Source organism: Onychomys torridus, chromosome 9, assembly GCF_903995425.1.
Source record: "Onychomys torridus chromosome 9, mOncTor1.1, whole genome shotgun sequence".
Taxonomy (NCBI): Eukaryota; Metazoa; Chordata; class Mammalia; order Rodentia; family Cricetidae; genus Onychomys; species Onychomys torridus.
The window spans coordinates 109830590-109882682 of record NC_050451.1 but is presented as its reverse complement, the minus strand read 5'-3'; the positions used below and the strand labels follow the sequence as shown (position 1 = coordinate 109882682).

Genomic DNA, 52093 nt, shown 5'->3' with positions numbered 1-52093 from the left:
AAAAACCTCGTTGTTCTTTGTTCACTGTTCCTAGAAGAGAGTTCCTAAGCCCTTGGGATTTCCTGTGTGAAAGTGCTTTTCTGACACACAGCCGGCCCATTTCCACAGCATCTGAACTGTGCTAACCAGGACCCTTAGGGTAGAGCCCCAGACAGTCTCAGAGGGAGCAGGAAAGGCCAGACAGTGGAAGGCGGGAACTTTCAGTCCCATCAACCTCCTGGAAGGGGTGGGAGGAATGGGGGGGTCCCTTCTGTGTCTGCCTCCCCAATGCTGTGACTACAGGTCATGCAACCACGCCCAGATCTGTGCGTGGGTGCCGGGGACCTGAGCGGAGGTCTTCATGCTCACACAGCATGCACGTCCCAAGGAGCGACTCCTCCAGCCCCATCCACTATTAGACTTAAACATGAACAGCCAAAGGCTCACGGAGTTAAGCAAAACCCCAAATATCAAACCCAGAAATATAAGGAGTAGAAAGGGAATTTTGAAGAACAGACTGTACAAAGAAATGAAAATCTTGGGAGAAACTGGGAGGCTATTCCTTAATGTCACGGGAAGATAAAAAACACTGCATCTGTGAAACAAAAACAAGACACCAGGAAAAATGAACAATTAGAATTTTTAAAAAGAGCTAGTTACACGTAGAAAGGAGACAGCTAAATATTTCCTTAAAGAATGAACCAACGGCTGAAGAGATCAGTCTCTGTCACTAAAGAAATGTGAACCGCAATTACAGTACGGTGTCTCTCAGCTCCATCAGATGACTAAGACGAAAAGTACGTGAACACTCTTGAAGGCCAGCTCCCTCTCAAGAGGATGCTCAAACACTCCAAGAGGAGGAACTGAGGCTTCCTACTCACCGCCACAGAATGAGTCACTCTGGAAAATGAGTCTTCAGGTCCCTGCTGACTGACATTCTGAGTATAATCCATGAGGGCCAGAATCAATAAATTGTTCTGAAATTCCTGACCAACAGGAGATAGGACTACAATCTTCAACAGCTAAGCATGGAAGTCATACACTTCAGCTTCCACCTCCAGGTATCACCCAATAGAAGTAAGTGCATGTCCACAGCAGAGGAGGTAAAGGAGGGTTATAGTGATATTTTATTTGTACTGAAATGTGATTTTATTTGTATGTTAATAAATAAAGTTGCCTGGTGGTCAGAGCTAATAGCAAGCCATAGATAGCAGAAGCTGGGTGGTGATGGTGCACGCCTTTAATCCCAGCACTTGGGAGGCAGAGCTAGGTGGATCTCTGTGTGTTCAAGGATAGAGCCAGCATGGCAGACAAATGCCTTTAATCTCAATACCAACCATAGAAGACTGGAGGTCTGTACAGACAGGCAGTGACAAGGAGGTCATGTGGTTGGGTTTACAACCAATGAGAAGGCAGAACAGAAAGTCAATAAAAAGACAGATGCACAGGAAGTAGGTCTCTTACAGAGGGGAAACAAGGCAGTGGCAGCTAAGGGTAAGAAAGGTGGTTTTAAGTCTCAACTCTCAGCTACTGCTCTGACCTCTTGGGCTTTTAACTCTGCATTTGGCTCTGTGTTTCTTATTTAATAAGACTGTTACATGTACAGAGGGTCACAGAAACAGTACTGTACTACCCCAAATTAAAGACAAAGTCATTCCATTAACACGAGTGTAGATAAGCAGTAGTGTATGATTTACCACACAGGACACCAATGACTAGAGTGATTACAGCTACCCGTGGCACCAAACAGAACACAGCATGAAAACAAGCAGACAGCCCATGTCGCCATTATGTCTGGCTGAAAGCTGATCAACTGGAGGGTTAAAGTCGGGGCCATGTTGAAGAGGACGCGGCAACCGGGAAGCAGCGAAAGCAGGACTTCCAAAGGGCAGGCGAGGCTTTATGTCTCCCTGCGGAAGACACTGAGGAACAGCATCACTTAAAACTCAAGCTCTGATTGTGCCTCTCAGGGTGGTCTGTTGCGGTATGTAGAAACCACCACTGCTGAGTGAAGGATGGACATGAGGAAGTGACCCCGAAAACAGCTTGGAAATGAACCCATATGGATGATGGACAGCAACCTCCAACAGCTGTCAGGGCAAATCTAATTTAAGAAGTTAGTCTTTCTAATAAAAGACAAAAACATTTGAATACCCACACACAAATGTAAATAAATGGCTTTCAATGTATGCTTTGGATTCTATACAAAATTTTAAAATAGATCATAACCCAAATGGGAAAACCTAAAATAAAATTTCTAAAAGAAAGCAAAACTCCTTGACACCTCTCATCCATCAGAGGTTTCCCAAACAGGGCACAGCACAGGCTATCTATGGACTGATGGATTTTATTTCATCAGTTTTCTTCAAAGGTCACTACTATGAAAATCAACACTTCAATAAACTTGGGGAAATACCTGCAAACACACATCTGCTGAGGACCTGGTACCAGAATATAAAGAACTCTCAAACACAGTAGAGAGAAAGTAGTACAGCTCACACAGGAGCAGGCCAGAGATGTGCAGACCGCAGCTCCGAACAGCACCGGCTCAGGGAAACACCAATTAAAGTGATGCATCCACACCATTAGAATGAGTTTAACTTTTTCTTTTCCTTCTCTCTTCCTTTTCCTTCTTTCTTTCTTTTCCTTTTTGTTTTTTGTTTTTTGTTTTTTGTTTTTTGTTTGTTTGGTTGGTTTTGGTTTTATAAGATGGTCTCTCTGTTGTAGCCCTGGCTATCCTGGAACTCACTGTGTAGACCATGCTGGCCTCCAACACAGAAATCTGACTGTCTGTACCTCCCGAGTACTGGAATTAAAAGCATGTGCCACCACCACCCAGCCTAAATTTTATTTTTTAATTTACAAAAATATGATCCCTGGACTGAAGAGATGCCCCAATGATTAAGAGCTCTCGCTGTTCTTGTAGAGAACCTAGGTTCAGATCCCAGCACCCACACAGTAGCTCACAACTGCCTACAACCCCAGTTCCTGAGGATCCAATGCCCTCTTCAGGTCTCCTTGGGCACTGAACACATGTGGTGCACAGACACACATGCAGGCAGAATACACACACACACACACACACACACACACACACACACACACACACACAAAATAAAAATAAATAAATATTTTAAAAATACAAGCCAGAGGAAGTGGAATGATGGAACTCATACACTAGTGATCATAATACAAACTGTTACAGACATTGGGGAATGGTTTCTTACAAAGTTCATGTACCTGTCAAAGCACCCATGAAAAGCAACCAAATCAAGAAAACATGAGAAGTCGGTGGTTGCTGAATGCAGGATTGACTAACAAAACCAATGGCCTTTCTCTACGCCAGCAATACATACATCTGAAAAACACAATAGCATAGGCTGTTCACCCTAACAAAAACTGCATGCTACCTGGGGATACAAATGAACATATAAGAAAAAAATTAAATATAGTAAATAACATTTTAAAATAATTAAATGAAGGCATACTATGTTCTTGGATGAGAAAAGGGCATCATCTCTTCCCTAATTCCCTAATTCCAGCTGAGTGTTACCAAGATTATTTTGAGATACTCTAAAATTTATATGGAAGAGCATTTACATGAAACAAATGAACAAAAAGTTACTAGTTTCCTGCTGCAGGACTAAGCTTCCCAGCTTCCCTTGTGGACTATGGAAGTCATTTCTGCTCTCATAAGGGGCCACATCCCATCTTCTTCTGTAGGCATTTTGGCCATCTGCACACGTGGGTTACAAGGTGTGCCCTCACTGTGAACAAACATGGTCCCACCTAAGGTCAGACCAAGCTGCTCTCCTTTCCACCTTCTGTCTCTCTGTAGCTGCCTTAGTAATCTAACAAGAGAGGCACTGGAGTAGGAACGCACATCTAACGAAAAATATTTTTAAAAGAATTACAGCACCAACAGGCAAATGGACTGGAGAACTGACCCGAGAGCAAAGGAGGAGAGGACACACCATGTGTAACACCCTATTCACGGCCAGCTTGACTGGGTTTAGATTTACCAAAGGAGACAGAGATCCATGTTCGCATGTGCTTGTGAGGAAGTTCCCACAGAGGACCGAGGCAGGAAAGCCACCCTGGATGTGAGTGCACCCTCATGCAGGCTCGCTGCCTGGACAGAAGAGGGGCTGATGACAGCAGCAGGCCAGCCTCCTGGTCCACCGTCAACTGCCTGGTTCACCACACTCCCCAGAGAAGAAAGTCTGACCACTGCGAAACTCTGAGTCAAACACAACCCTGCTTTGAGTTGCTTTGTCGGGTTTTAGTCACAATAACAAAGAAATAATTGCAAACACACACACTACCCCCACTCCCCTAGCCTCCTCCCCCCACCCCCTCACGCACACAGATACACCCCTCTGTGGCGCGAGCTGCATCTGCCCCAAACACAGTAATCCCTATGTTCAAGACCTACCCCAGGATGATGGTGTCCAGAGACAAAGCTTGAGAAGACAGGTTTAATTAGATGAGGTGATGGAAATATGAACACCATGATGGAGAGCATCTTTAAAAGAAGGGAAAGAACGACCACAACCACTTTCTCTCTCGGCCCCACAGAGGACCCGGGAAGGAGACAGTTCTCTGCTCAGCCCTTACCACAACCTGTCCATGTTGCCACCCTAATCTCGGCACTTACAGCCTCGGGAGTGTGAGGATACACTGTCGCTACTCTGCAAGAAGCCAGTCCGCAGTAATTTGTTACAGCAGGCCGAGCCTGCACCTAGTTCTGCTGTGGGGTGTACACGCCAAAGAGAGTCCACCCCAGTCCTGTCACCAGGTAAGAGCGAGAGGGACAGAGATAAACTCAGTGGCCCTAAGTGGTCACTGTTCAAGACACTGAAGCTGAAACAGACGGACAGTGATCTCTCGGCTTCTGCATATGCTTCAAAATTCCAGTCTCTGGAATTTGATAAACTCTGCTATCAGAAACAGACATAAATTAAAACGCGGGCATTTCAGGGCTCAGATTAAAGCTCCAGGAGTTGCAGGCTGAAAGATGCTCCAAAAGGGAGCAAGGGCTGACCCAGCCCGGCAGGGATCGGCGTCTGTCACAGAGAAAGCCAAACACGTTCATTCACAGTCTGCCAAAGCAGAAGCAGCAAACCCTCTGCGTCCACTAACGACCTTGGAAAAGAAAAAGGACAGACAGTTCAGCACAAAACATAACTGCACCGTCAACACCGCCCTGAATTCACGGCTTGGGTGTTCCACGCCCCACTGGCATGGCAGCACCAGTGAAAATCCTCGGACCCAGATTCAGTAAGGACAAAGTCCCTCTACACAGACCCTCGCACCAGCTAGGAGACAAAATCCACGGAATGCATCCACATTAAGATTTCAAACCAGGAAACAGCAGACAACCCTGGGGAAATTTTAATAATTTTTGAACTAGAATTCAAATTTAATGATACCTGTAAGTCTATATAAAATGATTAAACGTGTTTTAAAAGGAATACAAATCAAAGATTAGAAACAGTACAAACCAAAACACCCCCATCTCCCAAAGAAACAGCAATAGCTCCCCACCACTCTCTGAGTAAAGCCTACAGTTTATGTAACATGAATGCAGGGGCCTGTGGAGTTTTGTTAACTGTCTGCGGAGGTTAGTTTGTCAAATTGACACTGTCTAGAACTACCAGGAAGGGAGTCTCACTGAGAGATCTTCTAGATCCAGCTGACCTGTGGACATATCTCTGAGGGATCATCTTGACTGTATTAATTCTAGATCCGGTTGACCTGTGGATGTGTCTGTGAGGGGTTGTCTTAATTGTATTAATTGATGTAGGATGACGCAGCCCACTGTAGGTGGCGCCATTCCATAGGCAGGGGCTCCTAAATGTGTAAGCAAAGAGAAATCAAGCTGAGCAATAAGAAGATATACATTTTCTTCTTTCAGCCCCTGACTGTGGGTGTAATGTGAGAAGCTGCTTGAAGTAACTGTCCTGACTTCCCCATGATGATGGGCTCATGCCTGGAACCGAGAGCCAAATAAACCCTTTCCCATAAAGCTGATTTCTCTGGGTATTTATCACAGCAGCAGAAATGAAATTAGAATGCTACCTCATCCCCCAGCCCATCTCCTACCAGTCTCTCATTCCCCTCATGCCTACCTCCACAGTCATCAAAGGTCACACCTCCACCTGGGGCCTCTGCACTGCAGCCCCTGTGGCTGCACTTCCTTGGGGCTACACCTGGCTCTAACCCATCTTTGGTTTAGCAGCCATCTGCTGTTTCTCTTATTGCCTATATGAGTCTTGTCTGAGAGTCTCCCAAGGATACAGAGGCCTATGCAAAACTTGGTTCAGGAAACCCAGAAAACTATGTACCTGATGAATGGAGGAATTTGCATTTGGCATTGTATTTTGGGAGCTTCTTTCAGGCTAAACTTTAAATAGAGGAAAATAAAAATGCCTAGGGTGAAGGGGAAATGTTTCAGTCCTTACAGATTGGATCCCTCTGCAGCCACAAAAAGCTAAATTCATTCTAAAGGTGCCTCCGAGTCTTCTTTCCATGGACTCACGTGAACCCACACACCTGTGCCACGACACTCTCAGACATTTGGTGACCAGTGTGAATCCTGCTGAAGGACAGAAGAGGAAGAAATGGAGGACAGCTAAAGCTCTGAGCTTTCTGCACAGAGCAGCGGCATCTGAATGACAAAGAGTCAACAGGTGGGCCTCACTGCTGCAGCCTCAACAAGCAAGCCAGCCCAGAGCTTAGAATTTTGTTGTCTGTTTGCTTAACTTTGCTTTAAATGTTTTTTATTTATCCCTCAGAGCAGGAATAACTCAATATTAAAGATCCCTTCATGGGAAATGTTTTTTGTTTTTCCCTTACGGTGGGAGTAAGTCATTATTAGTAGTCCCGTCATGGGAGAAAGAGGAAGTCTGAATGGCCCAACTTCTGGTGAAGAACAGCTGTGGTCAGGACATGGAATGTTAAGTCGGTGCAGTTTGAACTTCCAGAGATATTAATCATTCATTATATAGAGGATGTTCTCCTTTTTGATTGTCTAATAAATGTTTGGATGAATGTTTGATTCTCACGGTAGATAATCTAAAGGAACAGGATTCATAATTTTAAACTATATACTGGGTGTGCTCTTGTCTGTTGATCATTACTGAGAATTTGGCTCTGCTCTTTATGTTGCTTTCTAGAAATTTTTGGTTGAATTCTTAAAAATGTAACACCTGAAACAACTGGGTTGTTAGCTTATTAAATAATGTGATTGCTAGGATAAAAACTCATAGAAAATAATCTCTTACTGATAAAGAGCTTACAAAATTATTTTTCCACTTAATAAAATACAAATAAATTGTTTGATCCACACTGTTAATAATTGGCAAGTTGCATTAACATGTTACATGGGATCTCTAAAAAAAAAAAAAAAAGATCTTCTTTTTAGGATTTTATAAAAATACTCCAGAGTACTGCCTAAAGTTACCTCTTAAAATCCTATAGAGATTGTCTTTAATGCTTTTATAGGTGGCTTATGTAAAAAAGACTAGGCAGATAAGGCTGGTGATAGAATTGCTCAATTGTTATTACTCCCATATTTAAAAGTCAAAGCAGTTCCAATGAGTAGGACAGGAGGTTTTGGAAATACTGGAGAAGGGGCACTCTGGCAAGCAGTTATCAACGATGAACAGCCTAAATTAAAAGTAAAATTAAATGGGATTGAGATTGAAGGATTATTGGATTCTGATACTGATGTATCTATAATTTCACAAGAATCTTGGGATCCCAACTGGCCTTTACAAGAAGTCTCCACTCAGTTTATAGGCATTGGAACCTTATCTCAAGTAAAACAGAGTGTAGAGTGGAGTAAATGTACAGGGCCAGAAGGACAGAACGGGATATCAAGGCCTTATGTGTTTGATATAGCCATGAATTTATGGGGGAGAGATTTGTTACAACAATGGGGAGCTCAGATTAATAATCCTACAATTTCAGAAACACCTCATAAACTAATATTTAAATTGGGACATATTCCTGGAAGAAGCCTCAGGAAAAACTATAAGGGAAGGTCACAGGCTGTGCAGGTTGTACAAAGGCAAGATAGGACAGGAACTGGCTATCCAAATTTAGAGTAGGAGCCACTGCCTTTAGCCCAACTGCTCTGCCTTTAAAATGGCTAAGTAAATGGCCTGTATGGATAGAGCAGTAGCCCTTAACTAAAGAAAAATTGCAGGCAATTGAAGAGCTTGTAAACGAATACTTAGATGCTAAGCACATCAAGGAAACTACTAGGCCTTGGAATTCCTCTGTATTTGTAATAAAAAAGAAGTTTGGAAAGAAGAGAATGTTAACTGACCTAGGAGCTATTAATAAAATAATTCAACCTATGGGATCCTTACAGTCTGGGATTCCATTACCTTCTTTATTACCTAAAAATTGGCTTATGATAGTTATTGATTTACAGGATTGTTTCTTTATTATCCCTTTACGAGAACAGGATAGAGAAAAATTTGCTTTTACAATTCCTACTTATAATAATGCTCAACTAATAAAGAGATAATATTGGAATATCCTCCCATAGGGAATGCTAAATAGCCCAGATTTATGTCAATATTTTGTAAATCAACCACTAAAAATGGTAAGTAAACAATTTCCATAGTCTACCATTTATCATTATATGAGTGATATTTTATTGGCTGCTTCTGATACAGATGCCTTAGGAAAATATGTTTAATATGGTATAGAAAATTTTACCCTATAGAAGATTACAAATTTCTCCTGAAAAAAACACAAAGAGGAGATTCTCTTAGCTATTTAGACAATAAATTAAGTAAACAGAGAGTTCAGCCACAAAAGGTACAGATTAGGAGACTGCATACTCTTAATGATTTTCAAAAATTATTGACTGATATTAACTGGTTGCGGCCTACAGTTGGATTGTCTACTCAAGAATTAACTATTTTTGTTTCAAATTTTGCAAGGTGAGTCAGATTTAAACAGTCCAGGACAGTTAACAGCTGAGGCTAAGGAAGAGTTAGCCCTGGAAGAATCAAAACCACAAAATGCCTATGTGGATAGATAAGACCTCACAAAGAGGTGTATTTTAGTAATTTTTCCTTCAAATCATTCCCCTACTGGACTCCTTGTGTAGAGAGAGGATTATATTTTGGAATGGATTTTCTTAGCTCACAGAGTAAAAAATTAAAAACCTATATAGAAAGTTTCTGAACTAATCATAAAGGGAAGAGTAAGACTTCGTCAATTGTCAAGTATGGATCCAGTTGAGATTGTGGTACCCTATACCAATACCAAAATTAGGCAATTGTGGGAGATTAATGATGATGGGCGAAGAGCTCATAGTAATTTCTTAGGAGAAATTAACAATAAATATCCAAAAAGTTGGCGAATTCAGTTTATAAAAAGAACTGAATGGATCTTCTCCACATAATAAAAAGGGCACCTATTTCTGGGGCTCTTACATTCCATACTGACACAAATAAACTAGGAATGTCGGTTATAAGGCAGGGAACATCAGTAAGATTGTTCAAAGTCCGTATGAATCAGTTCAGAAATTGGAGCTGTATGCCATTCTGATGGTTCTATTAGACTTTAAAGAACCTCTCAACATAATTATTGATTCTCAATATGCTGAAAGGGTTGTATTGCATATAGAGACTGCTGAATTTATTCCTGATAATTCAGAATTAACTGTACAACTACAATGGACAATCTGAGAAAGAGATTGCCCACTTCACATTGCCCATATTCAAGCCCATACTGGGTTGCCTGGGTCATTAGCAGAAGGAAATGTAGAAGTTGACCAATTATTGATAGGATCTGTGTTAGAAGCCTCAGAATTTCGTAAGAAATACTATGTTAACATAAGAGGCTTAAAGAAAAAAAAATTTTCTATCATTTGGCAAACAAGTTAAGGAAATTATAAAAATGTCCTGCTTATTCTTTTTATAATCAAGTTCCTTTATCTGAAGGAACTAATCCTAAAGGTACACAAAGGAATGAAATATGGCAAATGGATGTAGATTTTTTAAAATTAAAATATGATTACCATACCACTGACATTTACTCTGGGTTCCAATGGGCATCTGCCTTAAATTCTGCAAAGGCAGATTCTATAATTACACATTTATTAGAAACAATGGCTGTAATGGACACACCAGCACAAATTAAGACTGGTAATACCCTAACTTAAGTTTCTAGTAAAATGAAACAATTTTTTGCACATTACAACTTAAAGCACATTACCAGGACACCATACAATCCTACAGGACGAGCAATTGTTGAAAGATCTAATTATACTCTAGAAGAGATGCTTGCTAAGCAGAAGAGGGATATGAGGACCCCAGAAAGAGAAAACGCTAATGAAACAGAGTCAACATTGAGTTATGGAAAGAAGTGCTGTATCGAGTCAGTGCATGTGTTATAAATATCTTGACATCAAAATAGTCCAGGGAAAGTGTAAAGTTAAGGCCAAGGTTATGCTTATGTTTGCACAGGAGATAATAAACTGTAGATCCCATCAAAATAGAAAAAAATCTGTCATGAACAAAAGGCATGTCCAAGATGCTGCAGATGCAGGGATGCCTCTGCCAAGGTGGAGACACAGGAGACCTTTGCAAGAAACAGCTAGTCCTCCCACCTGGGGACAGCTTAAGTGTTTGTGTGACTCACAAGCCTCTGAATGCTACAAACTTATTTCTTGCCATGCTTTCTGTGGTAAGGACGCAGGTAAAAGGGATGGATCATAATTATTAGGCTTAGATCCACCATTCCTCCAATTAACATAGCAGTAAGTTGGGGAGATAGCAATAGTCCTGTAGTGGTTAATGAATCTTCTTGGCTACTTGATCCTTATGACAATGGAGGTTCCACTCAGCTACTGGAGAATGGTAAAGTGATTGACAATTACAATGTTGGAGTACAAGGAATTCCTATTTGCATAGGAAATGGAATTAAATGCCTAAATATAACCTCTCAAGTATGGCTATCCATAGTCAATACTACCCAAGATTATCATAGTAAGGTTATTTTTTTAAATTTCATGCATCCAGTTTTAAAGGACAAGAGATTAATATTACTAGTTTCATAAATCTACTGTTCTGTGAGATGAGGGTTACCAACAAGGAATCTGACTGGCTACATTGGCAACAGTGTAAGAGTGAGAAACCTTGAGTGCTAATTAATATCTCCCAAGGAGATGTCATAGATTGGAGCCCTTATGGCTTCCCTTGAGGAAAAGATTCTCACTCAGAGTTAAGATGGAAACGGTATAATTTGAAAGGAACTGTGGAAACCAGTGCTTCTGCTAATGAACGAATTCAGTGGCATGGAGCTGGAATGGCAATTCAATTCAGACTAGTTTGTGGAAATTGGCAAGTGCCTTCCACCCTCTTAAGGCATGGGAAGGAAAATTAAACATTAAGGATGATAAGTACACTCTGCCTTTTAGGCTAAATCAAAGCCATCCTTTTATGGCATGTGTACCATTACCTTACTTGCTACTGAAAGGGCCTGTAAAACGGCACCCTAATAATTACAGCATCACTTGTGAATCAGCAATCTGGATACCAGTGAAGTTGTCGAGGCCATGGCAAGACTCTCCTGCGATGATGCTGGTACAGGTCACTGGAAGAATATTAAAAAGAACACATTGTATGGTTGGACTGGTGGTTGCAGTTATGATGGGAATCATTGCCTTGATGGCTACAGCAGCAACCCCTGGAGTGACGCTGTATTCATTTAAGAGGTTGGCATAAACATTCAAAAGAACTTCGGACTGAACAAAATAAGACTGATAATGAGATAGTAAGTGAATTAGCTGAGTTAAAGCAAGCTGTTGTATTGTTAGGGGATCAGTTAGAAATTTTGAAGGAGCAGATAAAATGAAAATGTGATTAGAATGTTTCTTCTTATTGTATCACAGCCTTAAGATTTAATGAAAGCAAATGTGATTGGGAAAAGGTTAAGATGCATTTGTTGGGTCACCCTAATTCTTTTCAAATGTTTTTTTTTTATTTACAGAAATTAAAGAAACTTTTGCAAAAAAGTTACCGGATATGTACGACAGGAATGGACATTATGGAAAGTCTTGCGGATACCATAGCCTCATTCAATCCTACAACTCACTTTAATAGACTTCTATCCTAGCAGGGGTTGCTCTTGTTCTAGCAATCGCAACTTCATTGGCTTTAAAATGTGCTTGGGTATACTTGTGTAAGATTGTGAGACAAACAGATAGAAAAGAGACTGTATTTACTACTGTAAGGTTACATAACCTTCAAGATAATTGATAATGTATAAAAGAAAGGGGAAATCTATGGCTGCACTCCCACTGAGCTATACACCTGGCCTGGGAGCCAGAGTCTGAGAGTCTCCCAAGGATACAGAGGCCTATGCAAAACTTGGTTCAGGAAACCCGGAAAACTGTGGTACCTGATGAATGGAGGAATTTCCACTTGGTATTGAATTTTGGGGAGCTTCTTTCAGGTTGTTTTGAACATAAGAAAACCAACTGGCTAAACTGTAAATATAGGGAAAGATAAAAATGCCCTGAACAAAGGGAAAGTGTTTCAGTCCTTAGAGAATGGATTCCCCTGCAGCCACAAAAGGCTAAATTCATTCTTAAGGTGCCTCTGAGTCTTCTTTCCCCAGATCCATGTGAAGCCACACACTTCGACATATTGCCACAAGTCCTCCACCTGGAAGATGATTCCCTAAGACCTCACTCCCATGGCTTCCTCCTGATTCCTTCACGTCTCTGCTGAAATGCCATCTGACTTCTGAGTCTACATCCAGAAAAAGCACCAACCTCTGACACTCCACCACTCCTCTTCTGGGCACACCGTGGTAGCACCTGTACCCAGAAGATTGCAGATCAAGCTGTTTATTTTCTTTACTGCCTTTCACTCCCAGCTGCAAAGAGAGATGAACGCAGACCACTGTCTGTTCTCGTCAGAGCAGGGACTGCAGCGAGGAGAAAACCAGGAGAACCGTCACTCTCACTGGGCATGAGGTACATGTGTGCTCAAACATCCACAAAGTACAGACCATGCTGGAGGCTCCTTTCCTCACCCTGGAAACTATTCTAAAAACGGACTAGAATGTGCTTTTCCAAGACTAATTCGATATAAAACATTAGTACATTTTCTAAGTTGTTTTCTCAGTTAAAGCACCCAGTGGGATAAAAGACACTTTCATGAATCAACTTCCTGTTCCTTATTTTTATCTTTCTTTAGAACTCACGTGCATGTCTCCACCACCAGCCGTCAAATCCTCTATCACTGCTTCTCTGGGCAAAGCTTTGTTCCCTACTTCCTTTCTGACCTAAAAGAATGTGTACTTATTGCTGATGTCTGTACTTTTGGTCAAAAAAAAAAATGCCAAAGGTAGGTATTAAGACCTACCACTTCATCTGTACTCAAGGGTAACCACATACACGATATGGAAAGTCAATTGCTGAAGTGTGTGATATATGTTGGTAATATTCATATCCACTAGATAGTCCAACTACTTTCCTAACAATATTTACACAATTCTGGTAAAAAAAAAAAAATACAGCTTGTGGCTCACAAATGCTATCACCAAATCTCCTTGATTAAAAAAAAAAAAAAAAATCTACCTTCCACTTTCCTTGCTTAGTTCAATAACTTTCAAATAAATTAAGTATTTTTCCTTTAGGTAACTATTAGGACCGAGTTGCACATTACCTTTCTATACACAGTTAAAAATTGGAGTTTGGGGCTCAGAAAGTAGCTCAGAGGGTAAGAGTGCTGGATGTGCAAGCAAGGGGACCAGAATTCAAATCTGCCGTAGCCATGTAAGAAGCTGAGGGTGGCTGTACACACCTGTAACATCAGCTCCAAGTTCACAAGCCCTTATCACAAGAGAATGAGTGGAGAGTCACACAAAAACACAGCATTTCTTATGGTTTGAAATATGCTTTCTGTATAATTTAGGAAAAAAATAAGCACGTGTGCATAACAGTAACCCTTAATTCTCACTGTGGCATAACTACTTCTGACACAGGGCAGCCAAACTGTCAACGCTGTTTCTGGAAGCTTCCACGCTATTCTCTTCTTGATTGTAGCAGAAAATGTTACCACTTAATAGCATTTTAGCTCCTTTTAATAATATTTAATAACACTCAAGCCCCATTTATTAATAATTTTACCAAGTTCCAATACTACCACCTAGTGGTTACAAGTGTGACTGCGGGCAGAGCATATTAAACCACTGTGCACTTGGTGGGGAAAGGCTCCAGCCTCTGCGTCATCTATTCTTCTTCTCTGTAAGAATACCTAGGGATGTAGGAAAATACAGCCTACTGGTGACATCCGACTTCATGAGTGCTTCAAAGATGCCCCTTACCAACTCATCTCTATTTTATTCTTTCTTTTTTTGGGACAGTGTTTCTCTGTGTAGGCCTGGCTGTCCTGGAACTCACTCAGTAGACCAGCTGGGCCTTGAACTCACAGAAATCTGCCGGCCTCTGCCTCCCAAGTGCTGGGATTAAAGGTGTGCGCTGCCACCACCCAGCTCCAATTCATCTTTTAATATCAAGAGTCTCTCATTCTGTTCATATTTATCAAAGCTTTCTAGATGTACTTCAATCTTAAAAACCATTTTTGCTCACAGGAAAGCAAATCAATCACTTAGATGACACAGAAATAAATAAAATCTCTGGATTTTTGCAGGTAGTTTATTTCACTAATGGAGGCCTCTATACTGCATTGAGTTCCCTCAGGAACATATTCTACCATATTATAGCGGACCTGACTGTAAGGAACTTCCTGAGAACAATGCTCCCCTGTTGAGCGCTGGTGAGCATCTCCCATTTCCACAAATCCCAGTGTCTAAAGCACACACAGAGCCCGAGCTGCCGGGGGTTGGGGTGTGGGGGGGGGTTGGGGTGGGTGTGGATGTAAAACGATCACTCAGGTGTCCACTGATGATGAATATTCTGATGTCACCCCTGCCCTGCCCTCTATTCCACGCCAGACTTAGCACTTCCCAGGGCAAACACTCCATGCTTCTGTGGCTTTCTATGCCAAGCCCAAAGCAGTGTTCTGTGTTACCTCCCTGTGGACACAATTCACCTTAGCAGCACTGGGGAGGGGGTGTCCAGAGGGAACTAATTCTCAACAGCCACCACTCTGGAGGAAGGAAAGGTTTCACATCTACTGAAATACACTGCTTCAGATGAAGTCACTAGGAAAGGACCCACCCTCTCCTACTCTTTACCCCCTATGCAAAAATTTAACCTTTAAGTTCACCCTTATCAGAAGAGTAGAGCAGTGGGCAGGCCTAAAACTACACCAGACAGCTTCACTAAGGACCACAACCAGCACAGGAGGGAGCGCCCTGTGGAGTGAGACAGGACACCTGCAGACACACATCTGAGAAGGGCTGGTGCCAGAACAGACAAAGAACAAAGAGACAGACTGACCAAACGGTGGAGAAGGAAGAGACAGACAGACATCTCTCTGTGGAAGACCCACAAAGGGCCATGTCACTAGAGAAGACAGACCCTCTGAAGTGCCACCTTCCGTGCGTTAGAACGGCTGCTGCTGAAAGGGAAAAGAGGGAGGGGCAGAGGGCTCTACGGGCTGCTTTCCCAAGGACCCGGGTTCAATTCCCAGCATCTGCATGAAGGTTAACCACCATCTGTAACTCCAGTTCCCGAGCACCCACTAACCTCCTGACCTCCACAGGCACCAGGTACAAAGACACACGCTCAGACAAAACGCCTACATCCATAAGAAAGAGCAAGCTGGCGAGATTCAGACAGCAGAACCTCACGTGCTCCTGGCAGGAATGTAAAATAGTGCACCTGCTACGGAAACAGCGATTCTTCAGGTAGAAAAGGGAATTACCTCTCACTTCTGAGCTTATGGAAGCAGATCACAAAGGGCTGTCTGTGCGTCCGTGTTCATAGCAGCACTCACTGTTCAAAGAAGGCTAAAGGTGGAACCAGCCAGGGATGTACTGACAGAATGGATGTGCCGTGTCTATGATGGAATATTACACAGATTATATATGTTTATATATAACATGGAAGGAAATTTTGGCACGTTCCATCATGGATGGAACCTAAGGACTGTGTGAAGTGAAATGAGTCAGTTGCAAAAGGCAAATCCTGGGGCTGGGGGATTCCTTCAGCAGGTACAGTCTTTACTGCACCTGTGGGGGCCTGAGTTCGGCTCCTCAGGACACATAAAGTCGGATGTAGTAGCCCTCATCTGTATTCCCCGCATTCCCACAGTGAGATGGGAGGTGGGGACATGATACTCTCTAGACACCCACAATCCGGTGTGTGTGTGTATACAATGCACATGTGTGTGTGGGTCAAAGGACAGCCTGGGGTATCATTTCTCTGGCACTGTCTACTTTCGGGGAGTTGGGGGTATCTTACTGGCTTGGAACTTGCCAAGCATACTGAGCTGATTGTCTAGAAAAGACCAGGGATCTGCCTGTCACTGGGATTCAAAGCCATCAAGCTTGGATGTAAGAGTGAGTGAGTGAGTTGAGTGAGTGAGTGAGTGTGTGTGTGTGTGTGTGTGTGTGTGTGTGTGTGTGTTCTGGGGAGCAAGCTCAGGCCCTCGTGTATATTTCAGCACTTCACTGAGCTGTCTTGCTGGGATCCTTCAGGAACTGCAGTGCCTGCTGGAGACAAGGAACTGTACCACAGCCACACTTAGAGAGACTGTCCGTGTAAAAAGAGCTGGCGATAAGAAGACACCACTGCTGCACTGTCGCCTGCCTCGTCCGTCACTGCGTTCAACTATTTCACAGTCAGGAGAGGAAGAACTATGAACAGCTCTTCGGCTCAACAAAACACATGCAGTTTGTTATGAGGGAAAACACGAACACCTGTCTGCCTCAGCAGACTGACTCGGCTTCAGGTAGTCAACTCCAAAACAGACCACAGCAAGGGGCAAAACAGCCAGGGCCCAGCACAAGTGGAGCCCATCAGAACAAGGGTGTTCTCAGTTCCCAAGATGGTGGAGCTGGGGTTTCATGAAATGAGTCTTTAATTAAATGGGGTTTAAGTGCAGAGAACCCAGGGCCCCATCCTATGAGACTCATTTATACTACTCCAGAAATTTGGGAAGGTAAAGTAGAATACTCACTGCACTGCAAAGTAAAAAAAAAAAAAGGTCTAACTGTCCAACTGCACAGTGGCGAGGCTAATTTAAAACAACTAGGATAATTCACGATTCAGTCAAGGCTTGCACAGCCACCCAGACCCAACTTAGGACAGGGAAACTTACATATGTTGCAGGGACGTTTCAGATACACAGGGACAAAGAAAACTGATGTGGGATGTCTTCCTATATGCTGTGAATATGTGTTGCTCCCACTGGTTAATAAATAAGGCTGCTTTGGCCTATGACAAGGCAGGATAAGAGCCAGGAGGGAAATCCAAGCAGAGAAGCAGGGAGAAGAAGGGCAGAGTCGGGGCAGATGTCATCCAACCACCCAAGGAGCAAGATGCCAGCAGACTGGTAACACCACGGCTCCATGGTAAAATATAAATGAATAGAAATGGGTTAATTAAAATTGTAAGAGCTAGCTAGTAATAAGCCTGAGCAATAAGCCAAGCATTTACAAGTAATATCCGGCCTCTGAATGATTATTTTATAAGCAGCTGCAGAATAGGGCAGAACAAAGAAAAGCCTCCACTTACAAAAGGCACCAACACTGTGCACACTACATCCACATAAAGCCTAAAAAAGCTTAATATATATTTAAAAAGGGGCTTCCAGAAGCACAAAAATGAAGCAAAGGGCAGCTTCATAGGTCTCGTCTCTCACTGCAGCTGTGTACAGAACTAGCCTAAGAGCATGGCTGTGCACTACTCAGTACTGCTGCCCAGAGCTGGGCTGCCTGCCGGTGTGGCTCCTTTAAGAGACTGCTTCCCCTCAGTACTGGCAGCACAGGCTGCTCTTTGGGGAGGTCCTGCTTTGGAATACTTGACTGGGGTTTGTGGGTGGCCGCTATATGCTACTAGATGGCAGTATGGACCCCAGAGCTGGGAGGTAAGCTAACTCTCACTGGTACCTCCGCCACATTGGAAAGCGGAGTGGGGCAGAAACACCAAAGCTGCTGGTTTTTAGCACATCCACTTAGCGGTTTAAAAACTCTCCTGGCAAAAAAAGAATGCAGATACATAGTAAGAACAGATTCAGACAGTAAGACCACTAAATTTAAAAGACCACTATATTTAAAAGATATACATAGGCTTGGGAGAGAGAAAAGAAAGGATAGATACAATAATAGATTTTAAATAAAATCCTTAAAAAAGAAATAAAATAAAAATTATGATGAGCCACATAAAATGAAAAACATGGATTTATATATATATATGTATATATATATACACATATATATATATATATGATGTTTTCTTTGAATTCTTTGACTGTTAATGAGCTAATTGCAGGAAGACATTTGATTATGGGGGCTGCTGCTAAGCTAAACCAACATATATATTTTAAAGGTATCTTAACTTCAAAATTTGGGTCTAAGGATATGTTGCTTTGGAAAAGAGGTTCTGCTTTTCTTTCCACAGAAGATAAGAAGCTGTGGATTCCTTCCAGGTCAATATGGTTTGATTGAGCAGGAGCCCCTGAAAGGTGTCCAATGGGAACTCTGGCCCAAAAGATCCAACATCTACAACAGCTTCAAGGCTGCTAAGATGGACCAACCACACAAAATACCCAGTCAGGACTTGACCGTAATTCTGAATTTCTCAGGATCCCCATAAGATTACCAACATGCCCAATCAACATGAAAATAATATAGAAAACTATGCCCAAACTCCCAAAATATTGTTTATAAATGTTTATTTTCATTTAAAGGATGTTGTTTACAAATGTTTAATGGTCATAATCAATGACCATTAATAAATGGTCATAATCAACCTCTTTCTAAAGAAGAAAGGGGGATATGATATATAATGATGGGGAAAAGGGTAGATTATTATGATAATATAAAAGAGGTAGATTATTGAATCTACTTTAATCTAAAAAAACAACTATTAATCTCAAAATACTTTACATTGATATAGATTTTGGTTTATTGATACAAATTTAAGGTCAATTTTGTTATATATATATTTCTACTCATTTAAGGTATTATATTTATGCAGCTCATTTAAAAATATAATGTATAGTTAAAAATACAAATTAATAATCATGTATAATAGTAAATTTTATATCCTATTAGTCAAGTTTTCTAGTTATGTAGAGATATAGTTCAGATGGATAGGTAATCTTCAAACACTTCAGAGACCTATAGAATATGGCATTTAAAATGTTTTAAGGATTTAGACTTTTCTCAACAATGAGACACATCTGCTCCTGGCAGCACCAATATCAAGAGGATGACAGGCATCGGAGAAACTCCTTATGGACTTTGCTTTCAATGTGGCAAGGCTAGTCATTTGGGCAAGAAACTGCTCTTGCCTGGACTGCTTGACAGTATGCTGTATAAACTGGACATGCAGGACCCACAAGAAAATGACTGCTGAACTTGACAAAACAAGGTGGGACGGTCCTTCAGGGTCCCTGCTTCATGAAAGAGTCTGCCAGACATTCTGCAGGACACAGAAGAAAGTGACTGATGAATCTGGCCAAAATAGGTGGCAAAATTCCTGCTTCACTGAGAAATCTGCCAGATACTCTAGGCCTGTAGGATGAAGATGGATGCCCCAATGTTGTAGAGGAACTTTGGGTGACTGTCCAGGCAGCCAGATGTCTCTCTCATTTCTAGAATTATGAAAGTTGCTTACAATGTTCTTCCTGTTTACTTGGGTAATATATCCATCCTTCTGGGGGTCTTTGATGGAGCTGAAGACTAGATACTTATAATTATAATTTTCCTTAATTATGATAAATTAGATAAAAACTTTAGACTCACAAAGATAGGATAGATAAGAGAGTATTTTCTTTAATTTTTGCAAAATACAAATAGACTAAATATTGTAACTATAATTCTTGCTTGATAACTGTTGTTGTTTTTGCTCTTTTCTGGGGGCCTGCCACCCAGCTCCCAGATAAATCATACATGGGGGCTTATTCTTAATTATGAACGCCCTGCCTTAGCTTAGCTTGTTCCTTGCCAGCTTTCCTTAACTAATTATCCCATCTACCTTTTCCCACTCTCTTACTTCTGTAGATTCTACTCTTACTCATGGCTTGCTGTGTAGCTGGTGGCTGGTTCCTGATGTCGTCCTCCTTCTCTAGCTACTTCCTTCCTTTCTTCTCCCTTCTCCCAGATTGCTCCTTCTATATAGATTCTCTGTTTGCCAGCCCCACCTATCCTTTCTCCTGCCTCACTATTGTTCAGCTCTTTATTAAACCATCAGGTGTTTTAGACAGGCACAGTAACACAGCTTCACAGAGTTAAACAAATGCAACATAAACAAAAGTAACACACCTTAAAACAATCTACTACAGATAACTGTTTTGTTATATGTAATTTTATTATGTTAAAGTTAAAAACCTTCCTTTTTGATTAGACAGAGAAGGAGCAATGATGTGGGATGTCTTTCTGTACATTGCAAATATGTGTTGCTACCACTGGTTAATAAATAAAGCTGCTCTGGCCTATGGCAAGGCAGGATAAGAGCCACAAGGGAAATCCAAGCAGAGACACAGGGAGAAGAAGGGAGGAGTCAGGGCAGACGCCATCCAACCACCCGAGGAGCAAGATGCCAGCAGTCTGGTAATGCCACAGACACGTGGTAAAATATAAATGAATAGAAATGGGTTAATTTAAATTGTAAGAGCTAGCTAGTAATAAGCCTGAGCAATAGGCCAATTATTTATAAATAATATCAAGCCTCTGAGTGATTATTGTATAAGCGGCCATGAAACCAGGCGGGAGGCAGAAAAGTTTACCGACAACTAGCATTTGGTGTCCACAGAACACAGGACAGAAGCTACCAGGTCCAAGGGGGTTTGCAGAGATCCCAGGTGGTGGTGGAGCTGTGCTCATGGGAACAGCTTCAGAGGCAGATGCCTCATCCCCAGTGTGCCAACTCTGACACCCAAAGTTCTTGCAAAGGTCTCTCTGAATAGGAGAGGAATGTATCACACACAGAAACTGCATCTTTCCCCTCAATCTTGCTCTGTCCCTGAGGATGAAGTGGGGATAATACTCAAAGGCTAGAGCTCCTGGCTTCTAGCTGAGTCCGGAAAAGGGAGCACAGAGGGAGGTTAGGCTGGAGCTGTCTGAGGTGAGGGCTCACTGATTTCTTGGATCTTTCCTGCAAGAGAGTACACAGCTGACTCACAGGGCTCTCTCCTTCCAGGTGCTATTACCCCTGCCTGTATCTCTTTGGGCCTATGGTGAGGGTTACTGAGCAACTGTCCCAGGGTCCTGCCACACAGGCATCTGCTGCTTCTTGTCTACCAAAGCAGTGACCACCAAGCGTGGATACCTACATACTTACCGTAGCCTGGTCTGCGTCTTGGAAGTCACAAAACATGGGAATTACTCAGTAGGGATTCTTTCCTATGCCACTTTTTGTAATGAGATTCATCCGTGTGGGGAGCTGCCTCTTTCAGGTACATCAGTCAACATGAAGAACATCCTATTTGCACAAACCTGATGTCCATTCTATAGCTGGTGAACATTGGGCTGTTTCTACTTTGGAGCTGTTATATACAGTACTGCTATAGATGTTTTGCCTATCTCCTGGGATACATAAACATACAATCTCAAGGTATCAAGGAGTCACCTGAGCCATGGCATCTATACATCTCAATTTTGGTACTTAATATCAAAAGGTCTTCCATGTTTAAACTCCTGCCAGCAACATATACATGTAAACCTTCCTATCTATAAGTATTTTGGTGGGTGGGTAATGTTATTTTTCAGGTTCAGAATTTCATTTTCATGATCACAAATGAAGTTAGCAGATGTGTGTTTGCTGATGATGTGGACATACTAGTTTGTTGGGGGTTTTGTTGTTATTGTTTTGAGTGCCTGTTCATCTTGGCCACTAGATGGCAGAGTTCTTCCTAAACACAGACCTCCTGGCTGAGAGAATCCGGCTATGAAGTCTCCTGTGGAGAAGTGAGAACAAGGAAGGCCTATCTATCTGTTCCCTCAGGAGTTGCTGTTTCCGAGAACCAACTGCAACAATGCTAAGATAAGTATACAACCACAATGCACAATGTGGAACAGAGCAAACAGCCTGAAAACCAGGCTTAAACGACCCCTGGGCCATGCCATCAACTCCAACCACACAGTCTTCAGCACACTCTGGGGACAGACAGCAGGAAACTGAGGAAGGCAATGGGTATGAAGCAACACCTGATGGTGAGACACTTCCCTTGCCTTTCTCAACGATGTAAGCGATGGCAGAAAAAAAAATCAAGTAATTAAAAAATGTTCAGATGGGGGTTGGGGATTTAGCTCAGTGGTAGAGCACTTGCCTAGCAAGCGCAAGGCCCTGGGTTCCGTCCTCAGCTCCGGAAAAAAAAAAAAAAGTTCAGATGTACTTTTAGTATGCAGAAGCCTATACACTAAAATCCTCCATTTCCCACATACAAGGAAACAGACCTCTACTTAAATAATCTGGAAACCAAGTTCACAAGGACCCAAGATAAACTTCTAAACACAAAGGGTTTATTTTGGCTCAGTTTCAGAGGTCTGAGACTGGCCCCACTGCCCTGAGCCACATCACATCACATCAAGGATTACCCAGCAGAGCAAACCATTATGTCATAGCTGCATTTCAGATCCACATTGAAGGCATGCCCCCAAGAACCTCCCACTTAAAGCCCAGCTTTAAGGTCCCTATCACCTTCTGGGAATAAATTCCAGGCTGAGGACTAAGGTTTGGACTTCTGGGAGACACTGTGGATCTAATCACAGCACTGGCCCACCCTAAGCCTTTTCTTCTGAATGGGGACTCTGGTACCACACATGGTGTCCCCACACCCTCATTTCTGTGTGTCTCCTTTAACTGAAATCTCAAGTGTGTCACAATAGCCCCGAGGTTCTCCACTGGATCTTTGCTCTCAGGGAGAATACCTCTGTGAACTCTTGCCCTGGGGTCCTACAAGACTTCAGTAGCTACAGGACTGGTAATGTGCCCAGTAGGAGTCCTCTCTGAGAACTTCTTAGTGACAGATTATGATTTGATGCTTATTTAGCTAAACCTATCTGTCATATTGATTGCTGTATCTGGGTTCAAGTCACTTCTTATGAGGTAAGTAACTGTCTTATTATATATTCCTAAAATTTTTAAGCTGCACAAAAGAGGCAGAATTGGGGAAGACTAAATTCACAAGACAATTTAGGAAATTAAAGTTTCTCTTCATTCTAAAGTAGCTGTAAGAGTATGCCTATAAATCGTTGGGATTTAAAAATACATTTAGATAATCTCTCAGACTTGATTCAGAAATTCTTACTATTCAAAACACCCCAACCTTCAATCCCTGAGCCCAGCCCTTCTGAAGCAGCAATCAGTTGAGACATGAGTCTGAGAAAGAGAGGAGAGACCAGGGTTTCCTTGTCAAATCAGAGTGCCATGGGGTTAGGGCTTCTCTACCAGTGCAGAACTTTGTCATCCTCACTCTTCTCCTCGGGGACTGGCTGTCTGCCACTCACTGAGGGCTTACTGTCCACTGTCCCTTGCCAGGCCAGGTGAACAGCAGTACAGCAGTCGCTAGCCTCAGCAACGGTAGAGGACAATCAGGATGAACAACTCGCTACAGTTGTGAACTATTGAAGACCATGAAACATAACTCTGTCCGAGGCACAAAGCTTTAACAAAGGAACTGTCTCACATGGAGACAGGCTGTATACATCTAGTAACGCCCTTTCTTCTTTCAGTGGTGTCTTAACTGAATCATATTTATTTAAAAAAAAAAAAAAAACAGGTTCTCGTACTAAAATAAATATCCATCCACACAGTCTTTGATGTTCAAACCAAAACCCAAAGTGAGACCAAAACATTTCATAAAGTAAAGGGAACCCACAGTCCCTGGGAATATAAGAAATCCCTCTTTGCTAAGAATCAAGTTGATCAGTTCCTCTCACATTCCAAAATATAGTCAGGAAATCCAAACTGCAGGAATAGTTCCGAAGTTCTGGTGTGAGAGCAAGAATTTCCTGCAGGCAAAGACCCTTGACCCACTGTCTACTGCTGCAGAGTCTGGGGCAACTTCTTTGGCTCTGTAACTCTTCCTAACCTGCAGTCATGAAGCGTTCAGGATAGCAGGAGGGCCGTCCCACCGCAGCAGCTTTAGAGGGCAGAGAAGCTGGACAAGGTAGCCCAGAAGAGGGTCCACGGGTGGACCTGCTGAGCCTTCAGGAAGTGCCTAATCTGCCTAGGTGCCTTGCACTAAGAAATGGAAGTTCTCAATTAAGAATGCTACATACAGGCTGGAGAGAACGCTCAGAGGTTATGAGTACTGGCTGGGGATCCTGAGTTCAATTCCCAGTAACCACATGGTGGCTCACAACCATCTATATGAGATCTGGTGCCCTCTTCTGGTGTGAGTATACATAATAGAGAAATCTTTTTAAAAAATGCTACATATGGGAAAAGACTCGTGTCTTAATGAGAAATACACCAGACACAAGCCAGCACTTCCTGTCAGAAACCTTGTCGGACTCTGTGTGTTACAGTAAAGGATGCACTGAGTCTCAGTCAAGAAGGTTCTGTGCAGGTGAAACGTCATGCTCCTGTGTGGCATATGAAAAAACATAGCTCCACATAAAACATTTATATTTTAACTTAGCAATAACAAGGTGATAGCTAGAAAAGGAACCAAGGCAGTCATTACTACCATAGCTGAAGGCCTGCAGCTTCTGAGTTTCCTCACGGAACAGGAAGCACTGCCATGACCGGACACTCTAAAGTGTGCTATTCTGGAAGGCCACCGTGGTTCCCAGTAGTTTGTCAGCACAGGCGACATCAGTACCTTTCGTAGGACAAAGTGTTACCACTTCTGAGAAAAGAAGCAAGGTTCTCAAACTACAAGTTCAAGCCGGGCATGGTGGCTCACACCTTAGTCCAGCACTTGGGAGGCAGGAAGATCAAGTTCAAGTTCAAGGCCAGCCTGGTCTATCTAAGTCCAAGCCAGGAAGAGCTACACAGTGAGACCTTGTCCCAACAAGGGAGGAAGGATGAGGTGGCAGCAGCCATATTCAATCACTTACATTAAGAATGCAGAGGAAGCTATGCTTAGGTACCTTCTAAAACCCAACAAATCAAGTGTAACTGATGTAAGATCCTTCAACTGGACAAGAGGTGGCAGGTTCCTTTTGAGAAAGTTACATGCAGTGTAGCTAGACAGCAGTGGTGTGGGCTGCTAAGCCCCTGCTGCAGGTTTCACTTCCCTTCTCAGAACACTTCGATATGTAAATCCTTCCAACCAGACTTCCCCAGTCCTTCCTAGGATTTGCAGAGATGTTCATGCAAAAAAAAAAAAAAAAAATAAAAAAAAATAAAAAAAATAAAAATTACTGCTAGCCTTCCTTGAGATAGAAAAGGGACAAAGTGGTGGGAGGCTGCCTCAGGACCTGGGAACAGATCCGCAGGGAGAGTGGAAGGAGCCATGGAGCCCAATTGTAGGCACCAGGAACTGTGGAAATGTGAGAAGCGATATGATATAATTTTACAAACCTGATAAAGATGACTGAGTACCTTGGTGACAGGTTCTTTGTTACAGGCAGGATTTTTCTGGATCAGAGTTCTCAAAATCCTATCACATGAGTACTCTGCTGTGTGTCGACTGTAGAGAGACAGGAACAGCAAGAAAGCTAGACAAAGTCAGACAGCACAGAAAGAAGCCAGGCTTTGAACCCTGCTTGGCCCCACATCAAATCTCCTTTCTACAAATGACAGACTTCAAACATCAAAACAAACAGTTATTCAAGAAATTTTTCCCTTTTCATATGCCTTCCTTCAAGATATGCCATCACTTCAAGAGGAGCCTGAGCTGAGCAGGACTTCATAAACAAATCACAAGTGAAAGAGAAAAACCACATCCAGGGTAAAGTCCCACGCTGAGAACTTTGTGTCAGAGCACTTCCTGAAAGGGCAGTGCAGCGCTCCGCCCACCAGGCAGCCATATCGGTACTACATCACCAACAAGCTTGCACAGCGAGCAGAGACAAAAGCACCACCTGTGAAACACAAGCTCTGAGGACTCTCTACAGGACCGGGCATCCATCGGCAAATGGTCACCTCTCAGACAGCGCTTTGACCAGAGGTAAGCTTCACCCAGTGACCTCGTGGTAAAAATCACCAGAAGGAACATAGTGCTTACTGAACACATCTCCGTCTCCTCTGGTGACACCTGGGACAACAGCTTACTCTTCTCCATGGTTTGGCGCTCATTTTCAGTATTTTATGTTAATAGTAAGTGCAGAATTTTAGATTTTTTTATTTTTGAGATTATAATTACATCATTACTTCCTTCCCTGTCTTCCCTCCAAACCTTCCCACATACACCTCCTTGCTCTTTCAAATTCATGGTCTCTTTCTCATTCATTGTTGTTGCGCGCACACACACACACACACACACACACACACACACACACACACACACATCCACCCTGCTCAGTCTGTATGTGACTTATATGTATGCTTTCAGGGCTGGCCATTCAGTGTTGGATAACTGGTGTGCTCCTCCCTGGGGAGGATAACCACTGGTGTGCCCTTCCCTGGGGAGGATAACCACTGGTGTGCCCTTCCCTGGGGAGGATAACCACTGGTGTGCCAGTTTTTAACACCCAAACCCCGCAGCACACAGCCCATAGCGGTGACACGGGGACACAGGCGTCGCACTGGAGCAGATGAACAGGTGAGACTGGTGACCACAGAAAAGCGGCCCAGGAGGGAGGGGCGAAGAGACAGGACGGTCAGGATGGGTCACAAACACAGGTTCCACCGCAGTACCAGGGAGGAGGAGCGAACCCTGAAATCTCATTCATTTTGCAATGCTACTGTAAAATCCACTGACTGAAAATGTTTAAGCTTCTCAGTCAGTCTCCTTTGCTTAAGGATTTTTAACTTTTCTTTGCAGTAATTTTCTCATTTGGGTAGAAACTAATATTCTAGTTATGTGACTGTTTGGAGGCACTTTCTAGACAGGGCCTCCTAGCTGGCCTGAGCTCACTGTGCAGAGCACACAGGCGTCAGACAGAGACCGCCACCTCCCTCTGCCCACTGAGTGCCGGCATCAAAAGCTTCTGCTACCATTCTCGGCTTCGTCTGGAATTTTCATACACGCTTTTAGATATATAGGATTTTATTCCAAAATCACATTTAATCAAACACATGACAGACAGCGAAGGGAGGGAGGGAGGGACACACGGACACACGCGTGCTCATCCACAGCACTACTCAGTCTCACTCCCTGACCACGGGCTGCTAACCCTCCCTATAGTTTTCACTAAAGAGATATTCAGGGCTGAATTAGACGTAAGCACCCTACAAAGTGGCATTTTAAAGAAACTTCTTATAGCCCCCATATGTCAAAGAGATGCCCCCAGGTTCCATCTCTGCATAGTGAGTATTTTTAAAGACTGCTGGCATTACAGCCCGGGTGAGGGAATTTCACACTGAGAACTGCTTGTTTATAAACACTATCAAACTCATTTCTTTACCCATGTTAGGACTTCTCAGGCCTCCCTCCGACAGAATTTATGTTCATCCAGGTAGGGCAGGAGTATGGAAGTACCTAGACTAGAAAAACACCCTCAAAACACAGCTTACTACGTCCCACTGATGCAGTAACGCTCAAATTACAGGACCCTGGTAAACAAAAAATGGCAGCACTGCCTCAGGTACTCCCAACTGCCTACCTGCTGCTCTAGGGTGCTAGCAGACCACAACACAGAACAGTAGTGAGTCTAGACCCACAACAATCTGAGAGAATACAGGATGGCACTGAAGAAATGCTGGCAACTTCAAAAGAAAGGGTGTGAGATCACCAGGGAACTAGGCAAGACCTCACTGACAAGGCAGACAAGAGCACTGCAGACGCTGAGCACGACCTGCTGGAGAGGAAGCAGCAGAGAAAGAAGGCAGCAGAGAAAGCAGGCAGCAGAGCGACCCCAGCTCCTGCGTGCTCACGAGCTGCGTCTCCAGCTGTTCTGGTTCTTCTGCTGGTCTTCTGATACACACTTTGTAAATTGTGGTTGTATTTAGTGACTGAAAAGTATTTGAACATTGCTTATGAGTTATAAAATAAATAGAATAAAAATGACAGAAATTGGCAAGCCATTTTAAAAGATTTAAAACCCAGATTAGCCCTTCTCCCATTACTCCAGAGAATTCTTACTGTCTCCTAATTTGATTATTTGGGAACAAGAGAGATGAGAAGGTCAGGGAAACTGGATAAATCTCCCAGAGCATTATGGTACCTGAGGTCATTTGAACTGACCAGTACGTTATAGAGACTGGGTCTGGACATGGTCACACACACCTTTAGTCACAGCACTCGGGAGGCAGAGGCAGGCGGAATTCTGCAAGTTGGAGGCCAGCCTGGTTTAAATAGGGAGCTCCAGGCCAGCCAGGGTTATACAGAGAAACTCTCAAAAAGGCCAGAAAGGGAGGGAGGGAGGGAGGGAGGGAGGGAAAGGAAGGAAGACCAGGATTCCTAGTTCAGTTGGGTACAAAGCATATTTGAGGACCTGTGTTCAATGCCCAGTGCTACAAAAATTAAAACAAAAAGTTAAAGAAAAATCAGTAAATAGTAGCAATAACTTCTAGGGTATGTGTTCTTGAAAAATACTAAGGCATGTACACAGAGTCTTTGATATGAGATGCCCTCAAAATTAAAACTCTCTAGCAGCAAAGAAGCCAGAGATTGTTCAGCATGTGTTTCCAACCAAAGCTCTTATCCTCCTTTCCTTACTAGGCTTTACAGTTTCTGCACATCATGGGCTCAGGCCTGCTGTAAGATGACCACCCCCAGCAATCCCGATCAGCTGGTCCTTTCTAACGGCTTGCACCCGGATGAATACAAAATCGCAGCCCTGGTCTTCTACAGCTGCATCTTCCTGATTGGATTATTTGTTAATGTCACTGCATTATGGGTTTTCAGCTGTACGACCAAGAAAAGAACCACAGTAACCATCTACATGATGAATGTCGCCCTACTGGACTTAATATTCATACTAAGTCTACCCTTTCGGATGTTTTACTACGCCAAGGGTGAATGGCCATTTGGAGAGTACTTCTGCCACATTCTTGGGGCTCTGGTGGTGTTTTACCCAAGCCTGGCTCTGTGGCTTCTTGCTTTCATTAGTGCTGACAGATACATGGCCATAGTGCAGCCAAAGTACGCCAAGGAGCTGAGGAACACTTGCAAGGCCGTGCTTGCATGTGTGGGGGTTTGGATAATGACCCTGACAACCACTGTCCCTCTGCTGCTGCTCTATGAAGACCCTGATAAAGCCTCCTCCCCTGCCACCTGCCTCAAGATTTCTGACATCGTCCACTTAAAAGCTGTCAATGCGCTCAACTTTACTCGGCTCCTGCTTTTCTTCCTGACCCCTTTGTTCATCATGATCGGGTGCTATGTGGTCATTATTCACAGCCTCCTCCGTGGGCAGACGTCTAAGCTGAAGCCTAAGGTGAAGGAGAAATCCATAAGGATCATCATCACACTGCTGGTGCAGGTGCTCATCTGCTTCATGCCGTTCCACATCTGTTTCGCCTTCCTGATGCTGCAGGGGGAGGAGAACAGCTACAGTCCCTGGGGAGCCTTCACCACCTTCCTCATGAACCTCAGCACATGTCTCGACGTCGTCCTCTACTACATTGTGTCCAAACAATTCCAGGCTCGGGTCATTAGTGTGATGCTGTACCGCAATTACCTCCGAAGTGTGCGCAGAAAAAGCTTCCGATCCAGCAGTTTACGGTCACTTAGCAACATGAACAGTGAAATGCTATGAGTCAGAGCCAGCAACCTGTCTTTACTCTCTTTAAAACTCTTTTTCTATCTACTCTTGAGTGAACCAGCATTCTATATTATCCAGTCCCTTCTCTGGCAAAAAAAAAAAAAGAAAGAAAGAATAATAAACTTTAAAAACTTCTGTGGTACTTTATTATTCCAGCAACATGACTAAATACTGAGTATTCGGATACGCTCATTTATTTTTAATCTTACAACTTGTATAAAACATGTGCAGGAACCACTTGTAGTGGCCATGCTTGTGATCCCAGCCCTCAAACAGCAGAGGAAGGCCATCCCAGGCCACATAGTGAGAATCTGTCTCAAAAACAATAAAAATACAAATAACATGTTCATGAATTACTAGGAGAGGGTCACCCAAATTAGGTTTCATAGTCAGGCTTATCTGAGCAGGTTAACTGGCTTAACATTTTTTTATTAAATTCTGTACACAAGTGATTCATGAGAGGGGGAAAATAAGCTATTGTTCAAAATAATTTGATAGATCTCCCTTATATCGGTTCACACTTGGGATGGCGGTCTGAATTCAGTATTCTGTATTCTAAACATCAGCTCTCAAGGTTTCTACACAAGCAACTCTGCTCAACTCACCACAACGTATAATTGATGGCAATGGGGAAGCTCCAGCCACCTCCCTGTCCCTTTTCTTCAGCAAGCAGCTGCTGCTTCCCAAACCCCACTTACAGCAAGTGTTGGGAGGGTAACTGAGATCCCATTTCTGCCCCAATAAACTGACACATTCCTATGACACAAGATGTTAAGTGGTTAAATAACTTGTTACAACTCCAACAGCTTGCTCTTCTTACATAGTTAAAAAATGCATTATAATTTTTTTTCCAAGCCATGTTAGTTGGGGAATATTAGTTCTGACCCTAGTCTGCCCATGCTTCTGCCTCCCTTCAGGTCTGGTACCAATTTTTCAACAATAAGCAAAAATGTTTACAAACATGTACCTTCATAACTATAGGATCCAGAAGCAAAGGTGGAGCTCTGATGAAGCTTCTCAACAGAGAGGAAACAGTCAAGATTTCAGGTTCAAGAGCCAAGAAAGATCGAGTAGGGGGGGGGCACGGGGGACGACACGGACCGACAGGGACACCACACGACACAGACAGACAGAGAAGGGGGAGACAGAGAGACAGACAGACAGAGACAGAGGAAGAGGGAAGGGGGAGAGCGAGAGCGCACCCCTGTAGTTAATACATAGTTTAGGATACACGTGGGGTGTATGGAGTCACGGGGTGGTGGAGCACTAGCCTCTCGCGTGTGAGGAGGCTCCTCATCTGACCCTCAGCCTAGAGGGAAGGAAGAGCGTGTAGGCACAGCTTATTTTCAACTATCCAGACAAATGCACTCTTGGGCCAGTTCTCTGTGAGCTCTTCCCAAAGGTTTCCTTGAAGAATGTGGTGTAGAAAAGCATAACACAAATTCAGACACAAGCGATGAGATGAAACGTGTCCTGTGGTCCTCAGGGAAATTAAATACAATGAAAAACAATTCATGGAAGCAAATCTATTTAGCACTATAATCAGGCACTCTTTAAAATATATTACATTTAGTTATGTATACACGTGGGCACGTGTGCGCCACACCATGTGTGTAGAAATAACCGTATGGGCCAGTTACTTCCCTCCACCATGTGGGTGCCAGGGATCACACTCAGGCATCAGGCTTGGTAGCAAGAACCTTTACCCACTGATCAATCTCACCAGCACCAAACACACTCTAACATATGAAAAAATTCAAATTCAATTTTTCTGAAGGGGTTTGATTCTAGAAAACAAATACGCATATATAAATACTAACAACTAATAAGCAATAGGTTTATTAGAGCCAATGTGCCAAGCACAAGTTACTAGACACAGCTAACATATTTAGCTTTGAACAATGGAGCTACTTTGAAAACAATGCAGGTTTTTTCTGAGTTAAGTAAGTTGTGAACATCCATTAGATGTCAGCTGCAGTTTCTGCACAGACCAACCTGTGCAGCCGTCAACAGCCTTGCCTTAGAGTCTGACCGGGGCTCACGTCGGTGATCACCCTTTCGGTGTCCGTGAGTGTGTGTACCAAGTACATCATGGACCTAGGCTCCTTCTCAATGACCTAGTCAATAGCACAGGAGGTCAAGGAAGACAATTCTGTGACATGAAAATAAGCAAATGCAATAAATATTCATTGAATTAGGAAAACATCTGCTGTAACACACACAAAAGGACAAGAGCAAGTTGGCTAGGGAGGCTGGGAGTGGACAGCACCAGATTACAGAGCTCAAGGAAATGGGAAACCAGGCTACACATGCTGCTGGTAAACCAGCCCTCTTGGTGGCCCTGTGTGGTCGAGCACCTCCAACTGACCAGTGACGACAGTCAGATAGGAACCGAGCTCAGAAACAGCCGGGTCCAGGCACTTCAAGACTTCACAAAACTCTAACTAAGCAGCACAGCCCAAGTCTGCATGGCAGCGCCCATGCTGCCTGCTCCTCCCACCATTGCAGACAGCACCTGCCAAGTCTGACCTATTCCAAAGAAAACAGAGGTTTCGAGGTGTGGGTGTTGGTTCTTTTTAAACTCCGGCACAGCTGTGACAGCTGTTTCCATCCTTACACTGATTCTTTATAGTGTGCATGTGCGTGAGAATGTGTGGGATGTGTGTGAGTGCGTGTGTGAGTGTGTCAGTACGTGAGGATGTCAGTGTATATGAGTATATGAATGCAAGTGTGTGTGTGTGTGTGTGTGTGTGTGTGTGTGTGTGTGTGTGCGCGCACATGCATAGACTACAGCACACAGAGGTCACAGGACACTGACTTCTCTCCTTCTACCTTTGTGTGAGTTCCAGGGATCTAGTGTTACTATTATCCAGTCTCATTCTTACACCAACACATCACACACATGCGCAATGCTGTTGAGTTCACACAGAATCCTCCTTCAGCACCACACCCTGCTCACAGGAGCAGCAGCCCACACCCCAGTCTACCACACTAACACACATTTGACTCAACAAGGCTGTACAGTAGTGAGGACACAGGAACCTGTATCCCCACTCAGGGAAGATTCAGAACCACACATTACTAAAACAGCTCAAGGGCACCATTCATGCTGACTCTAACTCAAAGTCAGTTATAGATCTAAAACAGAGATCCAGCCTGCTTTAGAATCAAGGGACCTAATATACCTGACAATATTCTCAAACTCATACTGTAAAATTAGAATAAGGCTAAAGTTAGTGCACACAGAATTTTAAATATCCAGTTTCTCTGATTTTACACTATCGTGCCTCTCAAACACAGGCTCCTATATTTAATTCTGATATGCTTTAGGCCTTTTGCATGTGCTGAAAACTCTGTCCTTGGCTCCCAGTTACTCCATACGCTCACAGTTTTACTTGAGAGCATGGCTGAGCTGGTCTGTCACTGCAGGAAGCACACAGCTATTATTACCTGTACACTGACTTTGCTCTGCCCTTGGTGGAAGTATAGAAATAACCCAAAAATTTCTTCAGAAAGTCAACTTCAGTACATTTATCTTATTATCCAGATGAATTAAATTTGAATACATATGTTTAATTATCTCATAAAATTACAACAGCAAAATATCACTACAAAAATACATAAAACAAATTCAATTTGAGGAATTCAGGGTGGCTGTAGGCTTATCATCCCAGCACTTAGAAAGCCTGAAGGAGAAGATTCTTTAATTAGAGGCCATCCCGGGAGACATACAAGACATGTCTCAAACAAACAGATTGTGAAATAATTCCAAAGCTGAAAGAAAAAGGAAAATACTACAAAACTGATTATTTTTAAGAGCATAAGGAATATGTAAGTATAAACTGGATTTTATTTACACACATATATACTATATCTGAAAATATAAAGCATCTTTTTTTAGACAGACTCTCACTCACTATGTAGCCCTGACTAGCCTGAAACTCATTATGTAGAGGAGGCTGGCCTTAAAATCACAAGAGATCCACCTGCCTCTGCATCCCAAGTGCCTGGACAAAAGGTGTGGCCACCACAGCCGTCTTAAAAGACCTTTGGTGAAAGTTTGTGAATGACAGTATTTCAAACAGACTTAAGAATCCTAAATAATTAACTCCAAAGTCTAAGCTACTTACAATCCAGAAGGCAGATTATTGGCCACGGTGACACCAATCAAATACTGCACGGCTTCCACAAGAATTAGGTCAAACAAGGCTGACAAGACCCAGGAGCCCAGCAAGAAGGACTGAAAATTAAAACAAAAAACAGAAAATGAGTCACCTAAAAATAAATAACAGCTATTTAGTTAGCATGAATTCAAGGGTGCGTGGGGGTTAGAGGGCTATGGCTATACACATTCACACACACACACACACACACACACACACACACACACACACACATACACATACATAAATATATATATATAGAATCTATATATATTACATATATATAGCATATATATGTATACATGCATAAGCAGAGTTTTATATTATTTGATTTTGTTTCTTTCCAAAATTGGGAAATAAACCATGATTGTTTATATATATGTATTAGTTTCTAGAATTTCTAGATATGCTGAAAAATGACAAAACATACTGCTAATAAGCAGTATATATACTATTAAGCCAAATAAGTGACCAGAATTTTTTTTCCAGAATTTTATTAACTAAAGTTTTATTAAAATTTTCATTACTGGCACACACAATGTTGCATATTACCATCACCACCATCTCATCATTTTATCATGCTATTGGCTTAAATTTAAATTTTTCTTTGGTTAATATCGATTTAGAAACATGTTTTTTAAGAGATAATTATAAATAATACACTGAATTTTAAAAAATGGGAGACATTTTAAAATAAGGGGCCAGAACAGTGTTGCATACCCGTAATCCCAGCTATTCTGGGACCTGAATAGGTAGGTTAAAAAACAGAGGCCAGCTTGGGAAAACAGCAAGACTTTACTTCAGAGTTTGAACACTAAAATGTAGGCTGGAGATGTAGCAGGTGGAGAGCCTAGGAGGCACCAAACATGCAAATACGGAGTAAAAGACAAGGGCAATTCACTCGGGAACCTTAGTACAAAAGGTGAAACATCAAATAACTCACTGCAAACTTCCTGCTCCCATATCTTCTTTCAAATATTCGGAAGTTATAAATAAGGAGACTACTGCAGAAAGTATCTTTCAAGTCAAGGCAAACTATTCTTCCGCATATCAGCCTCCAAACCTAGACAGGGATGAAAACAGCAGGGGTGAGTGAGATCTGCCCAGGCCTCTGCCTCATGCAGTCCAGTTCAAGCTCTCAGCAGCCACTATGCACACGCAAAGGTCAACTCAGCATGCCTAATGTCAAAGCGCATCCTAGATCCCCTGCATGGTGAGAAGTCTCTTTGCTTACTCTGATAAGACGCATCCTGTTAAGGCAGCAGAGAACTCCTTATAAAAACCTCAGTGGTCGGGGCACCTGCTGCCAAGCCAGACACCGAGAGTTCAAGCCCCAGAACCCACATCTTGACGGAAGGAGACAACTGACTCCCCAGAGTTGTCCTCTGACCCCCACACGAGGCACCATGGCGTGCTCACCACACACACACACACACACACACACACACACACACACGATACATAACTAAATGTTATAAAAAGGAAAGGGATGTTTAGTAGGACACATACACACACTCTCACACACAGAATCAGCTGAAATAAAAACCTAATAAATGTTCATTGTATTATGTTCATACTACTGAATTTAAAAGCAAAATTGTGACAATTTGAGTAAAAGTTCAAAAATATCTGAGCTTCAACATCAAAGAACCACACACGGCAAGTTTGGAGAATTGCTGATAAATACTAGCAGATTAAAGTATTATCAGCTCTGAAAATCCACCTTCTGCCCAGGTGAAAAACAAACCACATAAAGAAGACGCTGCTTTTCAAAGGCCTATTGCGAGTCCTCAACATTTCTCCAATTTTGAATGATCCTAATGGTATCAGCAAAAGACTGATGTCACCTCCCCTTCACAGCTACAACAAATCAACCCTGGGCTGCCTCTGATTTATTGTGAAACAACACAAGATTAAATCTGCCATGTTAACTATTCTTCAATACATGACTCAGTGTCACTAAGTGTTGTGTGATATTGTGTTTGTGTTCTAACAACTAAGTTTGCTTGGAGTCAGCGGGCAGAGCTAGCCACTAGTTAACCATAGAGGTTCGGAGGTCTGTACAGAGAGGAGACAGGAGTGATACGGTGAGGTGGAGGAACGGAAGAGGAAGGCTGCTCTCCTGCTTCTCTTTCAGGTTTTACCCTGATATCTGACTCCTGGTTTTTATTGAAAAGATTAATTAGATCTACACTTCAGTTAAGTACCTACAGTGGTGTGCATTATCCTGTTATCCTAAGTGCTGCACCATGAAACATTAACCTGCCGTCCCTTCCCATAGCCCTTGGTGACCTATGTCCAACCTTCTGTCTATGAATTTGCCTGTGCTGGGCACAGCATGAGTGGGGTCACATGGTCTCTGTCCTCTCATGACTGGCTTATTAACCTGGGAACAGTATTTTCAAGGTTCATAGTAAAGCTTGTATCAGAGTCTCATTCTCTTACTGCTGAATACTACTACAATGCCTCTATGTATAACGTTCTGTCTGTTCATCTGTCGACTGATGGATGTTCTACCATGAACAATATGGCTATGAACAGTGGACATACCCATCCCAAGATCATGAAAAAGGGGCAAATGAAGTCCTACGGCCTCTTCCCTACCAAACAAAGCAACAGCACAACTCCACTGCCAAAGCAGCCCACAGCTGTCTCTGCTCCAAGCAAGAGGCCAGGCAGAACTTCCATCACCAGGGAACTCCAAATTCTCACAGCACTGGACTGACCCAAGGAAGGCCACAAGTCTCATTTACCCGTCTGCTAGCTGAACCGTCAACTCCAGGAAGTCTCTAACCAAGGTCCAAGAGGAAAAGGCCCATGGTAAGGCAGGAATGCCACCACGGGCAGCCATGCCACAGCCTGCAGGTACACCACAACTGACCAGAACCACAGTGCAACTGAGGCCAGCAAAGACTACCCAGGTAAGTGGGCTCAGGAGGCTGCTGGGTACCAACTCTGTAAACACGGTGATGCCTATTATCCATGTACAGCAGCTAGCAGACAACTCCACACTGTGATCAAAGCATCCTGACAGCCACCAGGAAAATCTGAGGAGTGTGAAAATTAACACTTTCCTAACATGCACTGAATTCTGTATACAGAACTCTGATGGTTTGGCTTTCCTGTGGTTAATGTCAAATAAAGCTGGCACCTAGTCTTAAATAAGTCAGGCTTTATTGCCATCCTCAAGGGCATGACACTTAGGACAGGATACAGGACACCTATCATCTGACCCTGTGACAGGGTGAATACCCTATCATCCAGTCAGTTCTCCTGCGACACCTGCAGGACAGACCAGAGGGGCTGAACTTCACTGGGCCCCGGGAGGAAAGCATCTCTCTTCACCTCAAATTCAGCTGCCCTTCCTTCCAGACAAATAAAAACATCCCCGACCTCCCTGGAGTTACTCCATCCTGCCTTGGTCCCTCTTGTCTATCATCACCTGAGGATCTAGTGTGCACTTGGTAACTCATAGGCCCAGGCTCTTATGTGTGTGTTTAGAATTCCCAGGGCAGAAGTGAAGCTCCTCACTGTTCTGAAGCACTTCCTGTAAATACCCCAGACACCTTAGAAGCAGATACCCGTGAACTGTGCAGCAGGTGAGCCAAATGAAACCCAGAAATTGGGTTCTCCTTCCAGAAGGTCTCAAGTCTCAAGGCTGACCTCACACTAGAATCCCTGAGGATTGTTTTTTTTTTTTTTTAAATTAACATTAAAAAATTTAAAACATAAATGTCCTACCAAATGCTCTTTTATGTATAATTAAAGTATTTTCCCTTTTGCTACTTTCTACTGAATATGACTGTTTGGGCTACATGAAAGTAACTGTATCATATACATGCAGTGCCTATGGAGACCAGAGGAAGATGCTGGATCCCTGGAACTGGAGTTTGAGGTGGCTGTGAGCAAACACAGGTGCTGGGAACTGAACCTGCGTCTTCTGCAAGAGTAGTGCATGCTCTTAACCACGCAGCCATCTCTCCAGCCGCCCCCACCCTCCCAAGCCTTTCTTACTCAGCTGGTCTGGGTGAGATTCTAAGTGTTTTAACATATATGTGTATAAGTCCCATGTGTGTGTGATGTGCACATATAAATCTAAGTGGTTTTTTGTCGTTGTTTTCTTAAGCCCACAGTGAGAGGCACCACCACACCACAGACAATGGCACAGTCCGGAAAGCAGAGACACAGGAGCTAACAGGACCCTCACAGGGACTCAGTGACGCCAACGTGAGCAAGGGAGTCGCGTCACAATGGAGGAAGGGCATCAGTGAGCTGCGACAAAAGTGGCTGCCAGGCCCCCACAACTGGTCCTAACACTCTGACCCCACACAAGACCCCTGCATCAATCTGGAAGCAGAGTGATTCCTCTTGGTGTAACTCCCCTTCCTAGAAGCACCATCCAGTGTGTCACAGACAAATGAGCTTGAACCACCTCGTCAAAAACACAGGCTGAGACTGGTTTTTGAAAATGTTAACTGTGCCTACATAAAAGAAGTTAGCCTGGGTCAGAGGACAACTTATGGGAGTGGGTTCTCTCCTTCCACCACACGGGTTCCAGTGACTGAACTCAGGTTCTCATACTTGGTGGCAAGTGCCTTTAACGACAGAGCCACCCCCACTAGCCCAAAGATTCTCTTGAAAGTATAAACTGCATTTCCAATGAGTAAAACCTGAAATATAAACTTTGGAGTTCAGCAAAAGGTCACATTGCAATTTCTCCATTATAATCTGCATTACTGACGCTATCAGCAAATGTAACTAGGAAATGTGATTGTCAATGCAGTAACAATAATGCTCATTACAAATTTAGGGGCTTTGTGCTCAGCCCTAAATGAGGTACCTATATCACACTCCATCCTCCTAAGGCTTAGGTAACACTGTCAAAGAGGGAGCTGGACGTCTGTATGAGCCAGGACTTGGGGAGAACCGCTGTGAAACCATGTTTCCTGGACATGTTAAGGCTGTGGCAGCCTGAACAAAACCTGGATGGAAAGGGGCTGGTGAGGCCCCAGCCCTGGTGGAGGCACTATCTATCAGCAGTTGATGGCTGTTTACAGTTTTTCTTTAGAGGTGTGACCCCGACGGGTTGACCATTTGCCTGTGCTCTAGTGAATGGCCCTATGTCCGTGTGCAGACGCACAGCAGTAACTGGACTCAGTTAATTATTAGGATGAGGAGGAGAAAGAGACAGACACGGAGGACTAGGTCTAGAAGGAGTTAGAATAGATGTAATAAAAAACAAGAACGTTCTTAAAGAACAACTTTAAAATACTATTTTTGAAACTTTAGGGGTCTTGAGGGACTAACAAAAGAAGAGACTGGTCTAGAAGAACACCCTCTCCTCCCAGAGGCAAAGGAGTAGGCGCCTACCTGGAAGTTGTTCTTGACAGCTTGGAGGTCATATGTGAAGAGCTTCTGACAGTGGGGCAGCAAGAGGGTCAGCAGAAGGGACAGGACGCTGGGGACCAGCAAAAGGCTCTTGGACAGCGGTGCCTTGTCTAGGAAGGAGGAAAACACAGCTTTGACTGGGATATAAATAACAAACACAAACAGACACCCCCACAGATGAAAAGCAGGATAACTAATTGTTCTGAATGAGAATGAAGACTGACCCCAGAAGCTCTGGCGTTTAGCTCTTACTAAAACATCTACCAGCAGTAATGGGCCAAGCCAGAGGGCGGGCACGACCCCGGAAAGGCTTCACTGTCAGCTGCTCTTACAGGACCAGCCGCAGTAAAAACCCAGTAGCCTCCAGACAGCTGGAGGAAACAGCAACTGCAAGTGTGAAGTATCTTCCAGCATCAGCACCTGAGGAGGACGGAGATGCACACAGTGGTGTGAAGATTTTTCAAAAGTGTGTAAGTGCTAACACTGCTCACTGCAGTGGTCTCCTGCGGTTTTCCACAATGAACACGGGAGGAACCCAATCAAGTTTTCCAGAGGGCTCGTGGGACCTCCACCTCATCCTACGCAGCCACCAGCCTTGTGGTCACTTGTTACCAAGGCTACAGGCAACCAGCATGTGACTGTGGTGACAAGAATTGAGACATTCCAGAAGACACGCTGCAGGTAAACGCCTTCCCATAACAACCCCCAGGCATGTCCCATGGTATTGAAGTCCCAGGGAACGAAAAGTACCGGAAACTCAGCCAAACCCAGGTGTACGCCAATTCGCGAGTTCTTAGAAACGCAACAGAGCAGCACTTCTCAAACCACTCAAAATGATTCTGCAGGAAACAAAGCACTTTAGCACTCAATGTCGCCAATAGTTTTCATATGCTATAATGTATTAAAGATTAGCTTTACTATTTTTCATTTCCCTGTACATTTATAACTGTAAATTACAAGACGTGTGGGGGAGGGGTTATACACACCGAATGCATGGAGGTCAGAAGACAGCCTGTGAACATGGGTTCTCTCCTTGCACCATGTGGGTCCCAGGGACTGAACCCAGGTCGTCACAGTTGGAGACAAGTGCTTTAGTGGCAGGGACATCTCACTAGCCCAAAAGACTTTTTAATCTCTATGTGCATACATGTGGGTCCTTCTCCCACACATGTACATGTGGGGGCCAGGGGTCATCCCCCTCTGTTGCCTCCTCACCTTAAGACACAGGCTCACTGTACCCGGAGCTTGTGTGCCCCGTTAGGCATGCTCATGGGGGTCAGAGGCCATCCTCCTCTATTACCGGTCCCAGGGTCCCACAGTCCCACTGGACCTGAAGCTGGCCGTTTGCACTAGACAACTGGCTAACAAGCCCCGGGACCCATCTCCCTCTACTTCAGCCCTAACCTGGAGCTACAGCAGCACACGCCCACATCTAGGTTTTCCATGGGAACCAAGTATCTAAAGTGTGGTCTTAATCATGTACACAGTTCTTTACTCACTGAACCTGCCCCTCAACAAAAACACTTTAAAGATCATAAACACAACACCAATTTTCACCTGGTTTCAGCTAATAAGGTCCTGCAGTCCCAAGGGCTGCACAACTGTACATCATCTTTGTTCATACAGCACTAGTACACCCCCACTTCCCATCACCTCCTAGAAGAATGGCCGCCTCACCCTTGTCCCCAGACCGCTGCACTCAGCCCACCTGCCTCCAATCCTAACTGCCCGGTCCCTGCTCTGAGGATCCTCTGTGTGCACCTCACTTCTTCTTCCACTGACCTCCCTGCCCGAGGGAACCAGCCTAGGCAGTGTCCCTCACTCTGTGGCACTCAGGGTCCCTTCAGTTCTGCCTCAGGGTATGAAGGACATCAGGAGGAAGGCCACATGCCTCAGACAGAGGACATTCCTAGCTTGCCAATGGCAAGGCCACAGGAGACATCACTGAGGCGGCCCTTTCAGATTGTGTATCTCAATCATAAGAAACTCCCTGCGGGTGGACTCATCCGTTACAGTTTGTGGTTATAGTGTCTGTGCAAGCATACAGAAATAGCCCAGCTATTTCCTCCCAGGGTTGGGCCCTGCACACTCTATACCGGAACCATACAGTGTTGCACTCTCTTCACCCAGGCTTGCCAGATCCCAAACCTAGCTGCACTGGGTGGCTGTTAAAGCTGTTACACCCACCCACTGCACCTAGCAGAGCACCCTGTTACCCGGGCCTCAACAGGACACAGGGCACCATGGCTGTGAGCACGGCCAGTCTTACATTAGCCATGGAAGTCTCAGCTCTTCTTGCCTGCAGAATGAGAACCTGCCTGAACTGTCAGAATTCATGAGGGCTTCATGGCAGGGCACTTGCACAGCACCCCTGAGCCTTGGGCGTGAATCCCAGCGCTACCCTCCCCACAGTCCCTAAAGCAGCCAAGTAAAGAGCAAACAGCTCCTCCCCAACCACGTTAACCTCACTGGTTGGTGGGTTTCTCTCCTAGTCCAGATGAGCTACCTCATTACTATGACAGGACCAGAGAGGGTCCTGTAAGTACACCCTGAAAGGACAGCAAGCCCTCCTTCTGCTTTTACCTGTCCCTATGACAGACAGCCACACCTGGCTCGTCACCTCCTGAACAACCTGACCAGAGAAAACCACACAAATGAACTTCAAATTCCTCAGCCCAAGACTTACCAGCAATTCCAATTCTGCTCCCTGGAACCCTGCCTGGCCTTCGTATCTCCTCCCCTCCCCACATCCCACTCTGTCAGGGACTAACTCAACAGGCTGCTTTGGTTGTCTCCCTAACCCATCTCTAAAATCACTAAGCACTTACTCCAAACCAGGCATGATCCTCGGCCCTGGGGTTCAGCAGGGATGTCCGGACAAAGGCAGACACATATGCCAGATGGAAACAAACGCTGCAGAAACCCTGAGCAGGCAAAGCCTGAGGCTGCTACCCACTACAAATTCCCAGGGGCTTCTCAGACACAAGGAAGTGTTGCTAATCCCCACTGACCTTAGGGGTGGCAGTGTGACTTGCTGGAGCCAAGAAAACTAAGATAATGTCACTTCCAGACAGACGCTTAGAGCTGTGATTCATTCCTGCTCTTTCCCTGTACCAGAGCTCAAGATGGTAGCCACCCTGTCATCCAGATGTTTCCAGCTGAAGACAGTGTAGGGTGGACACCCCCAGCCCCAGGTGATTCTCAGTGGTGCTGAGAAGCAAGGCTTGTTCTTGTACAGCAGGCCTCTGATGCTCACCTACAGTACTTACTGGGTAAAGAGCTAGTGGGAGAGGCGGCCATCCTACACAGGGCAGCCAGGGAAGCCTTGCTCAGAGGTAAGATCTGGACAGAGACCTTAGTGAGCAGGCCCTGCACTGTCTGGGGGAAGGGGCTCTACCAAAGGCGCATAATACACACAGGCTATAAGAAGAACCACATTCAACAGGCAATAGGACCATCCACACACAGCAGGAGTAAGGCACACAGGTGGGTCCTACAGCCAAGGGGGAGGGGGTGTCAGCACACAGGACACAGGTGGGTCCTAAGGCCAAGGGGAGGGGGTGTCAGCACACAGGACACAGGGGGGTCCTAAGGTCAAGGGGGAGGGGGTGTCAGCGCACAGGACACAGGTGGGGGAGCAGAGAGCAGAGCCTGAGGCAAGAGGAGGTTTTCAGCCTGCCCCAGGATGGCAGGATGTCTGGAGTGGGGAGGGCTAGGTAGAGGGATAATGCCATCCACGTTACATCATCATTTGAGATTTAGACGACAGGAGTACAAGAGGGGTCCAGTCAGGAGGCCATTCGGATGACCAGGTAAGAAATAATGGCACTGAACCAAACAGCCCAGGAAAGACGGCTGGCTTCTGAAACAAAAACTACCTACAGTACCCGTCCTGACTGCTTTATAACGGTATTTAAAGGTGAATTTAGATTTACCAGCTCTAGCTGACTAGAAGGAATGCTGCCAATGTCCTGGGATGTCACAAGTTCTAAAGGACACTTCAGTGTTAAGAAGTGGACCTGTCCCCCAAGACCCAGCTGGGCACTCTTGGGCATATACCCAAGGAATGCTCAATCACACCACAAGGGCATTTGCCCAGCTATGTTCATATCAGCTTTGTTTGTAATAGCCAGAACCTGGAAACAACCTAGATGCCCTTCAACTGAAGAATGGATAAAGAAAATATGGTACATATACCCAATGGAGTACTACTCAGCAGAGAAAAAGAATAACATCATGAGGTTTGCAGGCAAATGGATGGATCTAGAAAAAATCATCCTGGGTGAGGTAACCCAGACTCAGAAGGACAAACATGGTATGTACTCACTCATAGGAGGATACTAGATGTAAAACAAAGATGAATAGACTGCTACACAACTCCAGGGAGGCTACCTAGAAAACAGGACCCTAGCAAAGACACAGGGATCGCCCAATGACAGAGAAATGGATGAGATCTACATGAACAACCTGGACAACAGTGGGAGTAATGAAGGTCAAGGATTGAGGGAAAGAGAGCTTAGGGGAGCAGGAGATCCCAGCTGGATCAAGAACAGAAAGGGAGAACAAGGAATAACAGACCATGATAAATGATGACCACATGAGAACAGGAATAGGCAGAGTGCTGGAGAGGTCCCCAGAAATCCACAATGATACATCCTCTGTAGACTGCTGGCAATGGTCAAGAGAAAGCCTAATCTGACCTAGTCTGGTGATCAAACACCCTAATGGTGGTGCTGGAACTCTCATCCGATATCTGATGGAAGTGGATGCAGAGATCCTCAGTCAGGCCCCAGGTGGAGCTCCAGGTGTCCAATTGTCGAGAAAGAGGAGGGATTGTAAGAGTGTGAATTGTTGAGACCAAGATTGGAAAAGCACAGGGACAAATAGCCAAACGAATGGAAACACATGAATTATGAACCAAAAGCTGTGGAGCCCCCAACTGGATCAGGCCCTCTGGATAAGTGAGCCAATTGAATAGCTTGAACTGTTTGGGAGGCACCCAGGCAGTGGGACCCGGACCTATCCTTAGTGCATGAGCTGGCTGTTTGGAACCTTGGGCTTATTACACAGGGACATTTTGCTCAGCCTGGAAGGAGGGGGCTGGAGCTGCCTGTACTGAATCCACCAGGTTGAGCTGAATCCCCAGGGGAGTCTTGGCCCTGGAGGAGATGGGAATGGAGGGGAGGGGCTGAGGGGAGGGTGGGGGCGGGGGCGGGAGTGGGGAGGACAAGGGAACCCATGGCTCATGTGTAAAATTAAAACACAAATATAATTTTTAAAAAAAGTTTAAAAAAAAAAGAAGTGGACCTATCATCCCTGCTTTGGTTCCCAGAGCACAGGCTCCTGGCGGCAGCGGCTGAGGCTGGCATGCTCATGGCTGCAACCGGGGATTCCCAAAGGCCGTCAGCGGGTGTTTGTTAGATGGAAGGGCTCTGACGGAGGACAGGTACTTACCCAACTGTCCACTGATGAAGAACACACAAACAGGAAAAAGCTGCCACATATATACAACAGGATTTAATTCAGCCATGAAAGGAAAAGGAATTCTGATCCATGTTTGTTACAATATTGGTGAACCTGAGGACACTGGGCTAGGAAAAATAAGCCTGTCACAAGAAGACAAACATCCCACGGTTCCCTTTATATGTGGCATCTAGAATTGTGAAATTCACAAAATCAGAGAGAAAATGGTGGCTGACAAAGGCAGTTGGCGCTATAACCAGGGAGTTGCTTCATGACACAGCTACAGTTCTAAGAGGTATAAAGAGTCCTGGAGGTTTTCACACAAAAATATGGATGGACCACATACTGCTGATATGTGCACCTGAACATGGGTAAGGCTACACAGGTATGGTATACGTCACTAAAATTAAACATCAAAAGAGGGGCTGGAGAGATGGGTCAGCAGTTAAAAACACTGGCTTCTTCTAGGGGACCCAGATTCGATTCCCAGCACCACAGTGGCTCACAACCATCTGTAACTAGAGTTACAGATGAGTCCTCCTGGCCTCCATGGGCACTGCATGCAATCAGCACATACATGCAGGCAAAACCACCATACACAGAAAATTGTTTTAAAAAATCAGAAGTAATCACACTTACTGAAGGCCAGCAAGAGATAAAAAGCACTTGCCACCTTGCCTGACCACAAAATCCAAGTAAAGACGGAAGGAGAGAACCAACTCTACAAAGCTGTACTGACCTCCACAAGCATACCACGACAAACACACTCCAAACCCCACAAAAATGAACAAAATACTTACTAAAAGAACTTATTCTTTTTTATATAACCATTTCAATTTTATCCAGAACAGGTGGGAACATAGAGCTAGTCAGGGTAGTCTACCACATTAATGGGTTAAAGGAAAATGTACTGTGTGATGTTTTTCATCAATTTCAAAAAGTAAAATTTATTTTGTTTCTTTCTCCTCCTCCTCCTCTTCTTCTTCTTCTTCCCTATTTTGGTTTTTTGAGACAGGGTTTCTCTGGAACTCACTCTGTAGACCAGGCTGGCCTTGAACCAGAAATCTGCCTCTCTCTGCCTCCCAAATGCTGGGATGAAAGGTGTGCACCACCACAACCTGACTTCAAAAACTAAAATTTAAATAAAATATGCTTAAAAAAAAAATAAGCTATCTCCTTGGTCTCGCACTAACCAACCCTTGCTAGCACTGTTACCACCTTGCTCCTGGCATGCGTCTCTACAGCAGGGCCTTGGGCACCTCTTGCCCACCTCTCCAAACATTCTCCCACCAGCCTTCACTCCAGATGCGTCCCTCAGCACTGCTCTGCTGGTGTCCAGCATCCTTCACGACTTCATTTAGCCCTTCGTCGTCTTCCTCAGAACACAAGCTCTGTGGCCGCAGAGGTCCTTGCTTGTCCTGGTCACGACTCTGTGCCCACAGCTCAGACACCACTGGGCATACAGCAGTGCCCTTTCAGCACTTGTGGCAGTAAAGAAAAGGAGTACATGGTTCAATTCTCCACTCTGGGAAGAAGACGATACTCTCTTCAGTTGGCACTCTAGGGAAAATGAGGTCTAGAGAGTACATTACTTGTGCGTGGTGCCCTGAAAGGGGAGGTCAGACAGGGCCTTACAGGCAGGTGGCCTGTGTTGTTGGACTGTGACCCCAAGCAGCAAAAGTGAAGGGCAAGGGAAGGAGTAAGGGAGAGTCCACACAGCGGCCATTCTCAAGTCCCTGCACCACCTCTGGGTCACCCTCCAGATCAATGGGTCTCTCAACCCTCATCAGAGAAGCTTCTATTAGCAGTAGAGGGTAATTAACACAAAACCCCACAACTAGCCAAGGTTCAGAGAATGAAAGACTATAGAGTGTTCAGGCCTAAAGGAAACATGTATACCCTCCCCCTCAATGCCAAGGCTCAGAGATCACTGAGGAAGAGGGACAGAAAGAGAGTAAGAGCCAGAGGTGGTGGGTGGCGATGGGGAAAACACTGTCTTCTGACACAGCAGAGCAGCTGTGCACTGAACTCAGTTTGTGACAGCAAACCTGAGCCAGACCGAATCCCAGCAATGGAAAGAGGAATTGGGCACACAATCCCACGCAGCCAGCAACTGTTAGCTGCTGAGAGAAGAGGCAGTTTTCTCCGAGTATAGCCCCTGGTGGACTCATATTTGGGAGCAGCTCCAGTATAAAATATCCAGGAATGTTTTAGCATCACAAATATCTTGAAGAGTTTTGATGCTGTTGCTCTTTTTAAAGGTCACAAAGCTGGGTGAGTAAGGAAGAGAAGTGTGTCTGGAAAAAGCTGAGAGGTGATTATGACCAAAACACACTGTACAAAACTCTCAAAGAATGAGCCATCTTTTTTAAGACTACATTATCAGGTTGGCTCCCACCAAAGCAACACATCAGCAAGACTTTCCAAGAGCCTGACAAAGGCATCTGGATCTATCGCCCAAGAAGGGCGAGGAGAACTTTTCCCCACCAGCCTCCACCCTTCGACAGTCTAGACTGGCCTCCGGTACGGTGGGAAAGCCATCCTGGAGGAAGGAAGAAGCAAGCATGATCAAGCTTACCAAACAGCATTCCAGGAACAGTCGGGATGGAAAAGGAGGCTGAGCACACAGAAAAGATGCACAAGATGGATCTGACAGCTGCCTACCAGTGGCATCCAGCGGAACCCAGATTCAAACCCTGGCAATCTGATACTGACACAACCATATCCTGTGTTACATACCATTCAGCATAGCATACATACCATACCATACATACCCACAGTCCACTGGTACTCTCACCTTGCTGCTAACAAAGTAAAAGACAAAAACTGCCATAAAAACCCCCTCACACATTACAGTGGTGCTTGTCAATAACATGTAAATGCAATTCTGAATGCAGACAGTAAAGAGAATGAGGTCTGTGGGAAGTGCAGTATCAGTGTGATGGATACTTACTAATGCTCAAGTTATCAAAACTAAGTTGTACAACTATGCTGTTGATATGAAACACACCCCAAAGGCTGTTGAAAGACTGGTCCCTAGAGCAGCAGTGTGAAGTGGCTGGATGATAATGGGGCTAGCTGCCACCACTGGATTGATTCAGAGCAGAACAGCCTGTTGTGGAGGTGGACCCCAGTCCTCCTGCTGTAGAATATTAGTTGAAGATGTGTTACATTCATTTGTGCTGTGGAATATTTGTTTAATGTCTCAAAGATGTGTTGCATGTGTTACATTCATTTGTGCTGTGGAATATTTGTTTAATGTCTCAAAGATGTGTTGCATTCTTCTATGTTGCATTTGTTTAACTCTGTGAAGCTGTGTTACTTTGCCTGTCTAAAACACCTGACTGGTGTAATAAAGAGCTAACAGCCAATAGCTAGGCAGGAGAGACAGGTGGGGCTGCCAGGCAGAGAGAATGAGTAGGAGGAGACATCTAGGCTCAGAAGAAGAGAGAAGAGGGAAGAGCAAGAAAAGGAGGAGAGGAGGACACCAGGAGCCAGCCACCGAGTAAGAAGGAAAGAGGTGTATTGAATAGAGAAAGGTAAGAGCCCAGAGAAAACCACAGACAGGATCATTTAGGTTAGAAAAGCAGGCGAGAAAAGCCACGCTAAGGCATTCATAAGTAAGAATAAATCTCTACATTTATTTGGGAGCAGGGTGGCAGGCCCCCAAAGAGTAAATAACAACCAACTACATCCTCCATCTCTTCTCTCCCTCTCTCCCTCCCTCTCCTTCTTCCTTCCCTTTATCCCCCGCCACCACCATATACTTCTCTCTCTCCATCCCTCTACCCACCATTTCTGGCTGCCTGAAGCAAGCTCCTCCACCACACGTTCTCACCACCATGGTCCTGCCTCACGTAGCCCAAAGGCAACAGAATCAGCTAAGCATGGATTCGTATTTCTAAAACCACAATCTGAGGTAAATCTTTCCACACTGAAACTGTTCTTCCCAAGTACCTGTCACTATGGTGGCAAGCTCACATACATACACATAGTCAGCCAGTCAGTCAGCCAGCAGTCAGCCAGTCATTCTCATCTATTCTCTCTCTCGCCCTCTCCCTCTCACTGACACACACACACACACACACACACACACACACACACACACACCAACATTGAGGATTCAGGCCACAGCAATTACCATGGATTTGCACAATGACTTTATCACAAAGATACTCTCCTAGCATTGTCTATATTACTGTGAAAATAGTATCTGTAAATACCCAAAAGGAAAACAGAAAAATTAAATTATGTTCTATGTGTAAGATGGAATAATATTCAACACTAAGAAATAGGTAGTATAATAGTGTTAGTGGCATTATAATACAATAGTTTAAAAAAACATAAATAGATGTTTTGTAAAGCATGTATCAAAATATTAACAATGATAATCATGCTCTATTCATGAGATGTTTTGCTTTTTATACAAATCAATTTTAATGGAAAATTAATTTTTAACTAGTAACTTATTCAAGGAAAAGTTCACCATATCCTCATACTCGGAGCTCAGGCAAGTCACTAGCAAACTTCCTGTCTGTGAGTGGAGTCAGGAAGTAGTTTGCCCATCAGAGCCCAAGCAGCAAACAAATGCGCTTTGAAAAGTCGTCTCTCTGACAGACATCTCTTTCCCTCTGAAGGTGGACATGCCATAAGTGAACGAGCAGGCAATGCACTAATCCAAAAGTCAAAGGGGACCATCTATGGCGAGCGTGGTATAAAACAGCAAAGTTAAGATTTCTTTGGAGTCATTTAGTTCCCTACTTCTCTTTGGTATGTCCAAAGTTTACCATCATTATTTGTGACAGTTAATACCACTCACTTAGGCTTAGGTGGCTGTGGCCATAAAATTACTATAATGACTCCATTTCATGTGGATTATCTCATATCCGACACTGTCCTGATAAAAGGCCTTCACGTGTCTCCTTAGTCCTTATCATCTAGAGGTAGGAATTCACTGTTCACAGACTTTAGGGGAAGAAAAGAGCAAATAATTTGCCTCAGGTCACAGCTTTATAGTAAAGGGGCTGCTATTTGAACCCAGTTCTGCCTTACTATAAAAACATTTTTTCTAATATCTACTAAGAAAAATATACTTTATATATTTACTATCTTACACTTAAAGTAAAACTTTGATCTTCAAAAAGTTAAACATAGATAGACGAACGACTCATAAATTCCACTACCAGACATACATCCAGGAAAAGCAAAAACAGGACCTCAAACAGAAGCTTATATGTGAATGTTTACAGCGGTGTTATCACAGCAGGTAAAACACAGCCAAGTGACCACTAACAAATGGAAAGATAAACAAAACATATTCCATACGATGGAATATTGTCTGGGGAAGAGGAACGGCGTCCTGGTGCCTGCTACATGTCATGGGCAAACCTCACAGCAGAATAATACAAATACAGCAACGTCAATAAGTAAATACTTTAAAAGGCTGGAAGGAGAATCTTGCTGTGTGAATTTTCCCTGAATATTTTGAGGCACTGAAGACACTAACCACAGGTTTTGCTTAACTGTGTGGGCTGCTACAGGAGGATGCTAGCTGCAGACGCAATGGGGGAGCAGCAACCTGCTAACTCTATCTGCCCCACATGTCTGGCCTGCAAAAGTGCAGGCCAAAAGCCCAGTGTGGTTCGCACCCTTCAAGCAGGGGCCGCCACACCCACCACAAACACTCATCTTCCCACTAATGACTGTTTAACTAGCTGGTAAAGTTCTCGGGGTTCCCACAAAAAGGGATCATTTAGTATCTCACGGAGTAACTTTCTCACAACTTTATTATGAGAAAGGGACTAAACAAACACCAAGGTGGAAATTCACAAAAGTACAGTAAGCCACACCCTGGGAGAGGTGCCCTCAGCTTCCTCCTCCATTTAGTTCCCAGGCCACTAGGCTTCCTGGGAAGCCTCCTAAAGGACTTGTCTCGGGTGACCACGTTACAGCATGATGAACAAGTGCTCCTGGAGACCATCCCCACCAAGACCTCTGTAAGACTGCCCAGGGCCAAAGGGTCCCAGTTTATCACTGTGACACCCATTCCCCAGACTAGTTAGAGGTTCAAAACAAAACAAAACTGAAAGCCATCCATGAATGGTCTTTTGTCCCTTATCCCCTGGGGAGAATTCAGTGACACCAGGCACCTGCCTCATCACGGCTCCTTGCACAAGTGCCCAGGCAATCAGGCAGAATGCCTGTCTCACGAGAGGAGCCGATAAACAACGCCTGTTGCTGCACCAATGGCTGGGAAGTGTACTGGGAAAAATACAGAAGAGTGTGCTAAGAAGGTTCTAGAGTGAAAAACAAAAACAGGAACAAGGACTTGTCCTCAAAGAGGTATCTATCTAAAACATGTAGACAGGATGAGCTGAGAGCAGCAGCAATAAAATTTAAAAGGATGTTCTGAAACAGCACTGAAGGCTGAGGCTGGCTCCCAGGTCATAGAAAGCTGTATCAAATCTGCAAAGCACCCGAAACAGCATCAGGCACCGCTGACATCTTACTTAATGTTGTCATGATGGGAAACTGATCTACTAGACAGGCCTTTATAAGAACACTCTGACTTTTCTCTGTGGTGATATTGTGTTTCCCAAAATATTGTGCACCCTAATAAATTTATCTGGGGTCAGAGAACAGAACAGCCACTAGATACAGAGCCAAAAATGGTGGCTAGAAAATGGGTCAGAGCAAGCCATAGCAGAAGTTGGGCAGTGATGGTGCACACCTTTAATCCCAGCACTTGGGAGGCAGAGCTGGGCGGATCTCTGTGCGTTCAAGAATACAGCCAGCATGGAGACACACGCTTTTAATCCCAGGGAGTAAAGGCAGAAAGAAAAAGATATATAATGCATGAAGACCAGAAACTAGAAGCATTTGGCTGGTTAAGCTTTTAGGCTTTGAGCAACAGTTCAGCTGAGAGCCATTGGGATGAGGACACAGAAGCTTCCACTCTGAGGAAACAAGACCAGCTGAGAAACTGGCAAGATGAGGTAGCTGTGGCTTGTTCTGTCTCTCCGATCTTCCAACATTCACCCCAATACCTGGCTCAGGTTTGATTTTATTAATAAGACTCTTTAAGATTCCTGCTACATTTCTCTTTAATATAGCTGTGACTAAGGAAGACCAAATGGTCTTCACTGTGGGCCAACACTGTTTAAAGT

General features: G+C 44.1%; 1 protein-coding gene and 1 long non-coding RNA gene across 2 annotated transcripts; one reads left to right on the top strand and one right to left on the bottom strand.

Annotated features, from left to right (window-relative positions):
* Positions 1 to 25714: 25714 nt before the first annotated feature.
* Positions 25715 to 39570, bottom strand: LOC118591471. The gene is made up of 4 exons (XR_004945931.1): positions 39447 to 39570; positions 35020 to 35139; positions 34044 to 34153; positions 25715 to 25733 (listed from the first exon to the last, which is right to left on the bottom strand). It is a non-coding gene; the product is annotated as an uncharacterized LOC118591471 (long non-coding RNA).
* Gpr18 (G protein-coupled receptor 18) lies at positions 26109 to 30091 on the top strand. Its single transcript, XM_036199804.1, has 2 exons — positions 26109 to 26213; positions 28869 to 30091. The coding sequence occupies exon 2, from the start codon at positions 28912 to 28914 to the stop codon at positions 29905 to 29907; it is 996 nt and encodes a 331-aa protein (XP_036055697.1). The 5' UTR covers positions 26109 to 26213; positions 28869 to 28911; the 3' UTR covers positions 29908 to 30091.
* Positions 39571 to 52093: the final 12523 nt, after the last annotated feature.

What these genes read in the sequence shown, in the direction of transcription:
- Gpr18 (XM_036199804.1), top strand. Translation starts at nt 28,912, where the DNA reads ATGACCACCCCCAGCAATCCCGATCAGCTGGTCCTTTCTAACGGCTTG.